This window comes from Cryptomeria japonica, chromosome 5 (assembly GCF_030272615.1).
Source record: "Cryptomeria japonica chromosome 5, Sugi_1.0, whole genome shotgun sequence".
Taxonomy (NCBI): Eukaryota; Viridiplantae; Streptophyta; class Pinopsida; order Cupressales; family Cupressaceae; genus Cryptomeria; species Cryptomeria japonica.
In genome coordinates this window covers 197,790,756-197,862,844 of record NC_081409.1, presented here as the reverse complement: position 1 = coordinate 197,862,844, position 72,089 = coordinate 197,790,756, and the positions used below count along the sequence as shown (strand labels likewise).

At 36.9% G+C, this 72,089-nt stretch overlaps 1 protein-coding gene across 1 annotated transcript; it reads left to right on the top strand.

Annotated features, from left to right (window-relative positions):
• The first annotated feature begins 27,301 nt into the window (after nucleotides 1–27,301).
• Nucleotides 27,302–68,938, top strand: LOC131027968 (3-oxoacyl-[acyl-carrier-protein] reductase 4). Its single transcript, XM_057958062.2, has 11 exons — nucleotides 27,302–27,864; nucleotides 32,332–32,474; nucleotides 40,408–40,461; nucleotides 52,439–52,519; nucleotides 52,622–52,667; nucleotides 52,795–52,889; nucleotides 53,043–53,075; nucleotides 56,625–56,759; nucleotides 56,911–57,004; nucleotides 68,336–68,418; nucleotides 68,507–68,938. Exons 1-11 carry the CDS (start codon nucleotides 27,669–27,671, stop codon nucleotides 68,537–68,539), a joined length of 993 nt encoding a protein of 330 aa, XP_057814045.1. The 5' UTR covers nucleotides 27,302–27,668; the 3' UTR covers nucleotides 68,540–68,938.
• Nucleotides 68,939–72,089: the final 3,151 nt, after the last annotated feature.

The window sequence follows — 72,089 nt, the reverse complement described above, 5'->3', positions numbered from 1 at the left end:
TCCATGTGGAGGCTGCCATGACCCTTGAGGTTGAGACCAATTTCCCCATGGCTATTGCCATTGGGACAAAGGATTGGAATAATTTGACCACAAACTTTGTGGGTTATACCAAGATCGAGGTGGAAATTTCCCAAAATTTTGAGCATATGGAGGTTGCCACTTATTATTTTGTGCATAAGAATTCCCATAAGAACCAACAAAAGATAATGGATCAAGAGGCATACCTTGTCTTGGGGCCCGTGGCCTTCTTTGAGCAACATAGAAGAGTTGTTCATCATCTCCATGTATTGGCTTAAACTCAGGAACATGGTGATTATCAAGATTAGCAACTAACTTACATCTACAATGCTTCGTCTTTTGCCTACAATGTGGACAAAAATCTACAAGCATTGCATCAACTTCTTCATGCTTCTTCCTGGCTTGAAGTGTGTCTAATTGAGTGGCCATATTGTTTATAATATCTTTCTTAAAATCCTTCAAAAGATGGCTTAATTCCATTTGGGAAACTCCACTCTTTGTTGTTGATGAAGACATTCTAGGCTTATAATGTCTATCATTCTTAGTGTTAGAAGCAATCAAGAAGGAAGACTAAGAGGGGGGGTGAATTAGTCTTCACCGGAAATCAAATAATCAAACACTAAAGTAGAAAAGATAAGCAAATGAACAACACAACACACAACTCCAAGATTTTTGACGTGGAAAACCTGGTTAAGGGAAAGACCATGGTGGGAACCTACCCACAATAAGATGATAGTTTGTAGTGGTATGTGAAAATATTACAATGGGGAATGCACATGCATTCAAGCTCACTGCCCAAAATATATATTCCTGGAAGGCTCCAAACCTTAGAGAAGTCTCATTGACTTACAAAATAAATCGGACTACAATCCAAAAGAAATGAACTGCAATAGTAGCATCCACATATGCCTGATAACAGTTTTGGTTAAGCACAATTGTCTGCTCTGCAACACCAATCTCACCACAACATTTGACCGAATGATATATCTCTTTTTGGCACATACAACTCTCTTTGATAATACAAACATCACATCAACTCTTAAATTACATAAGTATATCACCTATATATACAAATCATCAACTTTGATAGCGAGGTCAGCTAAACCCTCAACCCTCAACTCATAAATAAAAATTACATTACACGATACAAATATCAACCACTAGACCAATATAATGATTTACATTACATAGCATGGACCTAATTAAAAATTACAAATGATCACATCCACTATAAATCACGCCAAGATCAACTGCAACACATTACACCACCAGAAATACCGCATAACACGCAAATCATCACTAGTTGATAGAAATCACCAAAACTCGCACAACGATTAATGCGGATCACCAAAACAAATAGGAAACAATTAGGAGACACCAACAAACACATTAGAATCATCCGGAATAGTTGAACCAACACGTCAAATCAAATTTTCATCGGTCAACATCTCAAAGCTCAATAACACAACCAAACAACAACTATCACGAAGAAAGATAGCTTGTGGGTCACCAAATCACGAACCATCTGAAAAGAAGATACACAAGATCATCCCAAACAACATCCCAAAGCCTCAACACAAGATCTAATCATACTGGAATATACAGACAAGAACACCAACAGGAAACACGAGGAATCGGTAACCAAAGGGCAACAAACCAGATAAGAAGATCTTCACAAGCTCACCGGAAAAACTCACAAGAATATGTTGACATCAATGAAAACAATATATCTAAGTCCAACAACCAAATCCAACAAACTACAACAATCTCCCAATAGTCTCAACAACTCAACAATCTCCCCCTTTGGCATTGATGGCAACATATGAATGTGAAAAACAGTCAATGCAAAGAAATAATATATCACTAGTAGACTCCCCTTAAGATCAAAATAGATAATGCAGTTTTTCACATGATCGCTCCCCCTTTAATAGCAATGCCAAAGATCTCCAAAAATAAAAAACTAAACATACTCTTCTCCTTTGAATATGAAACACATATCTCTCTCCACCAAAACATAGGAATATGAATCTGTCACAACCAATTCAACATACTACTCCAACAGAGGAGCAACACTAACACATCAATCCGGATAAGAAGAATAAAGCCTTGAAATCAATCAGATCGATGCAACTCAATGCATCTAGTTCTCTTCAGGAGGGGTAGTTACCCCTAGATTATCTCTCAAATAGACAAATGTATTTGTAGGCAAAGGCTTAGTAAAAATATCAGCAATTTGTTCCTTTGTAGATACATATTCTAGCTTCACCTTTTGTTCACTGACTTGCTCCTTCAAGTAATTGTATTTGATTGATATATGGTTAGTCTTTGAATGTTGTATCAGATTCTTTGACATGTTTATAGAACTATAATTATCACAGTATATAACAGTAGGCTCATCATAAATAATTCTGATATCTTTCAACATTTGCTTCATCCAAACTATCTGAGTGCAATTACTAGCAGCAACAATGTACTCAGCTTCAACAAAAGATAAAGATATTGAGTCTTATTTCTTGCTATCCCATGAAACCAACTTCTTTACCAAAAAGAATGCTCCACCAATAGTACTCTTCTGGTCATCTACATCACCTACCCAATCTGCATCAGTGTAAGCACGTAACATAAAATCATCTTTCTTAGGATACCATAAACTATAATCCACAATTCCCTTTAGATATCTAAATATTTTTTTAACAGCAGTAACATGACTTTCCTTTGGATCAACTTGATATCTAGCAGCCATACATGCAACATGCATAATGTCAAGCCTAGTCTGAGTAAGATATAATAGTCCACCAACCATGGATCTGTACAAACTCTGATTAGCTTTAGGAGATTCATCATTTTTAGACAATTTACAACTAGTCACTATAGGAGTTCCAACCGATTTGGAATCGTCTAGTCCAAACTTCTTCAACAATTCCTTCGCATACTTAGTTTGAGATATAAAGATGCCTTTTTCTGTTTGTGCAATCTACAAACCTAAGAAAAATTTCATCTCACCAATCATAGACATTTCAAATTCTTTTTGCATATCACCAGAAAACTTCATACTCATATCATCATCACCACTAAAAATAATGTCATCAACAAAGACTTCAACAATCAGAATATTATCATTTTCTATTTTAAAGTATAGATTATTATCAGCAACACCTTTTATGAATCCCAATTTCAACAAGTATTTATCTAATCTAGCATGTCAGGCTCCAGGAGCTTGTTTTAATCCATAAAGTGCTTTCTTCAACTTGCATACCATATCACCATCATCTGACAGTGAAAATCCATCAGGCTGTTCAATGTAGACTTCTTCTTCTAGATCACCATTCAAAAATGTAGATTTGACATCCATCTGATATACCTTGAAATCTTTATAAGCAACATAAGCAAGCAACAACCCGTAGCGTCCTAAAATTGTGACACTTGCAATTTCGACTGCATTTCGGTCTTCACGATGGCGACGCAACACGCAACCTGAATGGAGACCCCAAAACTTGCTCATGACACTGAAAACTGCATTTTTCAAGCACCATTGGCCTGAACCTCCTTGCACCCCGCTGTCCCGGAGGTGGGACCAGAGCGCCCAGCGCCCTGGTCCCTGGGTCCTATTTTGGGCCTGGTTTCCTAAGTGATATCGGGTCTTTTTGATTGCAATTTGGAAATATACTTCCCTGGTCGGCCTAAGGTCGGGAAAATCAGTCTATCAGCCCTAATTGACAAGTATATAAACTACATTTTTCTCTCTCATTTGGGATAGAAGAGATACATGACGGAAAAAGCGTGGAAACTATACTCAAGCATTCAAGCATTCAAGCAATTGATCATTCCAAGTCTCCATTCAAGGCTAAGTGTTGCATTCAAGTCAAGGATTCAACCATTGAAGAGGAGATCACTTATTACATGCTACATACTACAACATACAACATCTAAACCTTTGCACATAAGGATACAAACATCCTTAGAACAAGGTTGCAGGTACGCGGCTGAGATTGAAGATTTGGAATCCTTGTGCAGAGACGAACCGATCCCACTTCGTTTCGCGGATTTTTCGGAGGACCGTGGCGCTGGGCGCCATCGTCCTGACAACTTTTTCTCAAATTTGCAGGACAACGCCGTATCGACATCCTACTGCTAATTCCAGGTCCGCAGCTTCATCCTATAACCTAAACTCAGTTTATAAGCGAATCTTTATGACTTTCTATGCATCCTTAGCTTAATTTCCTTAATCAACATTCTTTACAAAAGAGGGTAGCTTTGCTTTCCAAACCCTTGAAATTCATTTATCATCCAATCTTACATTGTGTGGGATTGAATCTTATGAGTTTCAACCCCTCTTTTGAATGTAAAGTCTCTCCCCTAAGTGAAAACCCATCGAATCCTAGTGAACCTCCCTTCTCTCTCCTCGGAGTTAGAAGAGGGGAGACCAACTAGGGTTCAACCGCGATTTTCTGCTTTACATTTTGGTGAACCTGACGTGAACATCCTTTCTGATTATTCATGATTAGATCTGAAAATTGATTCCTTGGTTACATTTCCATGTTTGATCTTTTGCAAAATTTTAGAGGTGATTGCATAAAAACCCTAAATTTTCTTTTTTTGAACATTGAACTTGCGAAATGTTTAATTATTAATGCTTGCTTCAAATCTGCTTTTCTATTATAAATTATCAATTCATATCTGTACTTTAATTTTGAAAATTAAGTGGTTAAATGTCAAAACCCTAATTTTTGAAACCCTCTTAATTCAACCTTTGTTTGACAATTTGACCGATCAAAACATCTCCAAATCATCTGTAACTTTGGATTCTGTAATAAAATCACAATATCTTTCATCCCTGAAAATTTGGAAAAAAGTTGCGAGGACTGTGTTGCACTCCGAGCACCATCGTCCCCGACATTTTTTCCAAAATTTCGGGAGCGAGATCTTGCTGTATTTTCCTGCTAAAATCCAGAATTTTGGCTGATTTTGTCAATTATAACACTTTCAAAATTACAGTCAAAGTTGGTCTTGTGATTGCTTGGTTTAAGGCTCCTAATCATTCAAAAATTGTTGAAATTGAAATTTTGTGTCAAAATTGTGTTCTTACTGTCCTCAATCTGAAAATTGTGTTTGCATTCATTCAAAATTTCAGTGCTTTATTCAAATTCTTGCAATTTGTGACTTTTGAAATTAAGTGCTTAATTACAACAACCTTGATTTCCGCTTTCAAAATTGAATTTAGCGTGAAATTGAGTCAATTTTTAAAATTTCAAAACTTGCACTGCTTTTGACATTCCCTCTAAAATCATAAAATTCAAAATTTCAGTTTCCCTCTCTTTTTCAAAATTCAAAATTTTGCATTTTTCGACAATCTTGGTAGGGTTCAATTTTGAGATTGCAACTTTAATTTGGCCTATCTACAGATCGTAAAATCACTCAATTTTTTCAGATTAGCTCTAAAATCATCATACCTTTCATCCCTGCAAATTTCGAAAAAAGTTGCAAGGACCGTGTTGCACTCCGAGCACCACGGTCCCGGATATTTTTTCCGAAATTTCGGGAGACTGTCGTGATTGCATTTAACAGCTTAAATCTGGAAGATTGGTTGGTTTTACTGAAAATTGCTACCTCTAAGATCAAAATCTTTTCTCTCTCTCTCTAGTGCATGAGTTTTACAACAACAAGCCCTACTTACACTATTCCCGTTAGAAGAAGCCGTAGAATTAAGTCTTTCCGAGGTTTAACTACCGAGGAGATGGAACCTAATTTGAGTAGCCTTTTTAACGAGGACATGGGTAATTCCTCTAATCCTCCGAATGATGAAGAAGCTCTCCATGAAGTTTCCGTTGAACAACTTTCCAAATTGGATAACCAATTTGGCGATTTTCACCAATGGATGTCTCATGAGTATCCCGATAGTCAAGCTCTTCCTTTAATTGAGGGTCTAAAACGTATGCTTCAAAGTGATAAGAATGGAATTGATGTTTTACGTGGTATCGCACACATTGTGGATTCGAATGTGATGCCTATGAAGAGTTGTGCTGAATCTTTAGGTTATACACAGCCTCCTACACAAGTCAATCATTCTATTCCTTTGACCACTTCTATTCCTAGTATACCTACCTTTACATCAAACATAATGGCTACTTCTATACAAGACATTCCTCCTATGATCACTAGTCATGGGGGCAATCCTCCTTCTTCAATTAACCCTATTCCTTCATTCAATCCGACTTCTTCATTCATTCCTTCAACAAGTGTTCCTATTACATCTTCACAAATGAACATGACACAAGGGGGCAATTCATTTAACCATTCCATTCCTCCTTGTAGTGTTCCTCCTATCCAATCATCCCCTATGGTTGACTATCATAGGGTCCCACCACCTTACTCTTTACCTTCTTTCAATAACATCACACCTCCATCTCAATCTAACACACCTAATATGAACTCTTCGACTGAAGCTACCATTAATAATCTTGCACAAACTGTCTCTTCTTTACAGCAACAAATTGCCTCTATGAATCAATCTAAGTTTAGTGTGCCCACATTTGATGTTGCGAGCCCACTTTCTCTAGATATTGTTCGAGCTATTCCTCCTAAACATGTTGAAATCCCGCATTTGGAGCTTTATAATGGTAAAGGAGATCCTCTAACACATGTTAAGACTTTTCAAACAATATGTACTGATTTTGCTTATGACCAAAGGTTGCTTGCAAAACTATTCACCAGAACATTAAGAGACAAAGCCCTACAATGGTATTGCTCGTTGCCTTCTTATTCTATTACTTCTTTCGAACAACTTGCAAATGCTTTCATTCAACAATTTCAAAACAATATAAGTCCTAAAGTTACTTTGATTGATTTAATGCATTGTAAACAAGGTGTTAAAGGAAAAGTGACTGATTTCATTGGTAGATATAAGCATTTGTATGCTCAAATTTCTTTTCCAGTGCCTGATAATGATATTCAAAGAATCTTTATTTCTAATTTGCAAAAAGATATTCGAGACAAACTTCTGTTTTCTGAGTTTACTTCTTTCCAACAGTTGTGTGCCACTCTTCACAATTATCAACTAACTGTGAGTCAAATGGAACAATCACATCCTATGGCTCCGAGTGATAAGGGTGATAGCAGTCAACAACCATTTGGGAAGTTTAAACCGAACAAAGATTCCATCAAATTCAATGAAAACATCATCAACAACAATGTGAATGTAGCATCAGGTGTGCCTCCTATTTCTAAATTTTTCAGGAAAGAAAGAAAGTATACTCCTTTGAATGAATCATTGCATGATATTATGAATAAGTTATTGGGACAAAATGTGCTTACTCTTCCTCCTATACGACAAATTGATCCTGCAAAGATTACTTCACCTTATTTTGATCACAAATCTTTTTGTCACTTTCATCGTCAGCCTGGGCATGATACTGAAAAATGTTTTTCTTTAAAGGGTAAAATTCAAGATTTGATTGATAATAATACTATTTCTGTTTCTGGAGTGAATGATAAAGGCAACACATCTGTAGCTCCTCCTAACCAAAATCTTCAGATTTTTACTGATCCATTACCTTCTCATACCTCTCATACCTCTAATGCGATTGAGGCTAATGATTCCTCTTTCTCATCTGATGGTCTTGGGTCTATGACTCCGAATGTGATTAACTTTGTAGAGCAGCAAGAAATCCCTAAAGAACCTTCCATCACATTTGATTCCAGTGAAACCATTAGAGCACCTGATGGTCCTTTATACGTAGTTGCAAAAGTCAAAAATACACCTTGCCGTGGAGTGCTTATTGATCCTTCGTGCATGGTTAATGTTATTACTGAAGAATTTCTTTTTACTTTGCAATTGAATCAAGTGATCTATGACAAAACAGATGTGATTGTGAAACTATTTGATGCATTTTCTTCTCCTGCAATTGGTTCTATTACATTGCCTATTGAGGTTCATAATAAATCTCTTGATGTGAACTTTGCTATTATTCCATCTTCCGAACAATTTCGTGTGAAGCTTGGCTATCCTTGGCTATCTTCCATGAAAGCTATTGCTTCTCCTATTCATAAGTGCTTAAAATTTCCCCATAATGGTAAAGTTGTTACTGTCAATCATAGTCTCTTTAAACCAGCTGAAAGAACCTCTAGTGTTCCTATTGATTACTTTTGGCCCAAACAATTCCAATCTCTTCCTCCGCGAAGTGATCATCTTTTTAAATCTTATCAAAAGTGGAAAATAGATATGATCCTATCTCTAAGTGAACCTAGAACACCTAAACTTGACATTCCTATCATTCTTGAGAAGGAAATTCTTCCTTTGAAAGACAAAACTAATGTCTTTCCTCAAGAAGATTCCCAACCCGTCCCCATGGATGTGACTATGTCTATGCCTAATAAATCTTCTAAAAGTAGACCTATACCTCCTCGTCATGATGGACTTGGTCTTCTTCCTAAACCAAAAATTCTTCCTTTATATGGAGCAGTTCCTCCTCCTGCCTTTTATAGAGAGAAGAGACCTTCTTCTTCTCCTATTATCCAGCCTAAGAGACCACAACCTAAACACCCAAGTGATAAGGATGAGAACATTCCTCCTCCTCTATCTTCTACACTTCCTACTAAGACTAGACGTAATCGTTCTGCACGGGAACGCCGACGAAAGCGTCGTCTTAGGGCTCAAGCAGCTACTTCTCAAACTTTACAATCTCCAAAAACACCTTCAACAAGCATTATTCCATTTTCTCCTCAGCCGGATATTGAGCCTAAATCTCCTAAACATAAGATGCATGATGGTCTTGATCCTGTGCGAGTTAAAGATCCTATTTTTATAAATCTTGATGATGATATAGATGAAAATGTTATGCATGATGAAAATGTTACTCCTCTTGCTTCTGATAGCGAATATGAACTTGTTGATGTTGATAACCATTTATCTAATGAATTTTCTAAAGCACTTATCCTAGCTCCTAGACAAGAACAATGTGGCTTGGAACATGAACATAGCCCTTGTTTGGATCTTGTGATAGCTCCATCTGCTGTGTTGGATGTTCCTCCTCTAGCGTGTTCCCTGCCTTCCCGAAACATTGATCAGCAAGATCGGGGGGTAGATGACGTGCTAGACTAGTTACATTAGCATGGCAGATTCTCTCCCCCTCCCTTTTGTTACTTCTTCTATATGTTATTCTCATTCTTCTATTTGTTGTCCTTAGTGTTGTCTACTTGAGGATGATGCAAAGCATTGAGATCTCTTTGGTCTCTCTCATGCTGACTCAAAAGACACATGTGTTCCCTTCTTCTAGGTGACCTTCCTTGATTGGGGAATGAAGAACAATTATGCATACATACATATGATATATACATGACTTATCATACAGCATACTGACCCCAAGGAAAGCGAAGTCACCTCGTGCTTTGTGTTTTGTGTCTATTATCCTTGGGTTTATCTCACACTTGGGGGCTAAATCTTTGCGATAACGTGCTCCTTTTCCTTTCTCATTTCTTATGTGTATCACTACGTTAAAACAATCACCCCCGTTGAGGCGTGTGCGATCGCTTTAACGTAGGGGGGCATACACCCTGTCTATCCTTTCAAAGATACTTGAAAATTTCTTGGCAAACTTAGCTTTGTCTTGAAGATTTTTGGTATTTCTTTTGCATGACTCATAGTGAGGGAACCTTACTACTGACAGTCATGGTTCTTCCTCGTGATCTTCCCTTTTACTTTGTCAATCGAAGTCGTAAGATCCTTAGTCCACTGGGGGCTTGGTGTGTCTTGCCTCCTTGACGTGGTGAAAGTCTTTCAACGTTGTTTCCTTGTACTTTACCGAAAGTATGAGCATACATACTCCCGCTAAAGTGGGGGCTAAATGTAGCGTCCTAAAATTGCGACACTTGCAATTTCGACTGCATTTCGGTCTTCACGATGGCGACGCAACACGCAACCTGAATGGAGACCCCAAAACTTGCTCACGACACTGAAAACTGCATTTTTCAAGCACCATTGGCCTAAACCTCCTTGCACCCCGCTGTCCCGGAGGTGGGACCAGAGCGCCCAGTGCCCTGGTCCCTGGGTCCTATTTTGGGCCCGGTTTCCTAAGTGATATCGGGTCTTTTTGATTGCAATTTGGAAATATACTTCCCTGGTCGGCCTAAGGTCGGGAAAATCAGTCTATCAGCCCTAATTGACAAGTATATAAACTACATTTTTCTCTCTCATTTGGGATAGAAGAGATACATGACGGAAAAAGCATGGAAACTATACTCAAGCATTCAAGCATTCAAGCAATTGATCATTCCAAGTCTCCATTCAAGGCTAAGTGTTGCATTCAAGTCAAGGATTCAACCATTGAAGAGGAGATCACTTATTACATGCTACATACTACAACATACAACATCTAAACCTTTGCACATAAGGATACAAACATCCTTAGAACAAGGTTGCAGGTACGCGGCTGAGATTGAAGATTTGGAATCCTTGTGCAGAGACGAACCGATCCCACTTCGTTTCGCGGATTTTTTGGAGGACCGTGGCATCGGGCGCCATCGTCCCGACAACTTTTTCTCAAATTTGCAGGACAGTGCCGTATCGACATCCTACTGCTAATTCCAGGTCCGCAGCTTCATCCTATAACCTAAACTCAGTTTATAAGCGAATCTTTATGACTTTCTATGCATCCTTAGCTTAATTTCCTTAATCAACATTCTTTACAAAAGAGGGTAGCTTTGCTTTCCAAACCCTTGAAATTCATTTATCATCCAATCTTACATTGTGTGGGATTGAATCTTATGAGTTTCAACCCCTCTTTTGAATGTAAAGTCTCTCCCCTAAGTGAAAACCCATCGAATCCTAGCGAACCTCCCTTCTCTCTCCTCGGAGTTAGAAGAGGGGAGACCAACTAGGGTTCGACCGCGATTTTCCGCTTTACACAACCTAACAACTTCAATTTTGGCAACCGGAGAAAAAGTTTCTTCATAATCAATACCTTATTGCTATGAATGCCCTTTGCAGACCAGTCTAGCTTTATTTCTGAATACTTCACCCGCTTCATTCAATTTGTTCCTAAAAACCCATTTAGTACAAATAACATTTTTATCCTTAGGTCTAGGCATAGGTTCCCAAATATTATTCTTTTCAATCTGATCTAATTCTTCTTCCATGGCCCTTATCCAATTCCCATCTTTACAAGCTTCAACAACATCTTTAGGTTTAACTTTGGATATCAAACATACCTCTTCTGCAGCTAACCTTCTTCTAGTCATCACACCTTTATTCTTGTCACCAATAATCTGATTCTTGGAGTGATTTAATCTAACATACCTCGGAGTCTTCTGATTCTCATATTCCTGCACATCATCACTAGCAGTAGCAACATTTGGATTAACAGTCTCTGTCTCTACCAGATCATTCTTTTTAGGTCCTTCAGGCTGAGTAGGAGCTAAAACAACATGCTGACCTTCATCATAATCTCTGATCTCCTTTCCAAGGTTCTCATCCACCTTCACACATGCACTCTCAACAATCTTTCCCAGTCTCTTGTTATAACACTGGTGGGATTTACTCTTTGTGGAATATCCCCAAAAGATACCTTCATCACTTCTAGCATCAAACTTTCCAATATCCTCATCTCTCTTGATATAACATTTGCTACCAAAAACTTTGAAATATTTCACAATAGGAACATGACCAAACCAAATCTCATAAGGAGTCTTATCGGTATCACCTTTGATATGAACTCTGTTAAATGTGTAGACTGCAGTGCTAATGGCTTCTCTCTAGTAGATCTTTTAAAAATTTCCTTCAATCAACATAGTCCTTGCAACATCCAAAATAGTACGATTCTTCCTTTCAATAACTCCATTCTGTTGTGGGGTTCTAAGAGCATAAAGGTGTCTTCTGATTCCATACATCTTACATAAATAATTGAACTCAAACGAAACAAAATTCTCCACCTCTATTAGATCTTAGACGCTTCAACTTCAATCTGGACTCCGTTTCAACTTTAGCTTTGAATATCTTGAATTTCTCAAATGCTTCTGATTTCTCCTTCAAAAAGACAACCCACATCATCCTGAAATACTCATCAATTAGTAGCATAAAGTATCTATCTCCCTACACACTTCTAACATTTGTAGGTCCACATAGGTTAGTATGCACAAGATCCAATAATCCATCTGATGTATTCCATTTGTTCTTAAAATAAATTCTTGTTTGCTTACGCAACTGGCATTCCTTACATATCGGATTAACAGGGTTCACAATCTTAGGTAGATCTCTAACAACATGTGTAGAACTAATCTTGATCAACAAATCAAAGTTTACATGACATCTCCTTCTATGCCATAACCAACTCTCATCTATCTTAGCAATCAAACAAATTTTCTTACTAGTATTCAAATGAAAAATGTTACCTTAAGTCTTAGTCCTAGATGCAATCTCTATACGAGAGGCATTCAAGATTTTGCATTTACCATCCTTTAATTGCATATCATAACCCTTGTCAACCATCTGTCCAACACTGCAAATATTATGCTTCAAACCTTCAACATACAAGACATCATTAGTGTTATTCTTACCATAAAAAAAAATAGAACCTCACCCACGGATACACAGGGTTTGTCATCTCCAAAACTGACTATTCCACCATCATACTTTTCCATAATTACAAATTTTCTTCTATCATTGGTCATATGATGTGAATAACCACTGTCAATCACCCATACACTCTTTTCTTCAACTTTAGCAGCCAAAGCTTTTTCTTCAACATAACAACTAGTGGAATCAATAGGCACAGGTCCATCTTCCTTAATGGCAATAAACACAACTTCATCTTATTCTGATTCTTCATCTGTAACACCTTCATTTGTAGAATAATAACAGTTCTTCTGGTTCCTAAACTTTCAGTTAGACTTATAGGGCTTATCATACTTCTCATGCTTCTCATATCTATCATTCCTATCATTCTTATCAAATTTATCATGTATGGCATACTTATCCATTCTCTTTGGACATCTAGAGGCAAAATGTCCTATTTTATTGCAAGTAAAATATTTCAAAGGCGACTTTCCATCATACTTACTGGCACCTTTAGGCAATCTCTGGGAAATCAATGCTTCAAGCTCATCAAGCTCTCTCTCTAGCTCTGCAATCTATCTTCTTTCTCTTTCATACCTAGATAAACAACTAAAAGGTAGTGATCCTCTTCAAGTGATCCAAAAAGAAAATAAAGGCCATTTTCAAGAAGTTCAAATGTAGGATAGTCCAAATTATCTGGGGCTTGATGAAGTGCAACAAAAAGATTTACATCTAGCACTTCATTAGGATTGAGTCCTCTATTATCAGGGTGATTATGAAGAAATCCACCATGGCCATCTTCTTCTTCTATGCATGCAGATTCAAAAAAATCATTTAACATCTTATCTTAAACTACCAAAATAGTAAACTACTGAAAACTAAAAGCTCATGGCTATAACAGGTTCTTAGTTTGGCACCATCCCCGACAATGGTGCCAAAAATATTTGCCTTCTCAATTGGAACAACAACTCGGTTTAAAACTTGAACTCAAGAATTGGACATCTATCCTGAATAGCTATCATTCTATGGTGGAGGTTTCATTTACATGTCAACCTAGGGACATATTACTTGAAATGGTGCGACATAGTTTGTGCACTAAGTTCCAATAAAAGCCATTGTATTCTATTGATGCAAAGGAAATTACTAAAATTAACACACATAAATGTAATGACTAAAATGATATAGGAAACCTTAATGCTGAAGGGCAATTCAAAGAAACTAACTACCACTGATGTTTTGAGCTGACAAATAGGAACTACTCTGTTCGCCTTTGGCCACAGGAACAGTCACAGATTCTGGTTCTAGTGGCTACAAAAACAATCAAATGCTAGAAAAACAACTATAGCAAAATAAAACTAATGCAACAAAGACACAAGATTGCTCACCAAGTGGGCCCCCTTGGATGAGCATGTCTAGAACTCAAAGAGTCTTATATGTTCAAAATGCCATCACTTTATTTATCATCCCAAAAGTTGTTACATTACTATGAAAATAGAGGGAATATAGTCTAGCTCTTAAGAAATCTGTCTAACCCCTGCAAGGAGGTTCAGATCTTTATTTATAAGAAAACTATAACAAATTACTAACTACCTAACCATGCCCAAGAGAATAGGTGGAATTTTTATTACAACAAAGAAAGAGTCAACCACAAATATTGTGGGACATTCATCATTCATAACCAAGAATATAACACAATGGTTCCCATTATATTTCCTCCTGCAAGAGAAAACCATAAATAAGTCTTGACTTGCTTAATTATTCTTCAGCTGCTCGGTTACCGCCTGGCTTATTACTTTAATTATTACAACTGTCTTGACTCAAGCTTTAATCATCTTGAATGCAACGATCCTCCTTTCTAGCATGGTTTGACCGCTTCAGCAGCTACACAAGTATTCCTACAACAAGAGTTAAAATACACAAACACATACACATCCATTTTATGTCAACCATAGCATTTATTCATCCATCTATAAAATTATCATAGTAATTCGCATAGCTACAGGAATATATATGTAGCCAAAACAATACAAAGTTTAAAAGTTTTGGTTAATGTTCGTCGTGCATAGGATCAAAAACCTCTAACACATCCTATACCCCTAACATTGTCTGATTGCACAACTTAAATCATGAAAAACATAACAGACATGGACATAAAAAGAGCTATTATTTCAGCTCATCAGCTCATATGTCCCTTTAATCAGTTAGAAGGGAATGTCTCTGATTTGGAATCAATTTGACTTGTGCACCTAATATTGTGCTTACAACATTAGCTCCCTAAAGGTAATTAATTTGGATTATAAACTAAGGTACTGACTCCTCCCCTTGGTATATTTCAATCTCCTTATGTATCTACCACCACCAAATGGTCGCACCTTGAAATTCCTACCCTTTCTCTAATTTGCATCCCTTCACAAGTGATCACTTTTCTTCACAACAATAATCAATGTGTAGTTGATCTTAATCAATGATAATTATAATATCATTGGATCTCTTTATTCCTACAATATCCTCTCCATACATTACATTAGCTTCTATTTTAGTTGCCACATAATACTTAGGAATATATCCTAACTGTTCTTGATTCCTCTTTAATCAATTGTTTAACTATGTTCCATATACATCTTTCTTTATATGCCGATTTGTCAGCAATAAGGTAATCACTAACTATGTCTTCTTTAATCATTGATTAAATGATATAGTTAGAGAATGTTGAGTCGTAATCATACGGTGATATATGATATTGTGAGTACAATATTGTCGTTTAAGAAGAAGGTGTTTAGAATATTATTAGTAATAAATTTTAATAAATATTAACTAATAAAATTTAATAAATAAATATTTAATATTTATCAAATAATTATTTGTTGATTATATTAATTAATAATTGTTTCATTTTTGCTATATATATTGATTAAGGAGGGGACACGACAGAATTTATTTAACTAGTCTACTACAATTAGCAACCCATATGGTTGGACTTTTAGTTCTTTTGCCTTGTTGAAAAACTCTTCCTTCTATTTTTGGAGCGTTTGTGCCACTACTTGCAGACTTAGATTCTTTTTGGGAATAGGCTTTGATTGCAGCACCTAGGGTATTTTCTCTCCTTCAATCTCCTTGTAGAGTAGGTGTAATAATCAAATTGTACTTGGGGAGATTTTGATGTCTGACGAACATTGCATCTTGTACTTCCATCCATGAGAAAAGAGTGAGATCCATAGCGATTTCTCCTTCTTGTTTAAGAGACATTCCTTGCACTTTAGCCATTAGGATAACATTCTCCACTGTAGGAGGTTGATAGGAATTCTCGCTCACATCATACATGATACCTTGGCTTTGTTTTTCTTCTATCTTCTGCTAAAAATTACCCCTAAGGTAATTAAATATATCAAATACACAAGAAAAATTGACACTTTCTTATAAATAGATAGCAAATACATGAAACTTAATTACAAATGCATAGCAATAATATGCAAAAGTGAGTAGAAAATGTGTAGGAATAAATGACAGATGAACAATACTAGCGAAAAAATGCACAAAAGCAGAGTATAGAAGTGTAGAAATAGAAAGTTATGATGTTTTGGATAGTTTTGAATTTTTAGATTGATTTTGGTAGAAAACAATTATTTTTGGTCTTGTTCAATTATGATTTTTGACATGAACTAATTTTAAGCTGAGTTGGTGAGGTTTTGGCAAGAAAACATTGATCAAACAAGAAAACATAATGATTGTCGACAAATTTTTGAGTTGACAAGGCTTAATGGTATCATTGGTAATAACAACCTATTTTATTCAATCAAGGTGTGTTTCTGATAGTGTAGGCCCACATAATAAAATATTGTAGGATTTTGCATACATGTTCCACTCTCAAGAGATAATAGGTAGAGGTCCAATGACATAAGGGATCACCTTTCCTCTTACTTTAGTCTATTCTAAAACCTTTTAACCTAAAGGATTTCCAATTTACTCAAGATGGTACATATTGGGTAACTTCAAGCATATAGTTGTGAAGTACAATAGAATAGAGAATATAACCCCTAACAAGATTTAAAAAAAAAATGGCAATGTAATCATAAATTGTCAATTTAGTAAACCCCAATAAAGGATAAGCCTTAGGATGTGTAAGCAAAGTCATTTCAATAGCAAATATATAAGAAAATAAAAGACTTACATAAATGATCTAAGATGATTAAATAAATGTAAAAAATTAACATGAAATAACCTAGATTAAGTGGGAGAATGAGCAATACTCGGAAGATGGCTCTGCGTGTGCATGGGTGTCATGCTAGGGCCGACATGCCCTAGCCTATGTCCTGCGCTCTGCTTGCTTCGTTACAGGAGGGGGGTTTCTTGCTTTTGAGAAAATTTCAGAGGATGTTGAATATTGTGCAATCATGCTTTCATATGCAAATTTATCAATCTTTGCCTCTCTATACTTGTTTTAAAGTCTTGGGCACACCGTGTCTAGAATCCTGAAGGAGACATGGAGCTACTTATGGCAGCCAATAACTATTTTTTGGTTATTTTTTCCAACCTGACAAATAGGAACAAGGCTTTTGAGGGTGGCCCTTATTTTTCAACCAGGTGGGACTCTTTATCAAACCTTGGCATATTGGCTTTAATTCTGCTGAGGAGCTTCCCTCTCATGTTCTTGTGTGGATTCAATTGTCGAGGCTTCCGTTGGATTTCTGGGGAGAAGATATTCTTCACTCAATCTCACTGCTTCTTGGTAAACTTGTGGGTTCGGCTTCATAAACTCAAGATCAAAAGGTAATTTCCTACGCTCGTATATGTGTAGAAGTTGATTTAAATAATCCTTTTCCAGACTCTATGGAAATTTGTTTGGGGACATCTTCTTGGATCCAACAATTGGACTATGAGACCCTACCATTTAGATGCATAATTTATCATGAATATGGTCATTTACAGTGGAGATGTCCCATAAGTAAATCTTCTAAACTGGTTGTTTCCGATCCTCCTCACTCTGTTATGGGGGAAGATAAGGGGAAAGCCCCTATGCCTAATGGTCCTGCTGATAAAGATGGCTTCATTCCTGTGAAACCTCAAAATAAAGACAAGGGAAAGAAGAGAACTTGGTTGGATAGGCAAAATGATGTCACCCTAAATAGGTTTGAGGTTCTAGAGGATTTGGTCCAAGAGGAAGGAGTTCTAGTTGAAATGTCCTTCGGTGCCCAATTTCAACATGAGGTGCTAGATGGGGATTCCAAGAAAGAGGGTCAGGCCCTATCTTTGGAGAATCAACAAGATGTTCAAATGGTTATGGATTTGCCTTCCCGTGTTCAAGACAACAAAGATCTTAGTGAGTCATAGGTCCTTGAAGGTGCAGTGGTCATGGCGTCTACTCCTTCTTCCACTATAGTGGCCTCAGGTTCAGTGAAGAGTAATAAAGCCCCACCTGTTTTAGGCTTGCAGCAGAAGATCCTCAAAAAGGGTTCTTTAGACAAACCTATAAGCAGTGGACGAAAAATAGATCAGGAAAAGGTTAAGCTTATTGGTGATACTTTGGTTGATTCGGGGTCTGTGAAGCCCGTTGATTCCCACTTCTCTCAACCATATAAATGATTGTGCTCTCATGGAATGTAAGGAGGTTGAACAACATCCCTAGACAAAAGGTTGTTCGCAGATTAATTGACTATGAGTCTCCTGATGTTGTTTTTATTTAGGAAACCAAGCTTTCAGTGGATGGCTTGGCCAGTTGTGCTTTGTGTGTCTGGCCCCAGGGCCTTTGGCAGGGAGTGAGCTCTCATGGCAGTTTAGGGGGGTTGCTTGCTTCTAGAACTTGAGGAAAGTTTCCCCTTTGTGGTGATTTTCTAGCAGGTCTTCCATTTCTGTGGTCGCTTCTAGCTTTGAGACTGGAGAAAGATGGCTTTTCTCTAATAGTTATGCTCCTACTGATCTTGTGGGTAAGTCTCATCTTTGGGCTCACATCAATATTGTTCAAGCTCGGAAGCCTTTTCTCCCCTAGATTTTGGCTAGAGATTTTAATGTCATTACTGGTTTGGAGGAAAAGCAAGGTGGGTTATTCAAGCTCGATCCTTCCTCAAATTTACTCAAAGATAATATTGGTCTCTTGAATCTCATTGATGTGAAGCCAATTAATGGTGCCTTTACATGGAATAATAGGAGGAGTGGTGTTGAGGCTATCTCTGAAAGGCTTGATAGATTTTTGGTTTCCTACTTTTGGGTGCATGATAGGTGGTCCACCAGTTCAGAAATTCTTGATTGGAGGGGTTCTAATCATTGGCCTATTAAGATTTCTATTACATCTTTTAGAACCTCCAAAAATCTCTCTTTCAAATTTCAATTGATGTGGCTTCGTGATCAGTCATTGAGGGATCTTATGGTTGATTGGTGGTATGAAGGGGTGCTTGCCCACGGGCAGACTATGTACTCCTCTGGGAAGAGATTACAACATGTAAAATACAGGCTCAAGAGGTGGAATAAACAATGTCTTGGGAACCTGCATAGACACAAGATGGCAACTCAATCCAAGTTGGATGAGGTTACGCATCAAATTAGGGATCAAGGGATGGCTGTGGAGCTCAGTATGACTGAGTCCCTTGCTCTAAAGGACTTAGAAGAGTGGGAGTTGCGTGAGGAGATTTTCTGGAAACAAAAGTCTCATGTGGATTGGCTCCAAGAAGATGATAGAAACACTGCTTTTTTTCACAATTTTGTTAAGGCTCGGAGGTATGGTAAATCTATTACCTCTCTAATTTCTTTAGAAGGGGTTCATCTTTCATCTAAAGAAGAAATTGCTATAGAAGGTGTCAGTTTGTTTTGTAATTTGTTTACCAAAGAGGATCCTAAAGCTATGGTGGAAGAGAGGGCCATCTTGAACTGTATTCCCCCTCTTCTCTTTGTTGAAATGAATGATGCTCTCCTGCGCCCCATTTTGTTGTCTGAACTTGAGGGGGTTGTGTTTCAAATGAAAAAAGGCAAGGCTCCCGACCCTGACAGGTTTCCTATTGAGTTTTTTCAAGAATTTTGGGAGATTATAAAGTATGATCTTCTAGATGTGGTTCAAGAATCTCATAGGAATAAACAAATGCTCAAATCTATGAATTCTACCTTCTTGGATCTCATTCCTAAGAAGGAGGGGGCTAATAGCTTGGATCAGTACAAGCCTATTGCTTTATGTAATGTTGTCTACAAGATAATCACTAAATTGATTGCTAAATGGCTCAAACCTCTCCTCTGCACTTTGGTTTCTAAAAAGAAAGGTGGTTTCATTGATGGAAGACCTATCCTTGATGGAGTTGTTAGCAATGGAGGCTATTCATTCGATGGCTTCCTCTAAGGAGAAGGCTATGTTTATTAAACTTGACATGGCCAAAGCTTATGATAGGGTGAGTTGGGATTTCTTATAGAAGATCCTTTTGGCTTTTGGTTTTGGAGAAGAGTGGGTAAATTGGGTTCTTAGTTGTGTGACTTCTACCTCTTTCTCAGTTCTTATTAATGGGGAACCCTCATAATTGTTTAGTGCTTCACGGGGGCTTCGGCAAGGGGACCCTTTATCTCCCTATTTATTCATTCTCATGGCTAAAGGTCTTGGTAGATTTCTCACTTCCCAAGTGAGACATGGTCTTATTCAGGGCTGGAGTTGGAGTAATGCTCTACCTCCCTACTCCCATCTTCAGTTTGTGGATGACACAGGTTTGATGGGCAGGGCCAGAATCAATGAGGCAGTGAATTTCAGGAGAGCTTTATATATCTATTGCAAAGCCTCAGGTCAGAAAATTAATGAAGATAAATCATCCATATATTTCTTTAATACCCCTCGGATTATTCAGAATAGGATTGCCAAGATCCTTAGATTTCAGATGGGATCCCTTCCTTTGTTGTACCTCGGGATTCCTTTAGATTTGGGGGTTCAACGCGGAGATTTCTGGCAAGGAATTTTGGATAAATTTCATTGTAAGGTTAATCATTGGACTTACAGGTGGTTATCCTCTACTGGAAGAGTGACTCTTCTGAAGTCTGTGGTGCAAACACTTCCCATTTATAGGTGTTTTATGCAGGCTGCCCCCTCTAGCTTTGTGAGAGAGTTTGATGCTCTTTCCCGTCAATTTCTTTGGTTTGGTAGTTTTCTTTCTTCTAAGTAGAGTTTAGTTAAATGGGACTCTCTTTGTAGACCAAGACATGTTGGGGGTCTTGGCCTCAGATCTATTGCTTTGGTTAGCAAGGCCTTGGTGGCTAAGCTATATTGGAGGTGGTGTAACAATCAGGATCAGGACTGGGCCAAGATTTTAACCCACAAGTATCTCCCTGGTGCTAATGATTATGAGGTGCCTCGTCTTAGTTTAGTGGGCAGGGGCTCTTGTATGTGGGATAATCTTAAAAAAGGTGCCCAACTTATTAAAGATGGCCTTTTCTGGATTTGTAATAGAAGCTCTGAAGCTCTTTTTTGGCAAGACTCTTGGGATGGTCACCCTCCTATTCTGTCTAGTTATCCACATCTTCAACCTCTTTCCAACATTTTCACTGATGCTGGATGGGTTAAGGTGGAGAATTTTAAAATGATTAGGCGCATTGGATAGGTTGAGGTGACTTGTTGGAAGGATCCTCTTGAATGGCCCTTGGGTGGTTCGGATGAAGATCATGTGGTGTTGGTTAATATCTTGGAGGGTAGGTTATGTAGTTCCCTTAAGGAGAGAGATATTTTGGCTTGGGGTCCTATCCAAAAGGCAAGTTTTCTGTTGCTAAAGGTTATGCTCAGCTTGATAGGCAATTGCATGGCCTGACAGATGTTCCTTGGTGGAAGAAGGTTTGGAATAGCTTCTCTTGGCGGAAATGTAATTTCTTCTTATGGCTGGTTGCTCAGAGGAAATGCCTCACGTGGGAGAATCTTCGTAAGAGAGGCTTCCAGGGACCATCTATCTGTTATCTTTGTATGCATAATGAGGAAGACTGCTCCCACTTGTTTTTTCTATGCCCTTTCTCTAGGGAGATTTGGCACAAGTGGTGGGAGGCTTGGCAACACGCTTGTTTTCATGCTACCTCCTTAATTGAATTTTGGGATAGCTTGGGTAGATCCCCAGCAAAGATCTCTTTTCTTCAAGTGGCCTGGGCTATTGGGCCAACTCTTATTATTTGGAATTTATGGCTAGAAAGGAATCAGAGGGTCTTTTGTGATTCACATATAGGGAGTCCTCAGTTGTGGCATAAGATAGTTAATAGGCTTCAGGAGACAATCTCGGCTAAGTGCAATTTGTCTGAAAATGTTGATCTAGGTGATTATGCTATTGTAAGGAATCTGCAATTGGAAAACATTAAAATGGACTGTGCTACTAGAAATAGATCTTGACATGCAAAGCAACGGATAAGTAGAGATGGAAGGTGGATTCCCCCTCCCGTGGGAATCTTAAAAATTAATACAGATGGCTCTTCCTGCGGGAATCTTGGACATGAAGGCATTGGAGGTATAGGTAGAGGTGATGATGGTTGTGCAGTTTTTTTCTTCTCTATTTATATTAGGCAACACTCTAACAGTCTTATGGAGGCCCTAGCTATTAAGATTGTTGTTGAGCGAGGTTGTTCTTTAGGATGGAGGAAGATTATTTGTGAGTCAGATTCTCAGATTGTTGTGGACATGTTGAACAAACAAAATTTGAATGATGTGAGTTGGCAATTAGCTTCCATGGTCAGACAGATTTTACAAATGTGTAATACATTGAAATTTGTCTCCTTTTGTCATATTCCCAAGGAGTGGAATAGAGTAGTTGATTGTTTGGCCAAGTGGGCTTTAGAGCATGTTGATGGTTGAGATTTTAGTGGAAGGGATGGTCTACCTCCTGATTATCTCGAAACTTTAGACATGTTAATGCTAGAAGATAGGATGATGCAAGAGCACCCAGTGGTGTAGGATCAATTTCCCTTATATGTTTGTTTTATTTTCATTGTCATTTTTGAAGCCCTTCGAGGCTCTGGATGAGCTTGGTTTTTGGTTTAATTCTAAAGTAGCTAGCCTTCGTCATCTTTCTGAGGGCTTTTTGAAAAGATATTATGATTGGAAATTCGATGGTCGGATCTATTGCTATGGTCACTAGACTTTGGAGTGGTGGTGCTGGTGGTTCTTTTACGATCCTTTTAGTTTTTGTTGTTGTCTTGGTGGGCCTAAGGCCCATTCTTTGTAATTCTATGTTTTCTAAATAAATCTTTACCCCTTTTTTCAAAAAACAAACAAACCTAGATTAAGTTCAAAGTTGGGTTGATAAATAAATAGTAACAAATGCGACAATTAAACAAGAGGAATTAAAATGCTTAGCTCTAATATTGAAGATGACTAAAGTTGATGATTTGGATAGTTAATTCACTACTTTTCAAAAAATTTGGATGTCTTATAATTTGAACTAGCAAAAAACTCCAAGGTTCAATACCATGCACCATGGGTTTAATATTACAAAAATGATATAACTTGAACAATGAAAGTATGTTGAACTTCATGCATAAAAATTTCAATAATACTAATATATCATAATAGAAATGGAAACAACCTCAAAGAGAATGCAAATTACAACACAATATATATGTGGAGAAAACCTTATAAGAAAAAACTCAACACCCAAAGATATCCAAATTGTAGTTGTTAGGAAAAGGTGCAATATTGTACACCTTGCATACAATTATATTTTGAATGAATATTATTTATTGTGCATTTAGGGGATCTAGGGATGTGTGCATCACATGGGTTGAATATTTTAAAGACCACTTTTGTGTTGTATGTTACATTGGGGTAAAAATTTAATGTGAGTTTGCACATTGTAGCATTGTAAATTGTCACCAAGCCAATTTACACCTCATGTTTGTGCCCCCACTTTAGCACATCTCCCCCTCATCTCTTATCCAGGTTCGTTCAATACCTTAGCTATAGTATTTATGCCATATACACCTACCAAATGACTCTCTAGAGAGGTGTCCTCCTCTTTGGGCCTAAAATTTGGTCCCTGATTGAGGAGGACCAGGGCATTAGTGCCTTGGGTCCATTTTTCAAGTGGAGGTTGGGACCTACCTCTTTAATGGGAAATTAAATAGGTGGCTCTATATGACTATTGGAGATCGACCTAATTAGTAATTTAACCTAGTGATGCAACCATAACCGATGAAACCCTCAAAAGAGAGTTGGCTGGCTTATGCAGCAAGAGTAACACAACGAAAGCAACAAGAACATAGCAAGATAATAGAAATAAATCATATTATTTCCTTAGAACTTTTGACAACCAACCATTTATCATCATAGAACATTTGGTAGTCAACCGGTTACATGCAGGCTTCAAGCCAGATACAATCCAACTAAGATTCTCAAAATCAACCAGATCACTAATTACCAATCTCCATCCTTATTCTGATTTCTACTTTCCCCTGTTCTACAAAATGATTACATAATACCCTATATACACCCTCTAGAACATATCCGAGTCGGCCACACAAGATTACATTTACCAATGCAGGAAAATGAAACGTGTAACTAGGTCGGCCCTAAGAATGAAAGAAATCCTTTCGAAAAATAACAACCAAGAAGTGTGGTTCAGCAGGAAGGTCGACCACACACCAAAGAACATCAGACAAGACCTCAAATAGATCCACACACCAATAATCGCTCCAGTAATGAAGGAAAGCTAACTGGTAAGCACAAGAACTGTCCAAGAACCCATAAATAATCAAACCGGGAGCAAGAATTGATCAAAAAAGAATCCAAATAGATTGAAAATCTAGAATTAAGCACATGAACTAGCCTGGAAACTGAAAATAGGATTTGTAATGAAAATCAAGTAACTACTGGTACCTACCGGTAAGAACACAAAAAACTACACACTGAACTAAACAAGAACTAAACTGAAAGGAAATATTTTTGGTTGATGCAAGATTGCTCATAGACCGGGGATGCTCCAACATCACCTAGGATCTCATATATAAAGACATTAATCGATTTATTCAATCTAAGAAGTCTTCCATTCAAGCAATCAAGCATTCAAGCATTGGAGTGCTCATCATCGAGCTTTTCCAGTGGTCTTCAAGGCTGCATATTCTTCATTCAACCATTTTGGAGCAACATTACATCATTCATATGCAAACATGTGTGTGTGTGTGTGTATGTGATTAGGGGTTTGTCATGTTCATGCCATTTCATACAACATATGTGACTATATTCGAGAAGAAAAGCATCATTATCAGTCATTGCAAATCTGAGGTATATCTTTCCATTATTTTTTCAGTATTTGCAATATTTCATTCAAGGTTAATTCCTAAACTGGGGTTTGACTTAGGCAAATCCCTATTTCCAACCTATTTCCCCTTCTTTTTGTGTGTACGAAGCAGATACAAAGTTGCGATCTTCAGAATCATCTTTATTTACAGTGACGAAGAGATCCCCCATTGGAGTGTGAAAAGTGTGGAAGACCAGAGCGACCACCATCTCGGTGCCCAAAATTTTAGGAGCTCTCTCTTGGAACAGGTCTATATGCTCTTATATTTCTCAGTTTCAGGTTCGTGGCTCAATCCGACGACTGTAGCTCATTGTTTCCACATTTTTACCTTCATTTTAGCACATTTACCCTAATTTTAGCATCTTCAACAAATCAATTCAACTCTAGGGAAAGAAGAGGCATATTCAACGCTACTAGAATCTGATTAGAATCTAGATCTATCAAATTCCTATCTTTCCCCAATGTAACAGTCCCTAAGCAAAATTAGTGGTTTTAGTACATCTAATGGTGGAAACCCTAATTTCCACCATTACACATTATGAAATATTTAATATTGAAAAAAATTAGTACAAAAAAAAATGAAGTAGAAAATGGTTTTGTAAGCTCATGGTATTAGTTGCATGGTTTAAATGTAATACCACTTGGTGGTTTTTTGCAGTCTTATATCTATAAAATCAATCACATGAGCAATTGTTTAAGGTGAGTTATTTTTGGTAAGGCTAGTTCGAGGTTGGTTTGTTCAAGCATCTCTTGAGGTTGCACATGTGAGGATTTAAAGCATGGATTGAGATGTGGGGTCACATGATTCTCATTCTCTTGTTCACATAGAGTGCATGTAGAGAGGTTGATGCTTCAAGGGTTTTCATAAAGGCTCTGAAGACGAATTGTAGTTTTTATTGTTGAATAATACATTGAGAATGGATGCTTTTGGAGGATGTTTTTTTCCCTTTTGAGTATTTTCTTAGGGTATATCTTGTGTCATCTTTGACATTATACTATATATATTCTTTTGCACATGGATTCCAAATACTTGTTTGCACGACTTTCTCTCTTTGGGTTGTGTGGAAATATGCCCTCATGGCTATAAATTTCTTGTGAGTAGTAATCCTTCAATAATGAGTTACATTAGTACACTTTATCCCTTTGAATTCTTGCAACACTCTATTACTATTACAACCTACAAATAAGTTATCCAACCTCCTACTCCAAACTCAAATTTATATACGAATTGGAAAATGAAACCACGAGATGGTTTTTGAAACCATTTACAAGCCTAAAAGAGGCATGCCACTCAAATTGGTTGGATTTTTTATACCTAGTGTGCTCCTTGGTCTTAAATGCCCCGACTATCATTAACATATTCCTTACATGTTGTCATAGTGTCATAACTAAGAATATTTGACTAGCCAAACTTGGGTGTTAATATTTCCTTACTCTCCTCTAAATTAGATGCTTCACATTATGTATTGGACACTATCATAAAGCTAATTAAGATATATATGTAACCTCTCTTACACACTCTTACACATAATAGGAATTTGCCACATGTAACTCCTATGAAGGATAGTCAAGATGCTCTTACAAGCCTTCCAAGATTTTAACACACGTCTAAACAAGTCAAGATAAAAAAAAAGTGGAATGCCTACATTCTCATGTGAGAACAAAATCAGTAAAAGATGAACTCCATGCCACCTCCAAATGGGATACCAACCTCCCAAGTGGAGAAAAAAGGTATAAAAGATTAAATAGTAATACATACAAAAGATTTAAGCATGAACATTAGGATTACAAGGTTGAGACATATTATCCCAACACGATCCCCATAGCCACATAATTGAGCTTTGACTCATATATTTGAACTTGTTTAGATTTTTGAAAACTGCTCAACTTGATATTTGAAAAACGTGGCAGGATTGTGGTGTTTACAAACACCTCAAAAGAATTTACTAAATCGCTAGGGTCAATTTCTCCTAGGTTAAAACCCTAGATCAACTAACTTTATGACTTTGGGAGAAGATTCAAAGATAACATGCATAGACACACAAATGACCTATATGCAAATGTGGTTATTTGTCCCTTAGAAAATTGAAGTGTGCTTGAATAGTTTTTCCTTATGTTACTTATCTTGATTTCTATTTATGAATTACTAGCACATTGAATGTAATTAAATACCAAGATATAATGCCACGTTGCACAAAAATTGAGTTAAATTGACTCATAACTATAAATCTTAAAATTTGAATTTTCAAGTTCACTTCCATATATTATGGATCTTAAATAATATAAAAACGAATTTAGATAATGAAACAATAATCTAAAGACAAAATGCAATTCCATTATAATAAAATAAATATAATATAATAAATCAGAATTTAAAAAAAAAAAAGAGTTAATAAATAGAAACAAAAACATAAACCAAACCTAATATAAATGTATACCCTATAAAAATATAATAATAGAATTTCATTACAAAATGTTTGGCTAAAATAGCACATAACTAAATAGGAAATTTCAGGAGCCTCCAAATTTCACCTCTGCAAGAAGAAATTTGCCTTCTAAATTTTTACTTTTATACCCGTTGTATAAAATTTCTCTACTTTTTCTGTCCGAGATGAAAAAATTAACAGAAAATACCAACCAGAGCAAATGATACATTAATGGGAGGACCTTCCTTTGGAACCACCGTCTAGGGGTAGATGGAATTGGGTGCAACGACAACAACATAATTTTCAATTCTGCCTCTTGATATCATCGACCCCTTTATTTCATATGACACAGGTTTCGCATGAAAAACCTCATTCTTCAACGAATACAACTTAAGCAGTGTGTTTTGTGTTATGAGGTGGTAGAAGAAGAAAAAGAAGAAGAAGAGGAAGAGGAGAATGGCAGCAAGTGGTAGCGTATCGGTGGCAGCCTCAGCCTCAAATGTAGTGATGTTGCGAGCAGCAAACAACGTGGTGGGCAAAAGGATTGCTCTTCCTCTTCACAAAGTAGCTTTTAGAAACCACTCATGCCCTGATCTTTCTCTTGCTCTCTCCTCCTCTATTGCAAGATCGAGGTCCATATCTCATTTAACAGGTACTTGGGTTATTTTACTTTGAAAATGGGTTTACAAATAATGGAATGTCTATTGTTGTTTTCTGTTGTTACTGCAAGCTTTGTTTTCTACTTCTTGCTTTTAAGTCTTTTTGCACGAACATCCCATTAGTAGCATGCGTATGGTTCATTCTCTTTCAATTTTTTTTTTTTGGTTTTCTGAATATTTGAGAGTGTAAATAGAAGTCTGAATGCTTGATTTGGTTTTGTGTCATGTAGTCTTTCCTGGACTTATTCATGTCTCTGGAAACATCCAGTTGGGTCCATAAATTAGAGTGTTGTCGTTTCAGGTCACATTTTGCCTACCCAATTTTTTTATCAAAGTTAATATCTAATAAACACAATAGATTGCAGCTGTTTGATGTCACTAATTCTTATGCATCTTTTAAGTCTCTGCTTCCCTATTCGGTTTTACTGAAAATGTGTATATTTCATGGTCTTCTTATGGAACCTCCTATTTTCAATGATTCATTAATTCTCCTATGGATCTCTGGATGCTGAACTTGAATGAAGATATTTAAAATGAGTTGTTGGGATTGACTTTCAACTAGATGGTCCGATGGCGAAATAGGAAGCAGCAATGAACATGAGTAGTGATCTTCAACTGTTACCGGTTCATTTCTGCAAGGCAAGAATCTGTCAATTTTAACTGTGTTCAATTGAGACCCTTTGAGTTTGAAGCAACCTTAATATCCTAAGTATGATATTTGAATACAAATATAATTTGGAAACTGGGAAAGGACCTGAGGGGTGGGATTGCATTTCCACATGACACAAATTTTATTTTACCATGTAATCAGTTTGTTTTGTTTTGATACACTACGTGTAGCGCCCTTGGGAGTGAATTCGTGATCTATTATCTCATTTTTTAACTATTAAATGGTTCAACTGATAGGTTCTTCTTCTGTTGATGTGGGTGGTCCTTTTTTACTTCAGCTGGTCTCTCTAGATCTAAGTAACATTCCATGTGCAGAATTATTCTTTCAAGATTCTAAGCTCAAAACGGGCATTAAATAACAGAGGTCTTGACCAACCAATTTGTTATGAAGAGGACCACAAATATGCAATTATATTTCGTCTCACGAAATGTTTAAGCATAGAGATTTTTAGATTTTCATGGATTCTCAGTCTAATGTTTCCGGGAATTTAGGGTTCATTCATTCTTGTACATGCAGGATCCTTTTTTTCATATGTGTCCAAATTCTTTGATTGCATCACAAAAGTATAGGGCTCCATTAGGAGCCTTCTCGTGCACACAGATATTCAAATGGATACAGACAAAAATACAATCATTCTAAATTCACTTTCAATTAAATCTGTTAATGTAGGTGAGAAAAAATGAAAGAAATGTTTTGCCAAGTTGATTTTGTTACCCGTTGATAATTGCTTTTAAACATACCATTGCATGTTAGGACGATTCCTTTTCTGAATGCAAACGAGTATATTTATAAAAAATTGAACAGATTAGAGTATTAAATAATTTTTCTCAAATGGACCTTATTGAGCAGCAATTTGATCATCAGTTATGCTCACACAGATAAAACATTCTTTATATTTGACTAAAAAGTCACCTGCCATGACCAACTGTTCTATTACCATAGTCCATCTTCAGAAATGGCTATGGAATGAACCCAATGCAACACGAGTCTTGATGATCATACCATGTTACTATCGGTTCCTGTTTAGGGGCAAAGTTAATTTCTTATACAATAATACAACCTTCCTAATCACTACTGAAGCAAAATAGCAGTTCTACATTGATAGCTAGGGCCAGTATATGTGCTTTGTGCCTTCTTAAAGTCTCCAGATGATAATTACCCTGCATAAAGGAAAGCAAAAATATGTTTTAGAAAATACAAAGCTAAAGAATATCATAAGTAATACTCCAGAGGCTAGGATGAAGTTATTAACCAAATTTTTTGTTGGTAAAGGACTGATATTTAAAGGTGAACTGTAGTGACCATGAAATTGGATTCACGTAAAAGCTATAAGTGTTTATCTGTTTTGAATAATTGAGTTCATTTTAATTTAAACATTAACATTTGCTAGAAGTCAAAAAGAGTCTAAAGCATCTCACCAGGCACAGTAAAAAAGAGTGCTGGAGGGCCATTAGATTGGATTGACTGGATAAGATAGGGCTTCACCAGGCAGGAGATTCATGTTCAAGCCTTGCTTAGAGCCTCTTAATTACCAGGGTAAAAATTTGATGTCTTTAATTATAAAAAGAAAACAAAAATAATCTCAGAATGCCTAAAAATACTATTATATTTGTAATGTTTCATCATTCAAAATAATTGTAAACGGATAAACTATATTCTATATTACTCTTTATTTAGGTTACCCTTAACATCCTAAGTAATAAATTGCTATCTTTTTACTTTTCAGATTAAGCTAAAATAATTTCCATTAAAATTATCCAGTTCTAAAACATTCACATAACCAAGTAACAGTAAAATCATGATACAGTGAGGAAAGTTCTGATAAGTGAGAGGCTCTTTCTGATAGGTTTTTTCACAGTACTAATGGATCCACTTTCATTGTTTGTTTTCTGCATGGGCTTTCCAGCTTTATATTGTTTTCTAAGAATTTTTACTTATTCATTAAAGGTAAGTCTGTCTTTGATCAGGTTGCTCGGCATTTTTGCATAAGTAATGTTTCTATCAGGAATGATGTTTTTTCTCCAGTTAGAGGTCAGATATGGCAATTTAGCTGTTTAACAAAGGTATTTCTTTCTTTACTTCTTTTCCAGCTATAGCAGCTATTGTGGCAGACTCCACATTTTGGCAGTTTTGGTGGCTGTTTCCAGAGTCACGTAGGCTTTGAAGGGTTTCACTTTCAACTTAAGCAGCTCAAGGAGACTTGTGCATTTTCATTGCATTTTCAACCTATGTTTAGCTATTTTGTACTGCAAATTTGGAAAATGTACCCGAATGATTCTGTTTGATATCTCCTGTATCTGTGGCACTTGCTCTGCATGTGCTCCATGATGGAAATCTATCTTTATTGCATTTAGTGTACTTATCTTTCCGTTGTAAACCTTTGTATGCTTAAACTGTACAGAGGAATGGAAGTAAAAGGAAAAGAGTCTGTTTGATACGATCCCTTTATGTATTCTTTGACAAGGGGAATATATATATATATATATATATATATTGCTGGGTAGTTGATATTATCAATATACTTTTTCCCGTGCGTGGGGCACCATAATAGCTGGATGAGTCAATTATAGCTTTCTCATACCATCTATATCTGTCTTTACTTTTCCTTATTTGAGGGGCTACAGGTTGCTTCCATGCTATTTTTTTGTTTTATTATTCATGTACATATAGATATTTTGCACTTGTTGTGTACTGGCATGGACATGTTATAAAAATTGGCACTGATTTCCTATACCAGAGGATGCAGATGGGATTTATAACATAAGCACTGGTTTTCCCAAGAGCTCTTGTCTTGCTTAGCAATGGCTCTATATGCTTTATGGATACATTTGCCTTGTAATTTTTATCATGGTATACCTTATGTGCAAAATGTTCAATGTTAATCTTAATAGCTTCTCTCATCTCTTTCTATTCATTAACTCTCTCTCTCTCTCTATATATATATATGTGTGTGTGTGTGTGTGTGGGTCATAACAATAGCTGGATGAGTCAATTATAGCTTTCCCATGCTATCTATTTGAGGGGCTGCTGGTTGCTTTGATACTAATTTTTTGTTATATTATTCTTGGACAGAGATATTTTGCTCTTGTTGTTTATTGGCATGGACATGTTATAAAAATTGGCACTGATTTCCTAGACCTGAGGTTGCAGATGGTATTTGTAACATAAGCACTGGTTTTCCTAAGAGCTCTTGTGTTGCTTAGCAGTGGTTCTATATGCTTCATGGATAAATTTGCCTTGTGATTGTTATCATGGTATATCTGATGTGCAAAATGTTCAATCAACTTCAATGTTAATGTTAATAGCTTCTCTCATCTCTTTCTATTCATAAGTAATTGCCAAGTGCTACCTGTATGATTTTAGGCTGTCCTTTCTTCCAAAGACACTGAAGAAAAGAATCACAAATATGAATGTTCAAATCCTTTATAAGTAGATTTTTTTGACCTAAGAAAGAGCTGAGGGGAGTTAATGAGACTTGATTCTATTTTTGAAATTTGCAATCTGCCCTTCAATTTTTTCAAACAAACAGGGATTAGGCAGTGTAATGATATCCTTATGACCAGTTGTTTTGTATAATGTCAATGCTGTTTTTATGATTTTATTATGGTTGGCAAGTAGTTTCACTGTTTCTTTGAAAAAAGGTTATCCGTGTATATTCATAGTTTCAAATGGCAAAGCTACCTCTAAATCAAGCAGTTAAAAACAAAAGGAAGAAACGTTGTTATTGTTTTATTTGAAAGCTTCTATGTGAACTAAACTTTTTGAACTGTCTATATACATTGGCATGCAGGGGTTAAGGCTCAAGTTGCTTCAGTTGAACAACCAACCATTGAAACTCCTAAGGTGGTTGAAGCTCCTGTGGCTGTTGTGACTGGATCTTCTAGAGGAATTGGCAAAGCTATTGCTCTAGCGTTAGGTAGAGCAGGCTGTAAGGTGCATGTTTATATGATCATGTACTTAATATGTGTAATGTTGTCTGTTTATTTATTTTTATCATGGATAGGCTATGTACTTGCACTTTTGGAAAAGAATTTGGAATGAATGATGTTTTTTGTTCTAGCCCTAAGTAGAGCAGGCTGCAAGGTGCATACTTATATGATTATGTACTCAATAGTGCACAAATTGGCTTTTTATTTATTTAGGATGGATGGGCAATATACTTGTTCTTAAGGAAAAGCATTTGAAACGGAAGATGTGACAGCCTCTCATGCTTCACTTTTCTTGTTTTTTGGTATAAAAGATGGAGGTGAATGTAGTGCATGAGGAAAGAGAAATGGTTTTTGGTACACAATTAAGAGTCTACTAGTTAATTTTCCTTTTTCTTTTTTTTTCTTTTAATGACATTTTGTAATTATGAATGCATTCATGGAAGTCACATAACCTAGGGGAGATCTACAACCACTAAACATAAAAACTGAGCAGATTGACCTCAATAAGAGGAAGACTTCAAGACATACCTCTAGGAACTGGATGATATCCATTAAGACTCTTGCACTCAGCTTTGATAATACCTACTGCCAATATACATTGTTTCCTATGCATGCTTTGTGGATTGGTTTTGTCTTCGTGGTTCTTCTTAATTACATGTTTTTTGACTTTTCAGAATGGCATATATCTTGTTGAGGATATTGTTTCACTGTAATACTTCTTAGTCTTTTTTGTGTGCAGGAGAAATTGTTTGATGTGTGTATAATAATCCCACGTTGAACCAAATATTGAGTTTCAAGTCTTTAGTCTGTGTTAGTGACTTCCTATTCTTTGGTACTGACATGAATTAGTTTTGCCTAGCTTGTTCTTTGGATTCCGTTTTCCTTTAGTTGCTGTCTCTATGATGTAAACTACAAGCCTCTTGATTTTATCAATTGGGTTATCTCTTATTGATTTCTTTGCACTTTTAAATATACTTTTATTATTTTAAAAAAAGAATACATGAAAGTTTCCATAAGTGGTTATGCTTGCTTAGTGGTTAAATGCCAAGTTATAAGGCGATTCTTTACCGTTAACTTCCCGAGTATCATGACATTCATACTGCTTATCTGACCATGTCTGAAGAATCAAGAGAGTAATACTTAGCTACAATATCTGAAGCTGTTGTGACTGCTTTTTTTCTAGGGTTTTGAATTCTTTTTATTGATTTACTTGGAATCCATTCCAATATTAATTGAAAATCTTCCAGATATAGATAAAGGGTCGAGGCAATGCTACTGTACATAGCAAGATAGTGCCCTTTTACCTTAATTTTGCAATTGTTTGTTCACCTAGTGACTAAAGAACTAATTAGGAGAAGCTCCACAAGAACTTTAGGCTAATACTTGCTGAAGCTGACCCAAAACATAGAACATTAACAAACCACTTGTAAGCATATGCTGAAATTTACCCTCTTATCTGTCTGCAATTGTATATAGGTATGCCTCAGACAGATCATGTCTGAAATTTTTATATGTAGAGCATGCACACCATGTTCATTATCCTTTCATTGTGAAAAGTATGGCAACATGTTACTAGTTATTGTCAACTATTAATTCCTTCCCATTGCCTCTTCAATCTCCAAGAGGGCAACTCCAGTGCTTCAGTTTCTAATGTATCGCATCTTTTTTCCTTGGCTCTTGGTTGTAACAAGTGGGCAACTTTCTGCCTTCACCTATCTGGTCTTGGAAGTTTTGAACTGTCTTAACATTGCCAATGCTGTTATATTCACAAACAAGGATGATATGTCTGCAAGATTTGAATCCCAAGTAGCTATGTGTGGAAGATGATGTATGTCCTGCTACTGAATCAATGGGGGCCATGATTGTGTTGATGCCAACCTGATAAGGAACAACAAAAGATGAAGTTAGGGTCTCAATGTGAGGAGTAGGAGCTAGGAGACAAGCCTCTGATCCATTGGGACATGCAACACTTGTGATAAACTCAACCTCCTTTAAAGCATCATCATCGTAGGGTATGCAATCTGCATGTGCAAGGGGAATGAGACAATTTGATGCAAGATCCTCTAGGAATGGAGAGATATGAGGGTCGCCATGGATCTCCAAAAGTCTAGTCCAAACTGTGTAGGTACAATCAATGTCCGATATAGCACACATAGTGTCAAGATCAACACTAGAACAAATCAATGTACAACATGGTCTATGATGATAACCCAAGTTGATCTACCCCTTGGTGTGGCTGGTTTAGGCACGAGTCCATAGAGATAAGGCAAAGATCTAGCCACTTAAGATGTGTCAAGATGCCATTTCGCCAAGACTCATAATTATCCTCTTTGAGGATGACAGTAGTAGGATGAATAGAAAAACCCATGATAACTTCTCAAATGTAAAAATCAGAACCCAATAATCTCAATACATGTAAAATAGATCTAATGATGACATCTCATGTAATTGACCAGAATGTGAAAACACAAAAAAATGAATACAATGTACTTGAGGCAAATTCTGGAAATATCACATGTATGGATTCAAAGAGCTATGAATCGTTTTTTCAATGCTGCAATGATCGTGAAAATAGGAGATACTGGCAAAAAGATATGAGCTGAAAAGTAGAAAATGAAGATCTTGTGAATGCTAAATGGAAAAGATAGAAGTAAATTTGATATATTATTAATTCAATCCATATGCCTTTAAATAGGCACTACATAAGTAAACAGTATTAAAAATTAAACAACTAACAAAACTGCCGTAACAACTATCCATAATGCAATACGCCAAACGTTCCCCCCCTTATTACATTAATTCGAGCAAGAGTGGAACATTGCAAGGGTTTTGAACCCAACCCTTTTGAAGACTTTGATGAAGCACCTTCACCAATCCTCCTCAGTTACCCAAGAAACACCAAACTGACTGCATCAATGGATCTTCTGATTGTAGGACCTACAACCATCTTCTGCATAACATGAGAGAACATAAAAGTGTTACCACCCTCCATGCACAATGAGACACATTTTCTCCAAAATACCACATCTCCTCCGAGTGTGTTTTAAACCCTCCTCTGGTGCTGCACATGAGACGCTTATCCTCCGAAAGTCCACATCTACTCCGTGTCTAATGCCTCCTCAAGTGTTCTGGAAACAATCCCTCCTCTGCTGCACAAATCACCAACCAAATGTTTACAAATTAGACACGTTTCCTCTGAAAGTCCACATCTCCTCCGAGTGTGTCTAATGTCTCAAGTGCTCAACAAATTACCAATCAAACGTGAATACACTAAGTGCAGCCACAAGAAAACTTGCTCCCCCCTTGCTCCTTGAAGGGGCAATTATTATGCCAAGCCCCCTCTTTTCTTTAGACACACAAATGTGGTGCTACTCATGCAATGAATCATCCCTATGTGAGAATATAGTTGGGATGATAAAAAATCTCTTCCTTCCATTGCCTCGAACCTCCAATAGGATCCTATACACTTTATCCATTTGATATCACATTAATCTCTTTTTGATAACACAAGCATGTGAGTCTTTGAAGGCTTCATTAAACAAAACATGGATGGTTCTAAAAGTATAGGTAAGTGAACTTGAAATCTTTGAGTGCCATTGATGATGCATACTGAAACACCACATATGATAGATCCCCCAATCTTTAAGTGAAACAATTTTTGTTTTTCCTCTACACCGTAAAATGTCTAGGATTTCTTGTAATAGTGCATTGCCCTTTGTATACAATTATTACAATTCATTCCACTTCAGAGACTATTGCAGAGCAATACCAAATATTATAACTAGAACCAAAATACCAGTTGCTTATAGTGATTAATACCTCTTATAAATGTAATCTTTCTTCTCACAAAGTATCCAAATGGTGGAAACTATAGATGGTAGCTACTAGCAACAAAGGGAAACACAAATTTAGAAATACTAGCCGCTACGTAGAGTGACAAAATAAACCCCCAGATCAGAACTAATGTGTGCCCTTTTAATCGCACGGGGACATCAACTGACTTCTCCAAATTGCAAACTGATTTAATACCATGTTTACTGGCAAAATAAACTTATTGTTTCTAAACCAACAGGAATTCATACTTTATATATTTCCTTTATGCACCTGCGCTTACAGCACTTGTTCAACCTCTGTGCTAGCTCTCCTTGTATAGTGCATGTGGAATGTAAATTGTTGGCAGAAGCATGAATTCTCGGCCCATGTGAAAATTATGCTACTCTCAGATTTCAGCGCCTTGTCTTATTTCATCAGTATCTTCTAATCCACAAGCTCTTTTCTTTCATCCCGTTGTTATTTTTCAGTGCTGCAAACTACTCCATTTCCGTTCATTAATCTAACTCTTTATTGTGTTGCTAGTTTTATCAAATATGTTGATTTCAACTCACCTTTGTGCAGACCACAACATGTTGCCAACTATCACAAACCGCAACACATTTTTGCATATGAAGGGAGAACAGTTGATGAATCGCACACAAAACTCTTTCCAGTGTTGACTGGTCTCTATCTAGATTTATGCTTCACACTTTAGATTCCAATCAAATAGTTTGTAATTTCGTAACTCTTAACACCCTTACCAACAACGGTGAACAATCGTCTCAATTCAGGAGACTTCAATGCCAGGCAAATGCTCAACACCGAGAAGATCTCCATGACCGTGCCGTGTTGATATGATACGTGAACGCTAAATGGAAAAGATAGAACTGAATTTGATATATTATTAATTCAATCCATATGCCTTTAAATCGGCACTACATAAGTAAACAGTACTAAAAACTAAATAACTAACAAAACTGCCGTAGCAACTACCCATAATGTAATACGCCAACAGATCTGACTTGACTGAGAATAATAGGAACCAACAACAAAATTTGAGAATGAGACTTGCACCACTGGAAAGTGCTCAGGTTTAGCTTTCTGACAATATATCATTTGCTTGATTTTGACATTGTATGCTCGAGTTATGAATTTTTGAAAAACAGGGTAAATTTAGCTAGTCGATAACAACCAAACACAACCCTTTTGATTTGATTTCTGCAAAATTTACTTATCGCATGCAAAATATAATAGATGCCTAGATGTTTTTTTGGGATTGTGAACAAAACCCAAAGAACATTTTTCTCCAAAATACATTGAGCAAAATTTATGGCTGAAATTTGTTTTTATTTGTTTATTTTGTTTTTTTCACAAAATTTGACAAATTGACAAGTGGCCTTTATGTTTTTGGCCACTTTGTATCAAACGGTGATATCCGTTTCTCTAAGATGAGCCCGTTTTTCTCCCAATGCTAGATCTCTTGGAAAATGGGCAAGTCATCACAAATTTGGTGCTCTGATACCATGTTGGAATTGATAGTAACGCCACAGCTCCCAGAAATCACTTTCTACAAAAACACCTATCACTTTTGATTAGAAAAGCCCATGATTGTGTGGTATGCAACTTTGAGAGAGAATTGATCCTAGCGAGAATTTAATTGAGATTGACATGAATAATCTGGATAGATTACAATGAATACAATGAATGCTTATAAAAGCATAAAGAAAACCCTATGAGAGGATTAAATTAAAGCATGACAAGTGTCTTAATCATATGACTTGAAACAACTTGACTTATAATTAGTTCATTCTAATAATATAAAAGCACTCTTAAGTTTAGCTTAAGTATTATAAAGTAATAAGGGACCTAAGTAATTAATGATCGATTAATTAATTGCTAATGTGATATCCTAATCACTCCAACAAAAGGTAATTCAACAATCATAATCATGTTGGGAACACTTTTGAGGAACCACTACCTTACGAATTGACAGAAGTGGCCTAGGAGCGCTCCTCTGCCCAGCCAGACACTCAATTGTCAAAACTGACGACACTGCCAAGAGTGCCCTTCTTCTGTCTTGACCACGAAAACATTGCCCAATAACTGAGAGGCATGCTTTTCAATGTTTCATGCCACTTGAACTCAGTGAAGCCCTCTGAAGTATGCTCATTGTCAACTATGCCGTTTACATATCACTCATATCCTTCAGGCACCCTTTCTACATGTTTTTGCCACTTAGACATGGCCATCACCTGCAAAACATGCTCCTCGAGGGGTTCTACCATTAAAACAACTGTCAAATGCTTCAAGGAGCACTTCTGGTTTGTCATTACTAGCTCACACTTTGTTGAAACCCTTGGGGTGCGCTACTATCGCTTCACTAATTTTTTGACATAGAAGATTTCATTGTTTCTTGTTTCTTGATTCTCCTGCTCCTGGACAGCTATAAATCACTTTTCCTCTTGCACAAGACTTGATAGACAGACAATACAACCTTAAGAATAAAAACCCTTGCAAGGACGGAACAAACAACGAATTCAACCTGGATAAAACCATGTCATTCAACCTCTTATATGCAACACTTTGACAGATGAACACGATGAATATAAGGACTACTTTGTCATTATAAAGTTTTGCAGGTGTGCAACACATGCTAAGTTGGGTTTTCTCAGGCAAACTGTTTGTGTTCAATTTTGTGTGCATGACAATCATTGCTGAGTGGTTTAAGAATTCTTTTTGAGGTGTTTTGAAGGGTTCTTTCCATAGAAATCTGTCTACTCATTGTGGAGAGAGAGCTATAGCCTCCCTATTTACAGATCACTAGTAGATTATAAGTAAGGTGGAATTGTGATAACATTTGACTGAGCAAAGAAGTGATACCCACTTTCAGGGCTACTTTCATTGTCACTTATGGTGCCTTCATATTGAGGACATTGTTGGTTACAAGAACCTGCAAACTATAAGATATAATGACCTCTCACATTGTGGATAATTCTTCCTTCCTTCCCCTAGTTAGTCAATATTGAATTCAATTAGGAGGCTCCTCCATTGCTTTATCAATGACCATGCTTGTGAATGGTGGCTCTTCTATATTCTCTTGAGTTTGTGCAATTGATCTTGCAAATAGTAATTTCTTTTTTTGTATGAAATCTATGTCCTAAGTCCAAGCTGTTATCTATACTGCCAAGTAGAATGTAGCTGTAGCATGTGTAATATCACATGAAGTGTCAAAGGGAATTAATTGATATTTAATGCTGTAATACATGCTGGGCATTTTAGCAATCTTAGTGTTTTGAAGTTAATTCTAAATAACATTTGCACTTCAGTATGGTCTTTTTTGTCACCTGATCTTGCTGGACAGGTATCAAATACATAGTTTTGAACTTCCTCTCCTTATGGTATCAGTAAAGTATATTTTAGTCTCAATTCTTAGTAGAATTTTGCAATTCAGTCTTGTCTTCTTTGATGGAATCAATTTCATAAACGTTCACTTGCCTCTCCTTATGTTATTTGATGAAGTGAAATTTTAGTGTAAATCCTTAATAAATTTTTGGAGCCCAAGACATGGGACACACACATTTTACTATTTTTCTTTCTATCTCTTTAGATTTGTCAGCCTTGGGTGTTGTGAGTGCTTCTAGAGGGAGTACCCAACTTCTCTCTAGAATTGTTGTGCCTAGCCCTCCTCAGCCAGAGATATTCTCCTACGGACATTATCAAGTCTTGTTGTGGCTCTATGGTGATGTTGATTAGTGATACCCTTGGTTATTTTTCTTTGAGATTTGCTACAAAGGTGTGTTGATTCTTCTTTCAAACCATGCTCTCTAGATATGGTCTTCATCAACTCCATGTCTACTAGAGGTGAATTCGTTTGTATGGCTAGTTTTAGTGTTAATTATTCTTTTAGTTCTTAGGGTTCTCTTTACTCTAGTAAATTTTTATATTTATTGAATGTATTTATGAATCTCATTGACCTACTTTGGTCAGTCATGAATATCAATATATTTTCTTTTAAGTTTTTTACCCTATGTGGGTAGTGCCTTTTTCTGTTTGTTTTAGATACATTAATTTGTATTTCAATGGGAAAGCAATTCTATTTTATAATCAATCAAATGGTGATGCAGGTTCTTGTGAATTATGCTCGGTCCTCAAAGGAGGCTGAAGATGTTTCTAGAGAGGTAATTTTTTATATATTTTTGAATGGATTTTTAGATATATTGTTTGAATATATTATATTCTTTCCATTAGTTGGATGCTAGTGTAAGTATAATAGTTGATGGTGAGTGAAGAGTTTATCCATCATATGCCCATGTAATACACAAACACAAGTGGAGAATGGAAGGGGAAGAGAGCCCCCAAGATATGACTTTGTATATTGTAAGGATATAATGATTTGAAATTGATGGCAATGGAGTAATTTCATGTCCATTTATATGTTTCATTCCTTTTGTATTTTGACTGTGAAGTTGGCCTTCTATAGTACAAATAGGCTCTTAACCCATGTAAGCCCCACAAAAGGGATTAATATCCATTTGAACATCTTCCCCAAAATCTTTACTCAGAGGGCTGAGAGGAATATGGCATATTTAAGAGAATGATAAATCATTTCATTTTCCCTCTAATGTCATCATCAGAAAGCCGAAGCAACTTGCACAACTCTTGAAAGTTCATTTCAACTAACAGCTTCATGAAGAGGTCCACCACTTGTAATCTGCTCTATATTAAGTTTAGCTGCAACAGTCCATCCTTGATTTAATTTCTTATGAAGTGATTATGCATGCTTAGTCAGTTTCTTCTGAACTGGATTCTCTGCAATTGAATTACTCCATGACTTGAAAGAATCCTTTTATGAAAGGAACTTCTTGTGCCACTCTAACTGCTCTTTGATTTCCAACTCTAGCATGAGTATACCTGTCATTTTCCACTTCTTGCAAGTCCATTGCATAGCTCTGGAATCTTAGCAGGATACATATCTGGCAGTTGAAATTCTTTATCAACATCTCCTACATTATTTGAATCAGTGTACCCAATGGGGCTTCCCTTGACAACTCTTGTCTAGGGTATCTCCATTTGAATGTTACCTTCAATATAAACAAGGATTCTCTTGGCAGCTTGCCGATTGCCTTGCTTTTTCTCCTGCGTAAAACTGCAAGCTAATCTAACTCCAAAATACAAATCTGGTCTACGATGTTTTTGATATCATAAGCTTGTGACTAATTTCTTTATAATTTGGTATCAACTGCAGCTATGGAGCATTGGGCTTTCGATTTCAGCTCTGATTGTTAATGAGTAAAGCAGGATTTGCATTTTCCATATTGAATTCATGAGCAAATCACTAGCATGTTTTGGTTGACAAGGGAAAATTTCTTTTTCAGCTTGGATGACTTGTATTCTCAAGAAGTAATGTAGGAGTCCTAAATCAATGATCTCAAAGGTTTTTCTCAACTTTTCCTTTAGACCACTTATCATTGGTGTTTCGTTGCCAGTGATAAGTAGGTCATTGACATATAACACATCAAAAAGGATTGACCATTTTCATGCATAACATAAACATTAGGATCACATTCACATCTTTTAACATCCCTTGAAAGAAATAGTTCATCATTTTTTTGATACTACGATCTAGTACTGGTTTTAAGCCATATAAATATTAAACAAATTTACATACTGTAGACACCTAAAATTGTCCTAGCCTAATTAAATAAATATTTTATATATTTAATTATTTAATTATAAGCCTTTTTTTTTTTTTTTGGTCGGTAGTAATTTTTTATTTTATTAATATAAAAGAAGCATAGATACATAGCCAAGATTCAAAATGCTTGAATAAAACAGGCACTCAGAAAACAATTTCATCCCTCTAAAACCATCCATCCTACACCACTAGCCCCTCCCTGGTTGGCCTGTATTATACGAAATTGCCACCATTACATCAACCAAATGGGCTTCATACAAAAAAATAGCAAAATTGAAACCCACATCCGCCAGTACCATTAAAACTAGACAACCCAAACCCTAGAGGACGCTTACATCTGTACAAGCCCATTAAAACCTAAGGCATATTAAAAAATCACAGCATGCCGAGACCATAAATGCATCATTTTATCAACAATTTTTTTAGAAAACGGGTACCCTTGTTCACCACCACACCACGCATACACCAAAGCTAGGGCAAACAGGGAGAAATTTCGCTCAACCCTTCACCGTCATTCCTCCAACCAGCACCACCTGTATTGGCACCATCAACAACATTCTCGCGTTTTGCCATCTTTGCCCTCCGCTTGCCCGCCCTCGATTGCCCTTTTCCTTCTTGGTTGCATTTTTGTTTGCAGAGTTACCAATTGCAGGTCCCTGGGATTCCAGCATTTTCTCTCTCAAATACAACTTGAGCGAATCCCACCCAATAGCCGCTTCCGCTTTGCGTTCATCCCTGTTCAAGCCAAAAGGCCAACAGATGAAAGGGACCAATTCCCTCAATTCACGAAATTCATCAATCTCCAACCTTTCTCTAGCGTCAAACCCAGCCTCAGGCATAGCCATCTCTAGAACCTCGATCAAACTGCGCAGCCAATCATCTTCCACGCATTGCCGCATGATTTGAACCAAAACATCCTTTTGTTCCCCCTGTTCCAGGCCCCAAGCCAAAACCATCAACACCACGTCCACATTTGTTCTGTATTTATGCATTGTCTTGAGGAAACTCTCCCCCAACAACGTTTCCATTATTTGGACAAAGGCATCGTCACAAAACTTGAAAATGCATTTAAGTCTCTTGGTCGAGATGTCACCCACAAACGCCAGCTGTTGCCTCCTCGTGTACAAGGTGAAAGTAGCCTCCATACTTGTCAGCACCTTGCCATTGCCAGCATTCGATACAGCCAAAAATGGGTCCAAGCCCCTATAAATAAAGTCTCGACACACTCCAACATTCCATCCATACCAAGCAATAAAAGCCATTAATAATTACCCTGTACTATGCCGTTCAAGTCATCCTTTTTCAGATTATGGTAATCTTCAACATGAGTTTCATGCACCACTGTAAATGATGTTGCCCATTTGGACATTACATCGGCGACCACATTTCCACCCATTCGCACATACGAAATGACAATTCCTGAAAGCATTTAAATCATTTTTGATTTTGGAAATGAAATTATTTAAATACCATGCATTTGCTTCACCTTTCATGATTGCATTAACAATAATTTGAGAGTCCCCTTCTAGGTGCAAATTTTGCACCCCCAATTTAATCCCCCACTGAACCACCAATAAGGCTGCTTGAGCTTTTGCCTCATTGTTCGTTCCATGCTCAACCCTTTGGGCTCCCAGAACCACAATATTTCCTTCCCAATCTCTGATTACAAATTCAGCATTAGAGACACCTGGGTTGCCCTTTGAGGCCCCATTGAAATTAGCCTTAAACCATCCTTGCTGCGGCATCTCCCACTTAGCAACAAGCCTTCCATAATAGAGAGGATTAACCTGAGCAGCCCATTAATAGGCCTATCATAAGCCTTTTATTAACTAAATAGATCTTTATTTATTTAATTAATTCATCAAACCTCTTCTAGCCTTTCCCCATTTAAGTAAATATTTTTATTTATTTAAATTAAATAAATATTTTATTTATTTAATTGGTCCTATCTCTTCTATTTATTAAATAAATCTTTAGTTATTTAATGGATTCTTTAGCTTTTTCCCTCTATGACACTTGTCATTCATTTCTTAACTAACCACCTCTCTAATATTTTCCTATTTCCTATACCTACCCTCTAATCTGAGCCGACCATTTATCCTTTCACCTCTTAATCCTGGCCCTCCATTTCTAGGGTATTCTCTATAAAAGAGATATCTTCCCCTCCCTTTCAGAATCAATCAATCAATCAAGAAAAGCATCTACACTTTGCCGAATTGCATATACAATCACAATCCGTTCTCCATTGAGCTCTTGTGCACACATAAAACCTGAGAGCAACCATAATACATTAAGCAAGATCAATGGAAATAGGAAGACAATGGAGATCGAACCCTATGAGCATGCGAAGGTATAACATTTCTATATTTGTTGTTTGCATGGTTTTACGTTTTTCATTGGTCAATGTTGGATTCAATTGTAGAACTAGGTTTTATGTTGTTGAATCTTATTAGGTTTTACAATATTTGAGTTTCCTATTCCAGCATAAACACATACCATTTTGATTTCTATATTGCACAAATCCTTATGGCTTCTCCATATGTATCTTTTCTTTGAGATGCCCATTCAAAAAACACATTTGACATTTATTTGATGCACTTCCCATACAAATTTAATGTTCGCAACAAAAACATATGTTTCCAATTATCAATTCGCGTGTTTTGTACCTCTTCAAGGATCTATTGGCTGTATTTAGAATTCACTTACACTATCATTTTCTTTCCAGATGGCTAAGACATTAACTCCCAATTATTTTATTTGATCAGAGAATTTTGTTCTTTCATTGCTTGCCTCCATTGATTTCTTGTTTTAGCCTCGTTCTATGACAGAAGATCACAATTCTTCGTTCTTTTAGCAATTAACTATCTCCTTTCTGCCTTTGGTTCTCCAACTTTTGTTGGCTTCTTTTCCTTCTTCAAGTGTCTTGGCTGGTCATATTGAAAGATTGATCCATACCTCTGGACTGGAACAATCTCCAACAACTTCTATAGGCTGTGAATGATTTTGTGATATGGTAAAATTAGTGAAATGATCACCAAACGGTGCAACAATTTTAAAATGTTGAGCTTTGTCTTCATTGCAATGATCTACACATATTTTCTTGTGTGTCTGTAGCAAAATTGTTTGATGTTTCTACTTCTAGGGCACCTTCTTCAATGACGAACACAGAAGGATCATGGTTCATGATCTTGGGTTCTTTTTGTTCATCATTGTCATAAGAAAAACTTGGATCAAGAGAAATTTGTAAGTATAAAGATTCATCACTACAACAGATATGGATTTTGTATCTGCATAAGAAATATCTTATCAAATATCATATATTATTACCAGTCCTCTTTTATATGATCCTATATTCGACATGTGCTTTGGATTCTTTTGAATGTCCCATCATGATGCATTTGCCATCTTTCAGATCAAGCTTCTTCCTCATCTCAGCAGACCTATGAACTCATGCAGCTCATCCAAAACTTTTAAAATGTTAAACAGGTTTTTTCTTGTACTCACTATTCTTGTGGATTGATATTTATCATACATTCATACAACTCCATTAAGATGCTAGCAATATTTAATATGTTTTGCTGAAAACTTATTCTTCATCTTCTTGGCTTGGAAAGAGCATGAAATTTGTCTTTTCAACTAAGTTTCTTTTCATCCATCAAGCAATACCATTTTTCAGAGAATTGTATACTATTATTCTTTTCCAAACAATGGCATTATCCTTATAATAGCCCTCCATGGATTTATTTACGTATCCTCCTCAATGGTCTCATATTATGCTTTTCATTAGGCGCCTTGATTGTTTTTTTACCACAGTTTTCCATTTAACAAAGTTCTTGGGACTAGAGGACTTCGTTTTAAAGAAATACATCCATTTCCTTCCAAAAACTGTGACGCCCTCTATCTATTTTTTTTTCTTTTTTTAGATTAAATCAGAATGATGCTGGGAAAGAAAGAAAAACGTACCACACCTATATACTAACAAAGTAAACCCTAATAATAACCTTTGAGCTGTATTTTATTTTTAAAATCTACTAGAATACATCAATAGAGTAATATCAATAAAATCTGCTATAATACATTGATAGAATCATAGTTTTAAAACTCGTGGACTCGCCACGGACTTGCGAGTCCATTGGCGGGCCGAGTCGATTCACCAAGGACTTGCGAGGCGAGTCCATCCCAAAGACTCGCGAGTTTTTTGAGTGGACTCGCGCGAGTATTTCACTCGGACTCACGAGACTTTCACTTGGACTCGCTTGATTCAAAAAATACGCCCAGCCACGATTTTAAGTGGTTTTTTCTCACTTTTTTTCACTTTTTTTCACTCATTTGGCATTGTTTCTTGGTGAAAACAGGTTTGTAGGGTTTGAAGGAGGAGAGGAAATTTAAAACACCCTCATTCTCTTCATCAGAATATATACATGAAATATAACACTTATACTTTAAGTTATATTTCATGTATATATTGTCAAGATGTTTGAGAGTGGTTTCAGATCTCTAGGAGTTATAATGCAAATTCTAGGTTTTAGAAGATCTTTTAAATTTTCAGACTTAGTAATCAGTAGGCTCCTATTAGCATTCTCTTGCTCTCTCTATCTCACTCACTTTATCTGCCCCAAATTTTAGACCTATCTATCTCCCTATCAACTCTTCCTATGTTCCCTCTCTCTACCACTTTATCTCACTCTCTCCTCTCTACCCCTCTCTCTCTCACCCTCAGACCCCAGCAAGTGGTGCTACCCTCAACCTAATTTTGGTGAGCTGGATAAGCCACATCGGACTCCTAGAACTAGACCCTCTAGTTCTATCTCTCCCTTGGTTTTCACTAGAGCTGGGAAGAGGAAGATGTAGTCTTCTCTTTATTTTGTTCATTGTTGTTTTTCACATTTGGACATATCATTATATGTAATTTTGTAAACATTTATAAACTTATGCTGCTATTACACATTTTAAAGTTTGAAACTATGAGTATGAATGATGAAATTTCAAATATTGATTGTTTGGAGATTATATGACATGTGCATTGTTTCAATTATAGCTCTTATGTTCTCTAAATGCATTAATTTCTTTACGTTTTTTTTGGTAAAACTACGGTTTTTTTTTTTGCCGAGTCCTTGCTGAGTCCTTTCGCGAGTCCGAGTCCAAGTCCAATTTTTTGGTTTGCCGAGTCCGTGGTGAGTCCGAGTCCTTTTTTTTGGTTTGCCAAGTCCGTGGCGAGTCCGAATTTTAAAACCTTGGATAGAATAATAATAGTTTGGAAATAATTAGAACTCAAGTACCTGGTGGAAGATCTTTCCCTTATCAGAGTTGTTGCTGCTCCAGTTGCACACAAATCAGTATATCAATAGAAAAGAGAATTGCTTTTGATCCAATGCAGTGCTTGGATGTTATTGCCTGCAAGAAACCAGAAATGTTCTGTCTTACAATTTTTGGATCCAAGAGTTTTCGTCCCTGCATCAGTAGATGGGTGCTGTGTAATGCCCTGTTTGGAAATTTTGTATATAGCAAATCCCAAGCACACAATTAAGATAATTTCTACTTAATTTATAGCTTCTGGATGAAATTGATTCAGAAATTATAGATAATATGTTTGATTCTCTATTAGATATTATATTTAGAATTCTGCTCAGAGAATTCAGACCTATCTTCAGCTGCAGCTAATAAGCTAACTTTAAATCTGCAGTGAATTACAATCAATCTATAGAAAATTGTCCAAATCTCATAAAAATTTGAGGGATGAGTGAATGAAAGCAATTCTTCCTAGTATATACTTATCTAGCAATCACCTCTTGCCCACCTAGAAGTATAGAATGGGCTTATGGGTCCTACATGTGTTGACTTAGTGAAAAGGCTTTTGATTGAGTGGCTCAACACACACACATCCATCATCCTTTTCAGCAAAATAACATAGCTAGCATATCTATTCTCAATTGATTTGAGGAATTCTTTCTTTGAATAAGATCGGAATAGTGCAAGTGTGATGGTTACATACAAACATTTGTATATCTCTAGTTTCAGCCACTGCTATCTTCACCCAATCTATTTTGCCAATGTCTTTTAAAGCATTATTCAAAGCATGTACAGAATATGGCGTCTTTAAAAAATGTTTGTAACTCATGTAAGTGTTCTCAACCATCAAACTAGCTAACTTACACACACAAACTAAGACCATCCTAACTTGCACAACATTAGAAGACCCAACCTCCTCTATGGTCTCCTTCAAAATGGAAAATTGGTAATCAACATCATCACATTTTCTAGAGCAATCAATAACTCTAAGAAAGTATGAACTAGCAAGACATGTAACAATAATAGTAATGAGTGGCATATATATAATATCAGTCCTCCCATCCACGACAACGGAACAACCAGTCCTCATCCATGTTTGTTCTCCATGGGGAATATAAAAGGTTCCAATTGCCATTGCACCTCACAACATGCCTTTGAAATAAGAAGACGTTGCCAAATGAAATGGGATAGAATGGGTATAATAATAATTGGCCACTGAATCATCTACTTGCTCACATATTTGCAAATTCATTAACCCTACCACTGTATTTTTTTCACCTGCTGTAGAAGTGGCCTTTCTCTTCTCTCTATCACAACTCTTACTTCACTCACTCCAACCAACCTTGACATTTCAAGCTACTGTTCCAATGTATATCACCACGGACTCTAACTCCATGTCCACTCTCACCCAATAAATGGTGCGTAATCCTACTATAGCTCCTGCGATAATTAGTTTTGCAAATATGACATATTTAATGCCTGCTTTGCTCTGTATTTTTACCCTTATTAACAGTTAAATTGATGGTCATGGCAAAATTGAAGCAAGGGGTTTTTTGGGTTGAAAGGATCTTTTGCAAAATTTTGAAGATAAGGTGAAGTCATGCAAAACAGTCTTGTGAAGTTCCAATAGAACTTGTGTTTGTACTTTCAGAATGAGAAAAGAGTCTATTTTGTTCATTTCAACTTCTTCACTGCCCTGATTCACATTGTCATCACTACTGTTAGTGATAATTTTGTGGTGTTCGTGTGTGACAACAAACTAAAACCAAAATGTTTTAAAACTATTTACAAACCCTCTCTAACAAAAAATTAAAAAAAACTGAGGCAAAGTGACATACCTTGATGCAATGGTTGTAGCTGAACCAGTTGATGTCTTCCTTGAATCTTTCAGCTGTAATACTAATTACAAACCCTCTCTATCAAGTAAATGAAAATAAAGAAGGCAAAATGACATACCTTGATGCAACGGTTCTAGCTGAACCAATTGATGTTTTGTTTGAATCTTTCAACTGTAAGTTTCTTATTTGTTTGTAATTAATGATAAACCATTTTGAGGCCACCTAGGTCACAGCTGTATGTATTCTTTCCTGATTGTTTCAAGTTTCAACCTATGGGAGCATTGCAAATGAGGCCCTATGTATTGTAGAACTCAAGCTTCTTTTGTTTAAATGTGTTGCATGGGGAGGCGGCGTCCCCACCCCTCAGATCCCCATCTCTATAAGTAGACATTGAATTGTGATCATTGATATCATATATTTCAATGGTCTCTAGAAGCAATATTGCAACCTCCACCACAATCAATAAAATTATAAAGTTAAAACAAAATGTATCTTTTGCATTTTAGTGCAAAAAAGGTTGTGGGAGGGTCTGTGGGGCCCCCACGCCCCATTAGAAGCTAATATGTATTTGCCACGTGTCCTTAAAATATTTTTTGTTTGTTGAAATATAATTTTTTTTTAAAGTATAAGACACCTGGCCATCCTTGGGATTGTTCAGGGATGTCTGAGATGCCCCCATCTGCATCAGGGACGGCCAGGTGTCCCTATAAGTTTCTTGCCATTCTTGAATGCAGGGACGCATTTTAAGACATTTCTTGGTTTTTCTCAATTTGGAGGTGATGGCCAAGGGACATCCCCTAACATCCTGCCATCCTCGAAACACCTCAAGGGATAGGGATGGGTGTTTGAGGGGTGGGCACACATCCCTGTGTAACACAGGAATAATTTATATTATAAAACTAGTTGAAGATACCAATATGTAGTACAAAGAAGCACACAAAATATGACTAATCTAACTCAGTGTTTGATACAAATGCTGTGGCTTACTCTTCATCAGTGCAACTAGATCTCTACTAACTATACATGTGCATCCTCCTCAATCTGCATTGGCTCCTTAGGCTCTACATAGCCCCCTGTTGCTGGCTCTCGTACTCAAATAGTCTTTCAATCCATGAGAAACTAGACATTGTGTTGAGTCACAAACTTTGTTTGCTCCCCTAAAGGTAAGTTTTCCTTTTGATAGAGTAGATGAAGTAGTATGTAGATTAGTCCCTTTCAGCAGCAAAGAAACTACAAATCTGTGATAAATTCTAATGGCTAGTGTATGTATCAATGATCTAGGTCATGGTATCAACATCGACTCATTGGGTTCCCTTGTGCCGAAGTTACCCTATCTATCTTTCCTGAACTCATGTAGTCCTCAAGTTCAACAAATGCAGTTCACTTTTGTTGGAATGTGGGTACCTCTATACAGCTTCATAATGGCCTTCATAAATCTCTTCACCTCCAAATCATTTATGGGGAGAAGGGGTCTCTGCACATACAACATCAAGTTCTGTTGTAGATAGACATATGAAAAGATTGATTAACTTCTTTTACCCTTATTGGATGATATGTGATTAACTTCGTTTACCCTTATTGGATGATATGTTGAAAGTGCTCATTGTAGAACTGCAAGGTGGATTCTCTTTGTCAAACAACAAACTTTATTTGGTTGAGTCTGCCATTAACACACTCATTTATCTCCTAAGGCTTGGAGTTTTAGAGTCCTCATATTTGATCACTACAAAAATTGGGGATATGGTGAAGGTTATGTATGTGGCATCTGACAATAAATTGTCACTCTTCACTTCTTTCACCTTTTCTTTGACTTTTCTTATCATCTACACATCTCTCACATCATTATCAGCTACAATCTAATTGATTCACATTAAATCATCCTCACTAATGGGTTTGGTGAATTCTTTTCGAGAGATGGACCAAACATGAGCATTTGATGTGTGCTGAATGTAGATTATCATCTAGACATCTCTCACAACAGCTACAATCTAATTGATTAACTTAATTTTTCCAATTCCCCTAAGTGCATTGTTCATGGCATTTACACAAGGGTTCTAGGAGTTATGCTTGTAGGCAACTTCAATAGCTTCTCGACTACCCTACAATTGTCACAACTTGCAGTACATTGGCATGGCCTGGTATTTGTGAGAATCTAAAACTGAAACTTTGCATCATTATGATTGTCATGTCCCCCATGTCAAGTTGATGTAATAATATTTATTTATATATATTTGATTTAGTTGTTTATTTATTTAATAATTAAAAGAAATAATCGTATCTGATCAATTAAATAGTTAGTATTTTTGATTGTCTAAACAGATCGGTCTCTAAACTAATGCTAAATGTATGAATACATCCACTAACTACTACCTTATTAAGAGACACAATATTAACTTAATGTATTAATGGAAAACACATATAAGTATATGTGGTAAGGATAGATACCATGTGAACTGTGATGAAGGTGAAAGGAATAGGATAGGGAGATTTCACGGATAATTAAAGCATTTTCATGAAATTATAAATTCAAAAGAGAATTCATGTCAGTTGAGGCTTTCTTCTAGAGCTGAGGAGTGAGGAAGACAGCCTTTACCAGGACAAGAAGAAAAATCTGAAATAGGGAAAGAAAGTGCAAAATTGCTTGAACCCTTTCCTTGCCCAATCTTGTTGGTAAACTGGATCTAGTTGTTGAATAGTAATTGGATTTAAATAAACAAACCTCACTATACAAATCCAAATTCCTGAACTGCTTCTTTATATGCTTTAAGATCCTCATGATGTGTTAAGGGTCTAGATCTAAACGAAATATTACTAGTTAGGAAGATGAATCAGATTTAATTTGTCAAATCTAGGGAGACAGTAATAATGTGCATGTATGCCGATCAGTATTAATAACCTGGACATAATATTACAAAAGTAATTTTTCCTTGCACAGCTTGCAGGTGAAACTTGAGTGATGAATTCCATCGGCCTTGCATGACTGCTGTAGATAGGGTAGAATCAAATTGATAATTAAGTGATCAGACACACTAAGAATTGATTCAGTCTTTCACTAAATTTGCATTTTGAACATTCTGATCTAGCTGAGGGTGGATTAGAGATAACTTGTTTCCCTTTCAATGACAGGACCACATATCTTTTTTGATACTGATGTCATGTATCTATTATGAATCATGATGCCAAGATTTGTAATTTCTGCACTCCTGTCTTCAGCATGTGTACTCATCCATGCTTTTTTTATTTGCTGGATTTTTATGAAAATGTATAGTAATGTCGAATGTAATTTAAGCTTTTATGGCTTTAAGCAATCTGTTAAGAGTGACCTGATTGCAGATTGAAGATTCTGGTGGCTCAGCACTAATTTATGGAGCAGATGTTTCCAAGGAGGCAGACGTTGAGGCTATGTTTAAAACAGTAAGAATCAGTTATGAAGATCTCATTCTGATGCCAAGCTATTTTTTTCAAGTAGATTTGCTGTTATACTCAATCATTGCTTTTACCTTTTTATTTGAGCAGGTAGTTGACTCATGGGGTACAGTTGACATTTTGATAAACAATGCAGGTATTATTGACCTTTGCTGCCTTTCTTTCCAATGGTTGGACAAGATGCATCAGTTGAACCTTCTACTATTTCTTTTTCCCTAATGCATTTCTTGATAATTCACCATTATCCCTGGTTTTCTTTGCAGGCATTACAAGGGACACACTAATGATGAGGATGAAAAAATCTCAATGGCAGGATGTCATTGACTTGAATCTTACAGGTGTATTCCTTTGTACGCAGGTACATTTTTATGGTACTTCTAATTTCAATTTATTTTCTGAACAATGGCATAATTAATGACAATACACAAACATCTTATTTTTACTTCATGGTTTGTGTCATCATGCTAATTGTTCTTCATGTAAGTAATTATTTTGTTGGTTTTCTATACAGGCTGCTGCCAAAATAATGATGAAGAAGAAGAAAGTGAGCCTTACTTTTCCAAGTGACTACAGTATTGCAATTTTCTGCTGTTCTAATAGTGTTTTTAGTTTGTACACTAGTTGCAGGAAGTTTATTGTGCAAATGAGATGTCCGTTATGCTGTATTCTATAATACATCCCATGTCTAATTATATTTGCATTCTATGGGTTATATACTTGTCTTATTTAATCCTTTGGTCTCATAGTTTAATCCCCTTATGTTCCAGAGCCTTTAAAACAATAATTCCTGAGTACTGAAATCTACTTCTTTGAAATTATATTTTCTTATCCTTTGGTATGTGTTCATAATAATTGAAATGTCAAAACTCCACGAGTTACTGATTGTTTGATATCAACAGAGAACTTTTGATGATGAGTAGTTTCTTTTGTATAGATTCTTAATCTTGCAACATATATTTTGAATTTATGTAATGTCCCCATTTTTAAATGCCCTAATTGTTGCCCTAAAATCACAATTTCGATTAAAACAAGAAATGGAATCAAGGAACATTAACTATATTTTATATATATTTTATTTGATAGAGTTCAACCGTAGGGAAGCTAGAATAAGGTGACTTGATAGGGTGCCCTAGAGATCCTCTACCCTAGGCCCAAGAGCAGATATACCATCCCTCTTGGCCTCATATGGCCCTTGCCATCCATATGAGGTGGTGTACCTAGTGAGGTTTCCTATAACCGTTGCCCTTCATCATGACATCCTTTCCCACTTCCTATGATTGGATTCCTAAGCATAGCGATCCATCATGATAGAGGGTTGGGGTGCATTTACAATAAAGTGTCCCGAAAATCCTTCCCTTCTAAGCCCAAGGGTAGCACTCCTTGTACCTCCTTGGCTTTATGGGACCCCCGGTCACTGCCATCAGGTGGTGTACTTAGAAGACGATCCCAACACTGTTCTTTTTGTAAACCCTTAAAACCCCTATCATGGCTGATTATAATTTTTAAGCAAAGCATACAAAGATTCCTACATTATGACATGTATTATATATCTATACTCCATCATAAATTAATATCATATTTCTAAACTGTATGCACATTAATCAACACTGGGCAGTCATAAACAAGATTCGTTATGCTATGTATATCACAAGAAACTCATACCAAAATCACAGTATATGATCAATCTGCTGTATGCCTTAATTTATTATCAATATTAAATCTGATCTTCTTGTATCAGATTCAGGCCTTTGTCGATCAGCTTTTGTAATAAGCCCTAATCTTGGGCAGGGATATGACATATTAATGCCAGATTTTGGATCCATGGTGAAATTAACAGATGCGATAGTCCAGTGCATAGTTGAATTCAGATAATGGGTTGATTATCTTGTATTTCTAGTTGATTATACCTGGAAGGAATTACGGTGCACTGATTTGTGCATATGTAATATGAAAATACAATAATAAGAGTTCCTATATCACACCTACAGACTCATGGCTTTATTCTTTTCAATAATATTAGAGTTAGATGTATACCCATAATAAGCTTTGTAACTATAGCAATTGAGCAGAAATTCCTAATTTGTTTTTATGAGTGCAACTTCCAGCTTTAAATGCAACCTAATCTTTCTTACTGTATCCTTTATAGCTTTATGCATATTCTCAGCCCATAATGTTTGGTATAATGGGCTGAGAATATGGATAATGCTATTAAGGTGCTGAGAATAGGACCACTTAACTTTAACTTTTTTTGGCTTGCCATGTTCTCCTTAGCTTTTTGTTTGGTATGTACCCACTTTCCAAATATATGAGATATGACACACTGTCCTATTTATTTGTGTCCTATTATTGCAGTAAATATATATACTTATTAGTATTGATTCTATTAATGTTTTTTTGGTGGCATTCTCTTTCAAATAAGACTTTTTTATCCTGTGGTAGATAACTCTGACCTTTTCTAGTTTTCTATATTATTTATCGAGTTCCTCATTACTTAAACAAATGTTATATCAACTAGTATTGGTGCTGTAAATGTTATGTTACTGGCATTTCTTTTATATAAGATTTTGCTGTCCATGGTGCATAGGTCTGACATTTCCATTGACCTTAGATACTACATGCCTCAAAAACAGGTCAGCATGTTGTTTACAGTGAATAATAGAGAAATTAACACGACTCAGACTTGGCAAGCAAAAGAGTCACAACTTTCAAACAATTTGGAAACAAATTGGCAAAAAATATGTATTATGTTCCATGTGGAAATTTCAATGAAAATGAGATAACCGTTGTGCCAAATTATAGGCCTAAGTAAATCAATTCAGAGAGTTCCTGTCTGCCACAAACCATTTATTTAATTTCAAAGTTTTGCATAATCTTTGAATGGTTTTCCTAGGTCATGCTTGGAAAAGTAAATGTGTGCTCTACTATGTAGTACCTGGCTCCATTTTAATGCTTAAATGCCTGATATCATACTTAGGAGAGATGCTTTTTATCAAACACAAATTCTGGAAGAGAAGAACTGTCTAAAGTTGCTCCTTAATGCTTCATGGCATGGTGAGAAGGAGCATATTTCACATGAATTCCTAAAATTTATTGTGCTACCTTCACGAACGTGCTCTGTGCAGCCATCCATCTGTCTGATAAATTTCAATGCCAAAGGCAATGCCATTTCTTATCACAAATTGGTTCTTTGAGAATCATGTTTGATAGCTGTACTGAATACTGGTTTTCTGATTGTTGCAATAGGTTAGAGACTATAAAATGACTCAAAAGAGCTTATAGCATATGAATATATGGAGCATATTTCACATGAATTCCTAAAATTTATTGTGCTACCTTCACGAACGTGCTCTGTGCAGCCATCCATCTGTCTGATAAATTTCAATGCCAAAAACAATGCCATTTCATATCACAAATTGGTTCTTTGAGAATCATGTTTGATAGCTGTACTGAATCCTGGTTTTCTGATTGTTGCAATAGATTAGAGACTATAAAATGACTCAAAAGAGCTTATAGCATACGAATATATGATATTCCAGCAGAAAATGCCAACTCCAAAATGTTAGGATAACAATTTTCTTTTCTTTGAGAGTATGAAGCACAGAAAATCCATGTGCTTAAGTCTGTTTCTGTACTATTAATTCAAAGTTCGTTATTTGTTATGGATGATCTTGAGGCATTACTTGCTACATGCAGCCTGTTTCCTGTTGTGAATTTTATAAATATTAAATGTATGATGTTGTTGCAAGGCTTTCATATATTTTGAATTTTATTTATTACATTCAAGTTACATTGTACCATGGTTTAATGTAATTCTAGTTTTTTTTGAAATGAAATATGATTTTTAGATGCTCATCTTGTGCATATGATTTGTAAATATACAAGCTTAATTATTTCATATTTCTGTTAGTTTAGATACATAATCTTCTATTCTTGGATATTGAATAAAATTATAAACAGTGGGAAATCCCATTTTTTTGCGTGATGAAATGGTAGAATTTTAAAATGATCAAAATGTTTAATATGTTCTGTATGCTCTAAAAACCTATATTTTTTTCCTCCTTTAAATAAATCTCCTTGCTTTATATTCCTTCAGGGAAGAATCATCAACATCTCATCTGTAGTGGGTTTGACGGGCAATATAGGACAAGCTAATTACAGTGCAGCCAAAGCAGGAGTGATAGGCCTGACGAAAACTGTTGCAAGGGAATATGCTAGCAGGAATATCACAGTATGCCTCTGAACTTTAGTGAACTTCATTTATTATTATAAGATTTCATTTAGCCGTTTTCTTTGTAGATATGGTAAACATTTATGCTCACTGCAAAGTAATTTGTAAGAATCAGAAATGGATGCTTATAACTACTTTGTCTTTCATTCAGGCAAATGCTGTTGCTCCTGGATTTATTGCATCCGATATGACAGCAACACTTGGTGGTGAAATTGAGAAGAAAATTCTTCAAACAATACCTCTGGGTAATCATTTCAGACAATTTTATGATGTAAATCAATCAAGTGTTCTCAGTATTTTAGGGCAAGCTAAATATTGTTCATGCACTTTATTTAGACATGTTTTGATCTCAATTGCAATAATTCTTTAGAATTTAGGATCTTAAAAATGTGAGTACTTGTGATCTAGGGGATGGGGGGACCAAGTGTGTAAATTTGGGGATGGTGGTGGAGCCCCTAGTGGGGTCGAGGGGCAGCCCTCTTGACAATTTTGTCACTTTGTTTTTGCAACATCAAGTCCTTAACTATTTTCAAAACTTGGGAGTGATTTAGAACGAGGCTTAGATGCCTTTTTATAACTTATGAGTGAAAGTGGGAACTTGGAAGCTTGAAGCAGGAGGTGAATTCTATGCAGTTGGAAAATGAATAAATGATAAAAATCCTTAAATCATAGCCCAAATCTGTTCGTAGCAACTGGAATTCAAATTCTGCCTTAAATCCGTTTGCAGAAACTGAAAATCTTTAAATATTGCTCTAAATTTGCTTTGCAGAAACTCAAAAATCCCTGAATTGTGCACAAAATCCATTCATGACAATTGGAAGATCAATCTCCTTCTATACTGAATGCAGGACAAATTTTTACATGTGATTCAGTTGATTTTTTCCAATTTTTAGTGATTTTTTAACAAGTGCCATGATTTTTACCTAAAACTCATTGGTGAGTTTTTTTTGTGATTATTCTCCACCAAGAATTTTTGGTAAGTACTTGCTGATTTATTAAACTATGCCTACATGTCATAGATTCTGCCATAAGTAACCCTCATATTGAAAGAGGCGTCATAACTTGTCATAGACTGATAGACAAGTGGCAAGAGAGGATCTTCAAGATTCTCACCAAGTGGGACAATTACACGAGATAATCTTAGAATGCTTAAAAATGAAATTTTAGAGATAATCTGTACCGTTGGTGTCATACCCCCAATCTAACTTTATATAAACAGTGATCCAATCGCATAAAATTGTCTTACAACACGTAAGACTTAACGATTTCCTCCTAAATTGTTAATTAGGTGCTAACAACAGACTCCATCCCTGCAAAATGAGAATTCTTACATGTATTGACCAGTAATCACTTCATTTTCTCCTTCCTTAGTGACATCGATCTTAATGACAGCAATTTCAATTAGAATTAAGAATGATGATTGGAGGGGAGCAATCTAATGAAGTGGGACTAGACATTCCAAACAAAGGATTGGTTACGAAGGGACATCATTTAACAACAGAGAGGCACCTCTCCTACAACAGTCACCACTGTAGGACGAGGCATGGCCTTCCCCCAATGAAGGCGTATAAAGGATCAACTAAGCATTCAAGGGAGGGCATCATCGGATGAAAAGAAAGTACAGTAATCAAACAAGATGTAATGTCCCCTTTTTGTACATGCCCTAGTTCTTGCCCTAAAATCACAAATCTAGAATGGAGCAAAGGGCAAACATAGTTAGGGATATAATCTTCATTTAAGAATAGGATGAGATAAGCCTATTTTTGAAACTCCCAATGAGATTAGACAGCAATGTGGATATAACTTATGAAATACATATTCTAGGGTTAGGATATGTATATATAGATCTACACAATGAATATCAACAATTACAGGGGAACTCAACCATAAAGAGGGTTGAGTTGGAAGATATGATGAGGTGCCCCAAGTATCCTCTACCCTAGGCCCAACAGCAAGACCTTATCCTCTGTGGCCCCATGTGGTCCTGTTGTGACCATTTCACACATTGCCCCATCGCAAATGGGGACCCCCTCTTTTTGCTCGTTTTTCGCTCGCTTTTGCTTTCGTTTTTTAGGGTTTTTGTTAGTCGGTTAGTCGTCTGGATTTAGGGTCAAGCCTTAGGGTTTTAATTTCTGTCTTTTCAGGCCAAAATCCAGTCGTTTTTGAGAGCTTTTGAGCTTCCTTTTCTAGGATGCAAATTTTGAATGCAATGAATTCGCCAAAATGGTCTAATTTTCAATTGGAATGTTAATGCAGAGCTTGAATTTGTCTAAGTGTTGACAGTCAATGTGAATTTTTGTCCGATTGAATATTTTGATCAAATTTTGACCTTTTTTGATTTTGATCCTGGGCATTGGGATTGATTTGTTCCCACCTCGTGAAGTGTTAAAATGTGAAAAATCATGTTATTTTGGCCTGTAGGAGCAAAATCGCTCCTGTCCCTCAGTGAAGGACGGGAGCTCATTTTCAAATATCTCATCATCCCTGCAAAGTCCAGACAAATTTCAAGTTGGAAGTGATGGAGAACGGCGATATCTTTCCATTGAATATAAATTGAAGATTTTCATGAGCACAGAAATGCCTCCAGGAGGAAAATCGCTCCTGTCCCTCAGTGAAGGACCGGAGCTACAATTCAAATTTCGCCTTGTCCTTGCAAGATTTTGAAAACTTAACAATTTGAAAGGGTCCAAAGGAAGATGCTTTGCCAAATGAATATAATTTGAGATGCAAAAACGAAGGAGAATGACCTATATTGACTAATTCGCTCCTGTCGCTTAGGAAGGGACCAGAGCGATTTTTGATATAATTGCTTTTCTTGCAAAGTTACAGATGATGTCAAGGCATGGACGAATAGAGTGAAGAGGGACGAGTCCGTTGAATATAAACTTGGAACCTGGCAAAGTGAGATAGTGGCCACAAGGGAAGGATCGCTCCTGTCCCTCTCCAAGGGACCAGGGCGATACAATGGTGATGATACTTCCTACGCAAGTTCAAGGTCGTTCCTCCAAAGTTCAAGGTCGACACAAGTCAAGACAAGGTGGCGAGGGACATTTCAAGGCGTCTTCATCATGCGCAAACACTCAAAGGACGTTAAAATGAAGAGATTGACACCCTATAGCCTAGATCGCTCCTGTCCCTCAGGAAGGGACCAGGGCGATGTTGAATGCATTGGTCATTTCATGCAAAATTTACGTAAGGACAAGATGTTGCAATGTTTTAGAGGGTCCATGGTATGATAAAAGGATGATATACAAGGGTTTTGAACGTAAAATGATCATCATTTTGAGCATGGAGACTATATCGCTCCTGTCCCTCTCCAAGGGACCAGGGCGATTTGCTTTGGATTCCTCGTTTTGCTTCAAGTTCAAGCTAAGTCAAGACGTCATAAGATAGCATATGGTCCAAGGCATCGTTTGAAGATAATTCGCAAGAGTGTTGAACGTCCAAACATTGCCAATCAAGGTAAAAGCTCACATCGCTCCTGTCCTTTGGACAAGGACCAAGGCGATACTATCAAAAACACTCACGTCCCTTCAAGATCAAAGCGAAGCGAGGTTAGGAAGAGGTAAGGGACATCGTTTGGAAGACATCACAACGAAGATTGAAGTTTAAACTTGCCAAGGTTAAGGAGAAAACGTGGATCGCTCCTGTCCCTCTCCAAGGGACAAGGGCGATGATCCCTTTAATGCATCCAAACACATAATGAAGACAAATGGAGTAAGCGCAAAAGGAATGAGCATAGATGTTATTCGCCAATAATGAAAGATCGAGGAGCAAAGATGCATATTGAACGTGGAAATTAGGAGATCGCTCCTGTCCTTTGGACAAGGACCAGGGCGATGAGCATTAAAGAGGCCCTTAAGCACACATGCAAGATGATCAAATTCGAAGAACCTATCATGATGATCAATATTGAACGTGGAGATGAAGGAGTTAGATGTAAAAAATGCAAAAATCCAGACCAAATAATGGATCGCTCCTGTCCCTCTCCAAGGGACCAGGGCGATGAGGTACGCCCCTTCCTTTTTTCATAGTTTTGGCGCCAAGTAAGCAATTCGAATTTTCCTTAAACGCTAAATCGATTTAAAAATTGAAAATCCATTTTTATTTAGCATTTAATATGGCGTTATCTTTTATTAATTATTTTTCGCCTTTATTAAAAATCGAAATTCACATTTAAAAACGCAAGGCATTAATAATTAATTATTTAATTAATATAAAAATCGATTTGAAGCGCTCAATTAAGCAAGTCGGCCTTATTATTTTATTGCAAATCATTTAAAAAATGGTTTTATTAAGCAAGTCGGCCTAAGGGGTGAAAGGATGAGCGCGCTATATATGAAGGGTGAGAGATTTCATTTTCACATAATCATTTTTACCTTTCTTCATGCGAATTAAGAGGAGGCGAATATAGTGCGAAGTGTGTTCAAAGGTGTTGCGATTTCAAACCAAAGGTGGCGCTAATATCATCTTGTGTGGAGTGCGAATTACGTTGAAGACCAAGGGTGGCGCTTAGTTATCAAGGGTGGTGCGAATTTGAAGACCACACCAAATGCGAACTTGAGGATACATTAAGACGAATTTGCTAAAGACTTGGAGGATTTGTTTGAGCGATTTGTCAAAGGCAAATTTGAAGATCATTTAAGACCACGTCTAAGGCGATACTTGAAGATCACGTTCACTCCAGAGGTGGCAAAGTCAATTTTGAGGAGACCACATTGAAGACTATTTTATACCTCAAATTTTGCCTAGGCGAATTTTGTTTTTGCATTCTAGAGTTAGCTCTCTATTGAGGTATGGCGATTTATTATTATTGCTTTATTCATTCATCGTCATATTCCAAATTTTGAAATTTTGATTTTTGAATTTCTCTTAGCTCAATCGTTGTTTTTAGGAAATGATAACTCTAAAGACTTATCATGAGGTTTCCTAAAAACTTTATCTCTCTTAATCACCGTTATTTATTGCAAAATCTATTTCTTATAATGAAATGTTGTGTAGGTATGGCGACCCCAAAGGCGGGAGCATCCACCAGCCGCTCGGCTCTCATGAAAGAAGATCAGAAGACCGAAGAGGTGGAGACCAAGATCGTGTCGAAGTGGAGCAACATTGGAGATACCAACTTGGGGAACTTTAGCACGAAGAAGTTTCGAGAGGTCCCTTACATCGGCAAGCCATCACCTGTCGCCCGGAGAATTATAGAGAGTGGCATCATCAAGGCGGCCGGTTTTCCTCCAGCTATTCAGTGCCACGAGTTGATGATCGAGTGTGCCCGTCACTACAATCCACAGTCCAGGACAATTGTGTCCAATGAGGGAAACACTTTGGCGTACCTTTCAGAGGAAGCTATAAGTGAAGCCTTCCATCTTCCAGAGCACAGGGACATGATATACAAGAGCATTGAAGGAGCCAGATCAGTGTACGATGATGATTCAGATGCTTGCCTAAGCATAATCAACAAGAACTGGCTACTCAAGAGTCGTCCCCGTCTGAGCAAAGTACCGAACACACCGCACCGGATTGATTTCCAGGAGGAATACAGAGATTTGATTACCATGCTCAACAGAGTTACAGGAGCACCTCATGCTTTCTATTTTGAGAAGTGGATGTTTTACTTCATCCAGGTGATTGTTCAAGGAAAGGGTACGATACATTGGGCTAGAATAATTAGCCATTGCTTAGACGTACAGTTGAGAAGACTCAGGGCTACTAAGTCCTTCCACATGAATTCATACGTCATCTATGCCTTAATCAGGAGCGTTGAGTACGCAGGACTACCCCACAGAGGAGTGATTGGAAGAGGACCCGGCGAGGTCAGAGCTTGTGAATCCTATACCTACTTGCATCATCCACCAGGGAAGAACTACAAGTTAGTCAATGATACTTTCACGATGAACATCACAAGGACGTTGCAAGGAGGGATTCACAACAAATTATCTCAGGATGCCCAGGAGTTCATCAAGAGGTACGGTGCTTGGTTCATTCAGTTTCCCAAGTTCACTTACATTAGAGTGCATGGATGTCCTTTACCTCCATACATGTTGCCGAGGTACCCGACAGACAGAATTGTGTTACTTGAAGTAACAAGGTAGTTGGCAGCATATGTGAAGGCATTCAGACACAGACATCAGAATGGAATCCAGGTACCTATTATTTTGGGTAATTCAGTTGAGGTATGTCCTAATGTCTTAGCCATGGATGACGCAGAGAAGGAGTTAGCCTTGTATTCTTTTTCATCTTTTGCTTGGAGGAATAGTTTTGATCCACATGGACATTTAGAGGAGACGGTCGGTAAAAGATTTAAACATGAGCACCAAATTGAAGATTTTGTGATGAACCTCTTAGATGATCTCGAAGTGAAACGAAAGATACATTCTAGATTGCCTTTGGATTTCATCAGGAAATGCAGGATTTACAGAGTGGCCGACCAAGCTCAGGACAATGGCAGGCACATCCAGTCTTCATATGATAGAGAAAGCAAAACAATAAGTTTGAATTGGAATGAGCCCGAGGCCGTGGATTTAGATGATTTGATGGCACCAGTCTTGTCTTGTACTCGCAGATGGGTAGACGTTCAGCATCAGAAGTTGAGGGAACAAGGCATAGCTATGTCTTTTACTTTGGAAGAGAAACCAGCCGAAGGTGGAGCAAGTGTTAGTGAAGGCAATCCTAATCCTAGGAATTCAGGTGAAGGTAACCTTCGATGTGCCAGTGAGGGCAATCTCCATTCGAGAGGTTCGAAGAGAAAGGAAAGATCGGAAAAGAAAGAGTCTTCCAAGAAAAAGCAAGGTGCCAACAAAGATCATTCATCAGGCTATCCAAGTTCTTGAGATTATTCACAGATTGATGGCAATAGTAGCTGCATTTGCCCATACCAAGGACGTTGTCATCCCTGTCTTGAAGGTAATAAGACACACATCCAGAAGAATTTTAACGCAGGAGAGGATCTTAGAAGGTGATTCTCACAGTTTGTTTCAGTGGTCAACCTTACTTCATATAAAGAGTGTTCTCTTCGAGGACATCAGTGTTAGATGTGGTCAAGTTGAGGAGGTGATCAATCCGATCCAGGACAGAGTATTTGAGGTACTTCGTACCATTCTTGGCAGAAGGATCGAGGTCGAGACAGATGTAGATATACAAGAATTTGAGGATAGAATCAAGATCATCTTTCGCAAGGACGCAGATGTTACAGATGAGCAGTATGATCAGATGTATGCCACCATGCTCCTGATTGATAGAACAAAGGAACTTGAACCTACTTGGGACGCAGCTCTTCTAGATGCATTCGATCAGGTCATCCACTTAGAGGAGAGTATCAAGAATCTTCCCGAGATTCCAATCACAGAAATCGAAGGAATCGTGACAAAATTCATTGCATATGCTAAGAAAGAGAATTGGAAAGGGAATAAGATTCTAGATGAAAGGTTGTTACAGATGACATGACATCTTATTTCTCATTGGTTGATACCTCCTAGATTTTTGTGCCGAATTTAATATTTGGCTATGTATTTAATGTTGTTCAGTAAAAAGGAGGTCATTTGTAACAAACCCTAATTAGGGTTTAGGTGTCATGATCTTGTCCGTTGATTTACTTTCAATCTGGACCTTTCATTGTAACTGGGGATGCTATTTATACCCCCATTTTTCATTTCATTTGGTAATAGTTAATAGTCGAATAGTCAGATAAGAGTGAAATAGAGAGATTAAAGTTAGAAGCAATTTTATTTTGTAGCAAGATTGAGTCTTGAAGAGAGAAATTCAAGCAATTGTTGTATATGATGACTTGGAAATCAATAAAATATTGAAGTTATGGTGTTTTGTTGCAAATTTCTTAAGTTATCCTCATGGTTGTTGGATGTACTTGAATCACGCTCAATCAAAGTAGTTTGTTAATTTGAAAGACTAAGTGTGAGATTTGATATTTGGTAAGATTCGCAATCCAAACCACTAGCTTCTTGCTGATTGTAGGAAAGCCTTGCGTGGTCGACTGGAGAACATTTTGAGTCTTTAACCTTCAAGCATTGTCGTATCTAGGATATGTACCTTCGTAGTAGTGTCCTTGGTCTTTGATGCATTGAACATTATTATTACCTTAGAAGATCGCACTAATTTCAATTGAGTTGTTATCTTATGGCAAAATTGAAGTTAGTTGAGTCTTGCCAAATCTCATTCATGCTAAGTCGTTCATAGGGTTAGGCTAGATTAGACCTCTTAAACCCTATCTTTTGCTTTTTTTTGAAAGTTCCTTTAGTTTAGTAAAATCTTCGAGCTTTGAATACGTAAGACCCCTTGGAGGAAACAGCAAATCACATCATACCACTAAAAAGCTTGTCCACACGTGGAGACCCCACTAAAAGAACCTTGGAGTCCATCTAACTGATCCTTTTTGCAGATCTTCAGCAGTTAGAGACTATTTTCTCAAGAGAGGATAAGATGCCTAATGGTATTTTATTCTGTGTATGATTGTGTATAAAATACACGTCAACAGGTCCTTAACCGATGGTCCTCAACCATGATCATGAGGTGGTGTACCTAGTGAGGGCTTTACATTGTTCCCCTCCATCATATCAAGCTTTCACCTCTTATGATTGATTCACTTCAACAAGTGATGCATGTGGAGATAGTAGGGAAGCTACAATAAGGTGCCTTTGATCCTTATCTAGTCATCATCCTAATACCTTAACGATTTTACTTGTATTTGTGAGCCATGGTGGAGAAGAGGGGAAAGGTTGTAGAGAGTGCCCTAGAAACCATCTCTTCCTAGACCCAAAGACCGTACCCTTTGTACTCCTTTGGCCTCTATGGGCTCATCTTGTCCCTCGAGGTGGCTAATCTAGAAGGATGCTCATATGCTGTACCCCTGTAGCAATGCTCTTGCATCCTCCTTCACCATTGCATATATATTTATTATATAGTATAATTGAGAGAGAATCAATATACGTATTATGACAATAATTGGTTATTGCTGAGCCCTTTTATCAGATTGATACTAACAGTGTCACTAATAACATTGTTTTGTGTTGTATTATTCGCATTATTTTATGTTACTTACTTTTTATTATATTACATTTCAGTATTGTGTTGCCTTGATAATATCTTATGCTATTATATCAGATTTGGTTAACCGTATAAGCCTCGGAATTTATTACCATCATTATATTATTCTGTTATCTTTATATTATATTACTCTAACCATATTACTATGTTGATATTTGACTAAATTAATATATTATATTATATAACTAGCAGTGTGTCATATTATATTAGCAGCACCTTATTATATTAACAACATTGTATTATATTTACTGTATCATATTGTATTAATCATACTAATTTAAATTGCAATGCTCATACCGTAATGTATTCCAGGCAGTATGACTGCAGACTACCTTTTCTTTTCTGCCCGTATTCCTTTTATCTTCTTTTCGTGTGTGTGTGTTCCTGGAGGAAGGTGGTCAGTATTATTTAATATCTTTGACTGGCTATGACCCTTCCTAAAGGATATGACTCCCCCTTAGAGTCGTGCCTTTCTGATTTAAATTTGTTATTCTTAACATAGCCTGATGCATTGGTAGTATGATCGGTGCTTTCGTAATATACCAGTTTGATATAGATAATGCACATTTTAATAGTTCTATTAATAATAATATGTAATGTGCATATTAATAATACCATATTACCAATAAAAGGGGTAAATTTTTTTTGAAAACGGAGAAGAATTACAGCAAAAGAAGGCCAACTGCTTAAAAAAGAGAAACTACAAAGACTTCATGTTCAACAAGTTGATCTAGCATCTGACACAACTCCAGAGAGTTGTCTCCTATCCTCTATAGACCAGCTCTCCATAAAGTCAGAAGCCCATTTGGCAAGACAGTCAGTCACTCTGTTCCATTCCCGAGGAATATGAGAGAAAGTAACTGACTCAAAGAAATAACAAAACAAAAGAATCTGACGAATAATCATCTGAAGCTGCCAACTAACACCATCAAAGTTCTGCTGGTTCAATAAAGTCACCACAATCTGGGAATCAGATTCTATAACAACCTGCTGCCACTGAAGAGAACAGCAACGCTCAACCGCCGTCAAAATAGCCAGAGCCTCCATATAATTTTTTGTATGACAACCCTTGTAGATAGAAAAAAGGAACTGAACCTGACCAGAACTGTCTCGCCCCACACCACCTATACCAGAATGACCCAGGTTACCTATTGAAGACCCATCCATATTGATTTTGAAAACACCAAGAGGAGGGTTCCAATGCCCTCTCTATAAATCTTCCGCAAAGAGTGACAACAACTATTTCTGAAAAGCTGTCTAGCCCTCGTCATACCAGGAACAGGGATATTCCCCTGAAGAGGAAAATTAAAATGATTACAAATATCAATCTCCCTAGGAGCCAAGCCTCCAGCCAGGTCACACTTAGCCAAAACAGTCTCCCAAAGAGAATGAAGAATTTTCCAAGATAATAGTCTCTCAGCAGTGTGAACCCTGGGAACAAAGCGATAAATTCTGAGTACTTGAGTCTGCAGTTGATAAACAAATCTGAGTTTATCTTAATGCTATTTCAATATACTGTAGTAATGCATAATTATATTAGTTTAATATATAAATGCATGGTGTATTTCTTTGAATGCCAATAAACATTAAAACATGAATATGACCTACCATAGTCTGTTACAAATGGAGTGGGGTAAGTCTGCATTTAAGGGAGAACTGCTAAGGGCACCCCGTTGCAGTGAAAAGTGGAGAGAACTGCGAAGAGGGCACAACCACTGCACTGTGAGAGGGAGAACGGCTAAGGGCACCCTAATGTAAGACCTTCCCCAACACCTATTGAGGGACTAAGGTTAAACTACTAGGCATCCTCAGCCATAGAAGATTGGAAGAAGACTGCATGAAGGGAGAACAGCTAACCTAGGGCACCCTACCATTCATTCCCTTGCCAACTCTTCTATGTCTGAGACTCACACTTATAGTTGACTGGCTGAATGTGTAATTTCTAGTTCTAATCATAAATTCATTTCATAAACCGACTCAAGTCTAATTAACTGATTGCAGATTTCATAATCAGAAATTAATTCATTTCTATAATTTAAGTAGAGAAATGTACTCCTAATTGTGGCGTTTGTGAATTCAGGGCAGAATTGGAAATGATTTAGTAAGGGGACATTACAGTTGGAGCCTAGGGTCCTTATTCACAAACACAAATTGAGAAAATTATTTATGGTTGATGCTGATTGTCTGATCCCTGAGATGCTCTTGCATCAACTCATATCATAGTGAGATTAAAAACTGCTAGAAAAGGGTTATAAATTCATTAATCTGAAACATACATAATAGAGGTGAGCTCATGATAGGCTCTTACCAAATAAATCCATTTGAAAATTGTCAGTGGTTTAACCACCTGGTAACCTCTTCCCATTGATTTTGTCACTGGGTAAACATTGAGTCTGCAAACTGTTTGAAAGTTGTTTCTGTCCAACTACCGTAACTTGTGGTGTTCTATCCACTTAGCACAAACAATCTGGACGCATAATACTCTACAAGTTTTAACATTATTTGTTGTGTGTTGGCAGGTAGATATGGACAACCAGAAGAGGTTGCAGGTCTTGTGGAATTCTTGGCTCTTAATCCAGCTGCCAAATATATTACAGGCCAGGTATGAGAACTGTATCTTAAATAGACATATCTCCTCACAGAAAATGTACAGCGTTTTCATTTACGGTCTCATTTACTACTTTTTGCAGGTTCTCAATGTTGATGGAGGAATGGTTATGTGAAGTTAGACTGATGCTCCAGAGTCAATAAATTTGTAGAATGTATGATAGGCGGCTTACAGATAGTGCTCATAAATGAAAACTACTATTGCAGTGAGAGGTCCAAAGCCTATTTACTAATAGAATTCTAGTGAAGATAAGACTGGTGATGGACGTTGAGAAATTTTACATGGGAGAAAAGAGCTTATAATATATTTATGATGACCTTTTCTGTCTGTATTTCACTCACTAATTTAGATTCCTGTTTGGCTCATGATATGGCCATTCAATGCCATGCCTGTTTAGATTAAGAAAGGCCTTGTTCAAATTCACAGTTCTTATTGTGCACATCTTTATCTTATGGTTCTACTTTTAGAAGGGAAACGTTTCAAATAAAAAAAATGTGCATGCTAATAGTCTCCATTTTGCTGTTTCCACTTCCAAGACTATGAAGTTTGGCACAATCTTTCATATCAGACATAATCTTCTTGGTTTATGTGCTCGCACATAAGAGTGATCTTCCAACTATCCTTCTTATTATAATTGAGTGAGTGGACTACATTTATGAGATTTTAACAAAAGTAGGATTAGTGCATCTATTTTATGTAGGCACACACACTGTTTATGATATAATAAGATATTCTCCCAAATTCACAAATATTAATTATTTTATTGTTCAGCATTACATAAGGGATGTGTTTAAGCATATAGAATATGCAAGAAAATTCACACAGCCAACCAAGAATCCCTTGAGACTTACGAGCCATATTGCTACCATTTCTTATGATCTCCCGATTATTGGAAATTTAATATGTGCATATAAAAGTCAGTTGTAAGCGTGATGAATGTTCTTGAATTTGATAACTACTACTGAAGTTGTTATGCTAATTGTGAATAGAGATATCTCTACAGAAGGATGCAAAAATCCTCCAAGTTATAGGTCAATCAATCTCACAAACTTGCAGATGCTGGTATTGAAGCATCCCACATCTGCGTTTCCTTACTGTCTAATTTATCCAGAGAACTTATTGCGCTGTATCTAACTTCCAATCATTCACCATTTTGTCTAAGATCTGCTTTTCTAGATGGAACAATCTGAACATGTTTTCCTGTATATAATTCATTGAGAAATTTCCCGAGGGTTCAGGATTGTATGAGTAATTGAATCTTCTTGTATGCTTATTTTTTCAATTATAAAAGAAAATTTACCGTATAGTGAAAAGCTGTACAGTTTACAGTCTGAACTTGTTTGCTTCTGTATCCATCATTAAGAAATTTCTTTGTTTGGGATTTTATGAGTAGTTTATTGATTTATTCTTCTATGCTTTTTTTTTCAGTTATAAAAGAAAATTTACCGTCTAGTGAAAAGATGTACAGTTTACAGTCTGAACTTGTTTGCTTCTGTATCCATCATTAAGAAATTTCTTTGTTTGGGATTTTATGAGTGGTTTATTGATTTAATCTTCTATGCTCATTTTTTCAGTTATAAAAAGATAATTTACCATCTTGCAAATAACCGTACAAATTACATGAGAAAAAGTTATATTGAAATATATCTGCAATTTAGAAATAGGGAGTCTTAGAGAGGAAAAGGCCACATATAATTAATGTTATATTTTGAACATAATTAACTACTGGTACGAATAAAACTAGGAATGAATATAGAAAATCAAGCTAAGAAAATTTGACTAGAATCATGTAAGCAACAGGACTCTAATTTTAGAGTGAATTAGATATTCTATGACCAAAAACATGTTTGCTCCGTGTGCGACTCTTGCCCAGCAGATATCAAACGATGTGTTGGGTTCTGTTGCGCCCTCCCTTGCTGCATCTGTTTTACCTTAGCTTTTTGTTGCGGATGTCCTTCACGGGGTTGGTGCCCTGCCTAGTGTGTGTACCTTGCCTTTGGGTGTGGGTTCACATGTTGTCGCCTGTGTGCCTTTTGCCATAGCTGTTTTCACAGCTCATGCCCCTCGTTGCAACAACTACTTTTGCAAAGAGGGATCTAGGGACTTTGGGCTTGCCTCCTTTGCATCTACCCCCCTATCTCCTCCTCAGGCTGTGTTGGTTGTTGTTGTTGATGGTGGTTTGGTTCGAGCTTCTTCTGGTGTTGGGGTCCCCCCTCTAGGACCGTTTTTCCGTTTTTACACTGTTGGTGGGTGAAGGTTTGTTTGTGTGGCTAGATCTGCTATTGCTCATCCTTGTAAGGGGAAATCTCGTTCCCTTCCTTGTGCCAAGACCTCCCTTGTGGTATATGGCCAAGATTTGATTAAAAATTTGGTTTCTACCAACATTGTGGGTTGGTGTGCAAATTTGTTGGGTTATGATCTTCTCTCCTTCATCTTCATTGTTGGGTGAGTGATTCTTGGAAGCCAATGGTCGATGGTTGATGGTAGCATTGAGCTTTACCCTTGTGAAAAATGGGTTTTTCATTGCTTCTTTTACTTCTTTTGATGATCGTGACTTGGTGTTGGGTAAGTTGTGGGCTTGGGGAGTTAACTCTCTCTCAGTCCAACCTTGTATAGCTTCTTTTAACCCTCTTATTGAACCAATCAATGTGCGTTCGGTATGGGTTCGCCTTTCCAATCTTCTCCTTCGTTCTTGCGAGCATTCTTGTTACAAGGCCATCGGTAACTCTATCAACTGATTTTTGAAGGTTGATGATTCCACACCTTTCATGGATCATTCTACCTTTGCTCACATTTTAATCGACATTAATATCTCTATGCTTTTCCTCGGGGATGTGGTTCTTATGGTTGGGATAGGTTGTGGACTCAATCATTGGATTATGAGAGCCTTCCCTTTTGTTGTCGTAGAAGCTTCTCAATGGGTCACTTAGCTTCGAATTGTTTTCTCTCATGCCTTAAAGGTGCTGCTACTTGGTAGAAAGACGCTAGTGTTGATCATTTGATTGTTGAGGTTTCTGATTCTGATGACTCCTCAGAAATTAGTCAACTGGGACGATGACGCCAGAGAGGACTGCGGCTTTTCGGAATGAAACGCTCTATGAGATTCTAACGCTCGATGGCTGAGAACCAGACCCTCAACTTGGGAAGTAACGAGCCCAAGCGGATCCGCTACATTTCATGAACCCGTGCGAGCTAGGAGAGAGCCCAATTCTCTTCGCATGTGAATGAAGACTCCTCTTGGGATGGAGTTGTGCCTCTTACTGCTATTGGGGCCTTTGCTGGCCCCTTGGATGCTACTGGTGCAACCTCCTCGAGCCTTGAGGCTTTTACTCCTGTTTCTCTTGTTCTTGTAGCAACGATATGCTCCTAGTGAGTCTGTTTCTGCAACAACAATTTGCTCTAGATGTGGATAGAAACTTTGAGGGGATTTCCTTGCTTGATCTTACTTGCAATGTTGTTCCTAATACTAGAAATGCTTGGATTGTTGTTTGTCGTAGGCGGAAAGGTAAGTCTTCCCACCCCCTCTCCCCGAACTCTTCCATGTCGAGTTTTGGATGTTTTTCCCCACTCAAGAGTCAGGATCTTAGCTTTTTGCTATTGAGTAGTTGTTGGTTTGACAAGCCTTTAACAATGGTCTTCTTATTTGCTGTTAATGACCTTTTCGA

Bases quoted from the DNA above. Each gene is read 5' to 3' on its own strand.
- LOC131027968 (XM_057958062.2), top strand. From the start codon at position 27,669: ATGGCAGCAAGTGGTAGCGTATCGGTGGCAGCCTCAGCCTCAAATGTA. The intron at 27,865-32,331 runs GTACTTGGGTTA...ATTGGCATGCAG, and splicing joins GTCCATATCTCATTTAACAG to GGGTTAAGGCTCAAGTTGCT. The intron at 40,462-52,438 runs GTAATTTTTTAT...ACCTGATTGCAG, and splicing joins CTGAAGATGTTTCTAGAGAG to ATTGAAGATTCTGGTGGCTC.